The sequence below is a fragment of the Lycium barbarum genome, chromosome 1 (genome assembly GCF_019175385.1).
Source record: "Lycium barbarum isolate Lr01 chromosome 1, ASM1917538v2, whole genome shotgun sequence".
Lineage (NCBI taxonomy): Eukaryota > Viridiplantae > Streptophyta > Magnoliopsida > Solanales > Solanaceae > Lycium > Lycium barbarum.
The window spans coordinates 104,878,930-104,951,018 of NC_083337.1; the positions used below are offsets into that span (position 1 = coordinate 104,878,930).

At 40.2% G+C, this 72,089-nt stretch overlaps 2 long non-coding RNA genes across 2 annotated transcripts; one reads left to right on the forward strand and one right to left on the reverse strand.

Annotated features, from left to right (window-relative positions):
- Positions 1–1,321: 1,321 nt before the first annotated feature.
- On the reverse strand, positions 1,322–13,327 carry LOC132636766 (uncharacterized). Its single transcript, XR_009581405.1, has 3 exons — positions 13,170–13,327; positions 13,003–13,095; positions 1,322–1,733 (listed from the first exon to the last, which is right to left on the reverse strand). It is a non-coding gene; the product is annotated as an uncharacterized LOC132636766 (long non-coding RNA).
- A 38,735-nt stretch (positions 13,328–52,062) lies between these two features.
- On the forward strand, positions 52,063–60,812 carry LOC132636773 (uncharacterized). The gene is made up of 2 exons (XR_009581408.1): positions 52,063–52,257; positions 60,529–60,812. It is a non-coding gene; the product is annotated as an uncharacterized LOC132636773 (long non-coding RNA).
- Positions 60,813–72,089: the final 11,277 nt, after the last annotated feature.

Here is a 72,089-nt window from a genome sequence, read left to right on the forward strand (position 1 = left end):
ATGTTAAATTCTTTAATTATAATCGTTGACCCTCATAATTCTTTAACAAATGAATGATACTTAATAGTATTTCATTTATAGAAATAAGAAGATTAAGTGTAACTCAAATAACAAGTCGTAATATTGCATATTTATTATTTGAGAACATCGTGAGGGTAAATATCACTTAATATTTCTTTTAAAAATACATAGCCGAATTGTATATTTTCACTTATCTTTGGTCTTTTGTCCTATGTATCAAAATTGTCATATTTTATTATTTCTCTATTTGAAAGTAATTTTATTTTATTCATGAACGAGTTACATTTTAATTATAATACTAATAAAGCTTTATTGATTGTTTGCTTATAGGGAGATAAAATGGATAGTTTAATAGTAATATTGTTTCAAGAAATTGTGATTTTTCATTGTTTGAAAGTTAAGAAGTTAGAGTTAATTTACATTTCATAATAGCTTTTATTTCATTGTATTGTTTATATTTGTAAAGTTATGTTATATATAAATACAAATTGTAAGTAGTGTATAATCGATTGCTTTAATTAGTATTTTGTGATCAGGATCAAACACATCTATATATATAATATATATATTATTTTTTCATTTATTTACAGTTTTCTTTTATTTTTTATGTAATTTTACCTATTTAAAAATATTTATTGTAATTATATTATTTTATGAAATACTAAAAATTAAATACCCATGGGGCTTACTCCCCGTACCTCGGGGCTTACGCCTCGTCGAGGCATATGTAAAACGCCCCGCCTCTTAAAACACTGCTTACTACAAAAGACACCTAAAATCATTCTAGTAATAGATACATCAAGCATTCCTGAACTTGCATATATGTAGTAGTTATATATAAACCCTCCAAGAGGTTGTTTCCAATAATATCATCCTTTGGATTCTCTTCCACTGCCTTCCACATCCCAAAAAGAAAAACAATGCCCTATATGCCTCAAACATAGATTTATGCTCGAAAGAAATCTATGACTTGAAAATAGCCAATGCCTCTTTCAGAAGCCGCACATTCCAAGCAAATGTAAAGGCAATATACTAAGTATCTTTAATTGAAGAATTGTGTAATATAAAGCTGTTGTTATATTGATAGGACCTTTAGTTTGTTATTACTGATTAAAGGTCTCCTTTACATCCACTTTCAAGAGATTTGGATAATGGCAAAATGCAATTTAACACTATTGAAAGAAAAAAATTGAAACTTTCCCACAGTGAAAACTAAAGTGCACCCTATAACACAGCAGTAAAAGAAGTGTCTAGAAAATACGGGTGAATTCAAAAAGAGGTGATCTGAAGAGAGGAGGGAAGCAACAAAGTGCATTACTGGTTTTGCTTCCATAAGAAAATAGAAAATACAGAAAAGAGAGTACTGCAAGTATAAACCCATAAGAATAATACTCTTGCAAAACCTAAACTCAACGAATGAAGATTGTAGACTATAACAATACAATGAGAATTGGGAATACCAAAAGTATAAACCCCTAAGAATAATACTCTTGCAAAATCTAAACTCTACGAACGAAGATTGTAGAAGAGTCGAAATTCTAAACAAATTTGTCATGATGTGTGAATGTTTCCATTCAGAGAGATGTTCAAACATTTTAGGGAAAGGAAAAAGGGAACTCGCCACATGAGTAGAGATAAAAGGATTTAGATGCATCAATGACGTGCTTGAGGCCAAATGCTCACCAAACTTAAAACTTGATCCTTCAATATTCCTGCAAAATAATAATTTGCAGGATTTCTCCAATAAATCTAAAATAACAATAAGAAGCGGTCTCTCTTTGCAAAAAAAAAAAATGCAGTAAATAGTTTCAGTGCTCATGAAATAGCTACAAAAACTACAACAAAAACTTCACCAAAAAAAAAAGTTCTAAAAGGCTATACAATTGTCGCACTAATTCCAACTGAAGCCGAGCATATACTAAAATGAATATTCTAGAACCTAATAATGTAGTAAAAAATTGAGTAGAGATTACCATTTGGAACCTATGAACTTCTCTTGGTCTATCTATTATCTGTAATAGAGTATTTTCATTATCTAATCGCTGAGCAAACTGAGTCATTAGACACCTATCATGTGCTACATAATTTTAAAGCGTCAAAAAATTTCTCAATGGCATCAATATAAATATCACAAATTTCGATACGCATGTGCCCCATAGCCTTTCTTTTACTCCTGTTTAAGATTTTCTTCGGAGCATGGTCGTAACCTTACAGGAAACAAAATTTTAAATTAACTGTTTCACTGCTGACAATGAGAACATATTAATCCACCTGGTTAGCTAAAACATACGAAATTGAAATTCTTTACAACCTTTAGTAGACGATCAATCCTGAGACAACAATTGCCTACTCTGCAAGTTAGACAAACAATTGCCTACTCTGTAAGTTGTTCAAACTCAGAAACAAAACAACCCATAACTGAAGTTCGACAGATCATAATACAGAACATTAATATGAGCATCAGATCTGGTAGTAAAATCCGAAAAGTTTGTTCACCAGAATATTTATTGCAGATATCAAAAGAGTTGCAGAAGCACCAAACCAAACTTTAGACAGTTTCCATTTTTGAGAGATGTATTACGCCTAAAAAATATAAGGAAAAAGTATTTACATAACTCCTAAGAAGTCCACTGTATGCACTTTCTCCTCTACACACTGCTCTTTACAGTTGGAGTTTTCCCTTCTTTTTTTTTTCCAGAAACGTAAGCTCATCATCTATAGTTAGGTAGGTTCAAATTGAAGATTGCATGAAATCGCTCATGACTTTAATTAGTAAGTAGGAGTATATTTTACTGTACCAATATCGAGTAACATCAAGGTAAATACTAAATTCAGCAATGTAATTGGATATTTAAGATGAGTTTGATCTTAATTACAAATGCATGTGAACTTTCTCCAAAGAGAGACGGAAGTTGAAAGCTTCAAATTTAGTTGGCACGACCTATCAAAAGATTTGTCACAGGACCTTTGGAAGACTCGAGAGTCCTTAAAAACAAAGCATGCTAGTAAGTAGAAACACAACTAAAGTATGAACTCTGATCTTCAATGAAGGGAGCAGAGTTCGTCGCTCATGTTCAAACAGGTATTTTGACGACCGCCTTCTATATTCCTTGCGCATCTTGACCCTTACGCATCTCAACTTAGCCCATGAACGAACGAAACTCAAGCTTCAGGAAAGGCAAATCCAGAAGTTAAACGAAGAACACATTTCTTTCAAGAAATTTATCAACCACCTTGTAAGCACTGAAATTTAGTCGGACTTAAAATCCACAAATTAATTTGGATCATATTCTAAATTCGAGATGTATTGGTCCAAACAAATATTATGGGCTAATATAATCGGATTAATTGATTAAGTCCAATTGTTATGGATTTAATTGAAAGACTAATTCAATTGGGCTAGTCGATCTTGTCGGACTTCACATGATGAGCCCACTCTATTAGCCCAAGGTTCATGCCACGTATCAAGTGACGTGGCACGCCAAGTCAGTCGAGGACCAATAAAATCATGCCACGTGCATAAGTGACACAACATGTCAAGTCAATAGAAGAACCAATCAAATGTTGCCAAGTGTTCAAATGACATGGTTCAACCAATCACATACATACTCTAGCTCTCCCCTACAACTATAAATAGGGGTCTTCATAAAGCCAAAAGGGAGGAAGAATACATAGAGAAGCTCTCATCCGCAAGTCTTCCGCATACTAAGAAGTCTTCGCTCCAAGTGGTGAGCCGCAAGTTTTCATACCTCTACGTTTGTGATTAAAGCTCAGCTCCGCATTGGTAAATGAAATCTTGACAACAAGTAATCCGTCCATTCAAGAACAAGCAAAGCCCTTGATTGACGACCGTATAGTGAGGAGAAGAATCAGAGGATTACATCTTTTTATTTAAGATTTCATAAAGATTGTAACCCCCGCACAAATTCTTGAAATCAAATATTATTCTTTGTTGCTATTTTTCTTGTCTTGATTATTATTTTCAGGAACGAAAGATTAGTCGTTACAAATTTAGGACGCCTAGTGGGACAATCTTTACCTCTCATCTCCTCTCTCCAACAATCGAAGTTCAAAAACACTAAGATGGCTTCTAAGATGGTCAACTCGAAATCCGCATCCGCAAAAACTATCGGATCCAAATTCTCTGTTGTTGTTGAAAACATCCTAGATGTTACTGATGGGAGCATTGGACCTATCACAAGGAACCAAGCCAAATTGGTAGAGCAATGAGCTCGGCAAGCACAACCTGAATCTGCTGTCGTCTTAGGTTCGCCTTTAAAAGGCGTGAGATCTTCCGCAAATACCACAGAAGAAGGGGGGAATGTCATCAAAATGGTCGAGAGGGTTCTTGCCCAACATAGTTTATCTAAGTCCAAGAAATCCTTCAGGCAAGCTAATGATGATGTCTTGAGCACTGGATCTACTCCACATAACATGTCTACATCCTATGTTCCCGAAAATCCTCGTTATTCTTCTTCATCTACGATGGTGATGCATGCGATGATGACCAATGCTTCAACTGTTGAAGAACAACTCACGAGCTTGACGAAGGCAATTGGAGACTTGACAAAATATGTGCAAGATCAAGATAATCGAATTGCCAAGTTGATAGACAGGTTTGATAGTGTGATGGAGGGGGATTCGAGTCATGCCCCCGAAAAACGTCCGCAAGCACAAGAAAGGATTGATTCTCCCACAAAACAAGTGGAACATGCTTCAAAAATCCAAGTTTCCTCTGAAGGGTTGATTCCAATCGATCAAATAAAGGAGTTCATCATCGGGACCATCAAGGATAAATATGATGTTTCCGCAAAATCATCCCTTACATACGCGAAGCCGTACACTGCAAGGATTGATAGCTTGAAAATGTCTGTCGGTTATCAACCCCCAAAATTTCAGCAGTTTGATGGCAAGGGAAATCCGAAGCAACATGTGGCACACTTCATTGAAACATGCAACGACGCTAGAACATATGGTAATTACCTTGCCAAACAGTTTGTTCGTTCCTTTAAAGGTTATGCTATTGATTGGCACACAGACCTTGAGTCTGGTTCCATAGATACTTGGGAGCAAATGGAGTAAGAGTTTCTCAACTGCTTCTATAGCACAAGACGCACCGTAAGCATGGTGGAACTTGCAAACACTCACCAGTGGAAGAAAGAACCAATTATTGACTTCATCAACCGATGGAGGCATGCAAGTCTAAACTGCAAAGATAGACTCACTGAAGCTTTGGGAATAGAGATGTGTATTCAAGGTATGCATTGTGGCCTTCATTACAGATTGCAAGGAATAAAGCCCAAGACATTTGAAGAGTTGGAAACTCGTGCACGTGCTATGGAATTAAAGATTGATACAAGTGAAGATCAATGGTTTCCTGTCCGTGAGCCTCACGAAGATGAAGATGCAGAAGACTTCCATAGTGGGGGCAAGTTTGAATCCGAAGATGAAATAGAAGAGTCCGTGTATGTTACAATGCTCCTCCACACAAGAGCCTAAACTGCAAGTTGAAACGCTCATTAACGTAAGAGCCTAAACTGCAAGTTGAAACGCTCACGACGCAAGAGCTTAAACTGCAAATTGAAACGCTCTTTGATGCATGAGCCTAAACTGCAAGTTGAAATGCTCCTTAATACACGAGTCTAAACTTTATGTCACAAGCTCTTCAAATCGGGCTAAATCCTCAAGTCGTCAAGCTCATTAAATTCGAGCTAAATCTTCATATGAAGAAGCTCCTTAAATTCAAGCTAAATCTACAAGTTGTGACGCTCTTCAAATACGATTCGAGTCGTATTCGAGTCTTCAAGTGGCAAAGCTCTTCAAAATACGCCGATTCTTCAAGTTGCAAAGCTCTTCAAAACATGAGCCGAATCTTCAAGTTGAAGCTCTTCAAAGTACGAGCCGAATCTTCAAGTTGCAAAGCTCTTCAAAGTACGAGCCGACTCTTCAAGTTGCAAAGCTCTTCAAATTTGAGCTAAATTCTCAAGTTACAAAGCTCTTCAAAATCGAGTAGAATCTTGAGGTTACAAACGCTCCATCTTTAAGTTGAATACTCCTAGCCCACATGAGTTTAAACTGTCTACAGCCCCAAAAAAAAAGAGTGTCCGCTAGGTTGAAAACTTCGAAAGAGGCTGCCTAGGCAAAAGTTAGGACGAACAAAAAAGTCTGCTAGGTTGAAAACCTCGAAAGGGGCGGCCTAGGCAAAAGTTAATACAAAAAAAAAAATTACTTTTTCTGAACTACGAAATGACTTGATCCTCTCACCGAGGTACGTAGGCGCTTAGAGTTTCATTCTAAGTTCAGTCGCATAAAAAAAATCATTTTTTTTCTAAACTACGCTATGACTTGATCATCTTTGCCGAGGTACGTAGGCGCTTAGAGTATTATTCTAAGTTTAGTTGCATAAGTAATATATATATATATATATATATATATATACACACACACACACACATATATAGCACGGCGATATGGGATCGACGCTTGAATTCTTTCAGCGAGGAGACATACATAACTAGAAAGAAAAAGACAATTCGCAGCAAGTGAGAATATTTTATAGGTTCATGCTTGAAAGAATTTGATACATCAATGATTCTAAAGAAAAGATGAAAAAATATATATACAACATCCTATACAAAGAATCTAAGCTATTCATAATGGCAATTGAAGCCGAAGATGATTGCAGCTTGTCTTAAATGCCTCTATCAAGTCGGCATTATTTCTTCAAAAAATGATGCCACTAAAAAAAAAATCTGATGGATGCTTCAAGTAGTTGCTCATCAAAGCTAGAAAGAACTACTACAAGCCAACCTTGCCAAGTCACAAATATAATATGCACCCCATATTTGCTCTCCAAGCTACGAGAAGAGAATGTTCCAGGTGTTTCCCTCGTCAAGGTTCTGGTTGCATGAGTTTTCTTTCAAATTGCTCAGACATCTCATGATTTTGACGCTCCTATGACGAGTTGAGATTTTTTCACCACAAATGCGCAAAGCTGAAGAGTCAAACAAGACAGATTCTAAGCTGATTTTGGAGAATTATCTGTACAGATCTAGAAAGCATTTGGCCATCATTTTTATACATATTGTATTTCAATGAGTCTTCTTTCCAACCAAAATGGAATCTCGTCATTTCGGCACTCCTACTCCGAGTTATGAATTTTCTTCCACCGAAGCGCAAAGCTGAAGAGTCGAACAAGGCAGAATCTGAGCTAACTTTGGAGAATTATCTGTACAAATCTAAAAGGAATTTGGAAGTGATTTTTATATATATTGTAGATCAATGAGTCCTCTTTCCAGAGAAACTGGAATCTCGTGATTCCAACACTCGTACTACGAGTTATGAATTTTCTCCCACCAAAGCGCAGAGCTGAAGAATCGAACAAGGCAGAATCTAAGCTAACTTTGGAGAATTATCTGTACAAATCTAGAAGAAATTTGGCCGTGATTTTTATATATATTATAGATCAATGAGTCCTCTTTCTAGAGAAACTGGAATCTCGTGATTCCAACACTCGTACTCCGAGTTATGAATTTTCTCCCACCGAAGCACAAAGCTGAAGAGTCGAACAAGGCGAATTGATGAATTCCAAAGTTGCACTAATGTTAGCAATGTCTCATCGTATGGTCGCTCCATAAGGTCTCCAGGGATGTCTTGACAAAAACCAAATTGTCGGCTAAACCTATAAGGACTATAGGACTCCACGATGAGATTCGCATCATGCCTAAGTGTAACGTAGCTCGAACGAAGGCTTATGATAGCATCGTTCCATGAATCTAAGAGATTGCCAGTATCAGTGAAGTATAATTCCCTACCTTGTAGCAATGCCAAATGATAGAGAAAGCAAGCATCATCTTGTTGAAATAACTTTTGGGCATCAGAAAAATTGAAGTATTTGGCCATCTTCTCGCTAGAAATCTTGCATAAAGGTATACTACGATGTGAGTGATTGGCACGATGATGGGTCTTAAAATATTCTCCTAGCGAGTCATAGTGTATGGGGAAAATTATATTCCCCTGCCTCAAGTATGGAGAAGTAGAGATCTCTCTCAAGCCATAGTATATGCTCGCAAGGACTGGGACTGCCAAAAGAGAATTTCTCTCTATGAGCCATCAAGCTCGCCACTTTGAGAGCGCTAGCACACACATAGTCAATTTTCATGTGGGGAAGAACAAACTTGCAGAGCCAACAGGTCAGGAAAGCCGACAAATTTGTCTCATCTCTTAGTGACTCTTCCACTCCTAGCTAGCTCGATGAAGGGGGCATGCTCCTCATCAATTCGTGGTAAGTAATTCATGTCAATATGCCCGGAAGGATTGGCATTCAATCTTGGCTTCGTTGCACGACCCTTTGACGCCCTTTGTGAAGGCTCCGCGTACCTGCTTGGTCCTTTAAACCAAAATTTCACCCAATCATGGATGGACACCTCATGAAGGCCTCCTTCAGCAAGTTTGTAGAAGGCCGAAAACAAGTATAGGCAGCTTTTGAGGAGCCATGGTTTCCCCTGATTGTCCATTTGCGTCAATTCTTTCGCCAAAGGAACAACTTCATCATAAAAAGATCCGTGAATGGGAAGCCCTGCAATCGTCCATAAGTCCCAAAGTCAGATAGACATCTCCCCGACGAAAGTGGAAAACGTATTGGTAGATGGACGCCAAAGCTCACAAAAAGCATACAGTACGTTGTCATTATAATCATACGTAAACAAAGAAGCGTAGATGACATCGCAAACTTTGACACACTCCAAAACTTCCTTATAGCGAGGAAACACATCTTCCACGCACTCCCAGTAGCCCAGTGTGTAGCAAACTTTGCCAAAACCAGAAGACGGGACACTCCAATTGCTAAAACATCCATTGGGATTAGAAGAATCGGTAGACGCGATTTCCCGATGAATTGCGAACTTCTACAGAGGGACGTTCATCACAGTGGCCTTGCCCGAGAAGTTTCTCATGACGTCTTTGGTCTCCTTTTTTGACCATTCAGCAAGATGAAGCAATTCGACAGATAGCTCTCTGTCGAGTGAAAAAGCGCCGATCACCGAAGGTTGAACCTCCAAGGCAAGGACTTTGGCGTTCGAATTTTGTTTGTCACTCACTATCTCTAGAGAACGTGGCGTATTGCGGTCACGAAAGTGCATCATCTTTGAGGGAAGTTAAATCCATTTAGATGCACTCGAAAACCTGCAAAAGAAATTAAAAAGGGACAGGTAAGTTTCGCAGAGCATGTCCAAAGCCAAGAAAGCAAATTCAAATTCTGTGGCTGATTAAAAAAATATACCTGAACCGATATAAAAGCAATTTGATTGCGGTTTTCGTATATGACGTAGCTCTACGAGTCTTCTTTCCGACGCTAGCAAACCGTTTGTGATTGCGATGTTTCTAAGTCAAGATATAAGAATTTTTTTGTCAGGACGCACAAAACTATTAAACCAGCGAACCAAAACTCCAAGTCTGATTCTCGATCAATATCTGAGCAAATATAGAAGCAATTTGGTCGTGGTTTTCGCGGGTGACGTATCTCTACGAGTCTAGTTTTCGAAACATCAAGCGAATCACGATTTCGACGTTCCTACATCGAGATATGAATTTTCTACCACAGACGTGTAGAGCTGTGAAGAAAGTGAAAAAAATTCATATTGAAAGAAAATTACCTGACAGAGATGGGTTCAAACCAACTCGACGGTGTTACAAATTGATGCTCAATGACCCTGAGAAGAGGGGGTATTTATAGGTGTCCAACACAGAGAAATCCTTGTTCTAGTTGGAACCAAATTATGAAAAGTTTAGGCTTATACATGGAAAGTTTAAACTTATGGAAAGTTCATATGTTCTCCTAATAAAATAACAAAAAATACCATGCAATTATGGAAAGTTTTCAAAGTATGGAAAATAAGGGAAGCATGAAAATATGGACGTGTGCACTGCTGGAAAAAATGAGATAGTTGAAAAAAAATCATAACTTGAGCTAGCCTAAACTAGCAAAGATAGAAACAAAAAAAAGGAAGCTACAGGGATTTATTTTAATATCGTTGTGTAGTTTATGACCCAAAACAAAATTATGATACTTCTAAAGTCTTGATAACATTTGCTGATAAAGGAATTGATTTCCTCAGCTATCAAATGACAAAGGAATACAACAACAACAACAACAACCCAGTGAAATCCCACAACGTGGGGTCTGGGGAGGGTAGAGTGTACGCAGACCTTACTCCTACCAAGGTAGGACGGCTGTTTCCGAAAGACCCTCGGCTCAATAAAAAACATAAAAAGAGGTCAGATAAGGCTAAGAGATTCAAAGCGATATGGCAAAAGAATACCATACGATATTTCCCGTCAGCTGGAAACGCCTCAAAGATGGAAATGAGTTGGCAAATGTTCGAAAGTCGAGTGAACCTCTTGCAAATTAGAGAATGCCACCACATAAAAAAACTTGTCGACGATCAAATTGTAGCGCCATCAAAGAACTTGAGCGTAGTTATTGTCAAGTTTCAAATATTTTGTCCATACCATGAATTTAAAAAAAAAAAAAAAACGTTTGCTTCATGAATGCTTGAAGTCTGGTCTCTAAAAGGCCTGCCAAGTCATACACCTCAACAAGCCTTGAAGCAGGGGGCATTTGTAGGCACCGAAATTTAGTCAGACTTAAATCCACAAATTAATTTGGATCATATTCTAAATTCGAGATGTATTGGTCCAAACAAATATTATGGGCTAATATAATCGGATTAATTGATTAAGTCCATTATTATGGATTTAATTGAAAGACTAATTCAATTGGGCTAGTCGATCTTGTCGGACTTCACATGATGAACCCACTCTATAAGCCCAAGGTCCATGCCACGTATCAAGTGACGTGGCACGCCAAGTCAAGTCGAGAACCAATAAAATCATGCCACGTGCATAAGTGACACAACGTGTGAAGTCAATAGAAGAACCAATCAAATGTTGCCAAGCGTTCAAATGACATGGTTCAACCAATCACATACATACCCTAGCTCTCCCCTACAACTATAAATAGGGGTCTTCATAAAGCCAAAAGGGAGGAAGAAAAATACATAGAGAAGCTCTCATCCGCAAGTCTTCCGCATACTAAGAAATATTCGCTCCAAGTGATGAGCCGCAAGTTTTCATACCTCTACGTTTGTGATTAAAGCTCGACTCTGCATTCGTACGTGAAATCTTGACAACAAGTAATCCGTCTATTCAAGAACAAGCAAAGCCCTTGATTGACGACCGTATAGTGAGGAGAAGAATCAGAGGATTACATCTTTTTATTTAAGATTTCATAAAGATTGTAACCTCCGCACAAATTCTTGAAATCAAATATTATTCTTTGTCGCTATTTTTCTTGTCTTGATTATTATTTTTAGGAACGAAAGATTAGTCGTTACACACCTACGCACAAATAGTTTTACCTAAAAAGTTAACAATAGGAGATTCTTGCCCAGCAAATTCTTACATGCTGAAGATATTTAAGTCAAGATTTGAGAAACAGCGCCCAACAATGTAACCACCACAACCAAAGTACTTTCCTTTTTAACTTCCAACAGTAGATCAAATTTAACTAAGAAATTAAACTATATGATTGGACACAACAATTAAAGATGATTATCAACTCGCAAAATCTCAAAGGAAGGCTACAATGGTGAACTAACAACTAATTCGATAGACATAGAAAGCATACAATAAGGAAAATACATTACAGATCAAGGCCAAAAAAAAAAAACAAATAAACAAAAGGAGAATAGCATAGAAAACTTGAAAATTAAAATAGAAAAAGTTGATACCAAATATAGTTAAGTGATGGAAACACTAACAAATAAATACCCAAGCAAAAATTCCATTACCAGCAATCTTTTACATTAAACGAACAAAGAATAGAGAAAAATATCCATTCTACGAAGAAAAAGTGAAGAAAAGTCACCAGAACTGGAAAACAAAAGGCAACCAAATGGAGACACTCTGAAAGGAGACCAAAGAGTTTTTTAGTTCTGGTAGAATGGAAGTAACCATCTATCTGATTACTGAGAAAGAGAGAAAAACCGTAAGTTTAGAATAATGCTAGCAGTTGTAACTGCTTTGAATTTAAAAATATAATTAAATTTAATTATTCTTAAAAAGTTAATATAAAAATCTGTATTATTTTTTAGGCTGCCACTTGGCATTTTATGCTGCTTACACTTGTCATTCTATAGATAAATTATAAGTGTCGTAAATTATGCGGTTTGATCAATCTTAACTTAAGTTGCTTTTTCAATCTAAGTTTTTATATATTTATATGTTCATTGTTTTATGTATTTATGATGCATAATATTCTAAAACTTAGTATTATATGCACTAATTATTATAAATTGCTTCCTAAGTAAATTCAAATATTAATGTATTTTTTTCTAAAATTTAAAGCTGCCACGTCATTAAATAGGTATCGAAAATTATATTTTTCGCTAAAATGATCATGGAAGCTAACTAGAAATGTCTGAGTGATTTTTGGAAGAGAAAACAAAATCGAGTAACAATGGTAGCCAATTACCCAAAGTTGAGTAACCATCCAAAGTTCTAATTCTTGTATTCCGTGTACTTGAGGATCTACATCTCAAAGTAACATAAAATTAAATTGTCTAATACAACACAGCAATGAAAGATTCAACAAAGAGGAAAAGGAAATCAAAAAAGATTCATGAAAGGATACACCTATGGCAAAATACTTTGCTATCAGACAATTGTTTAATGGTGGTATTAGTGCCATTAGGTGCTCATCCCATTGAACTAGAATATGTTATGCAAGGAAGGCTGTTAAGAGCCTAAGAATGGGTAGTATCAAGACGTTACAGAGGACACCACAACGAAATTTCCCACAAAGCAGAGTACATCAATTAAAACACAAGCAAATCGGCAAATTGACACATATAGAGACAATAATGAGCAGATTCAGCAAAATAAAATCACAACAGCTACAAAAGGAATGGATAGAAGGCATACCTCTACAGCCTCAGCAAATACAACTCAGGATCACTCGATTTCTGGAGGAAAAGGACAAATTTCAGCTCGATCTTGATCAACCGCTTCTCAGATCTGAAGAACACATCCAACGGACTGAACAAGGTGAAGTAAAAGATGAAAATGATCAAGAAATGAAGCATACCCACCTTGGATTTCAAAAGATGGAGACCAACTTTCAGATCGATCTTGACCAAAAATGTCCCATATGCGAACATGAAGATCTGCCAAGTAGAATACACTTTCCTAATCTTAACCCCTCTAGATACTTCAGCTTTTCCTTATTTGCTTTTGCTTTATTAATAATAATAATGGCAAAGGCTAAAATATGCCCCTAATCTTTGCGAAATTTTACATATTTGTCCGTCATTAAAAAGGTGGTGCAAAGATGCCCTTAACGTTTTTTTTTTGTGAGTTAACGAAAAATATTGGAGGGCATATTTGTTCAGTTTCGCAAACGTTAGGGGCATATTTGAGCCTTTGAAATTTCTGAATATTATGGCACAAAATATCATTGCATTCCAAAACATAAAAAAATATTTGTAATTACAATTCATTCACCATTGTATTACATCAAAATTATACAACTAAAAGAATAGATACAATTACAAATATCTTTTAAAGACTGTTTTTGATAGACTATGTAATAGTCTATGTAAATATTGTAAATATGCTCTTCCTTATGTATAGTAATTAGGTCCTATAATTTAGTCTAGTATCATTCTGATAGGGAGATACCTACTTTGTATATAATGACTTTCATACATCAATACAAATCACGGATTGATTTCTTACATGGTATCAGACTAGGTCTCTCCTAAAAACCCTAGCCGTAGCCACCACCCCTTCCTCCTTCCTCTTCTCTCTTCAATGGCTAACAACAAAAATTTTCATTCTGCTTTAACCGTCACGAATGTGAAATTTTTAATCCCAATCACTCTAGACATGGAAACCGGCCATTATCACGAATGGGCGACACTATTCAAAGTTCTAGCCCGCGTCCACTCCGTACTTGAACACATCATACCACCAACTGACACCACTGAACTCACCGCGTACAACGCAACAAAAGCGGCTAACCTTCCGCTCTGGAAACGGCTAGATGCGGTGGTCCTTCAATGGATATACGCCACCGTATCCCATGATATTCTTACCTCTATTCTCGTGGCGGATGATGTTGCAGAGAAGGCTTGGAATCGAGTTGCTCAACTTTTCCAAGATAACAAGCACTCAAGGGCAGCGTACCTTGAAACTGAATTCACCACCACAAAAATGGCCGACTTCGGCTCGGTTATGGCCTATTATAATAGGCTCAAGTCACTCGCGGACCAGCTTGCCAACGTGGGGTCGCCGATGTCCGACCAACGTTTGGTCTTACGCCTCCTTGCAGGCTTACTCGAGACATATGCACACTTTGTCACCACCATCCAGCAGAAGGATGTGCTGCCCTCTTTCTCTGAACTGTGCTCCAGACACAAGCTCGAAGACGCAGCTGCCAAGGAACGTGCCCGCGATTCCAGTCCCGCGGCTCTACTTGTTGATAATGATACTCTCTCCCCACCACCTGGCGGTAACAATAATTCAACTAACCGTCGTGATAATAACCGTGGCAGAAATTCTAACAGGAACAAGGGAAAGGGGAACAACAACAACAACCGCGGGAAATCCGGCCGCGGCGGACATACCAGCAACGGCCAGTGGCCGACGGGACAGCCACCGGCAGGGCGCTACTACTGGCCTGCCTGGCTGCCCCAGCAGTGGCCAATGCCCCCCTGCCTGTATCCGACGAGACAGTGGCAGCAGCGTCCCACCACACCGCGGCCCGGCAGTGGCATTCTCGATGCGGGTCCACGACCTCAGCAGGCCTATTCCATGCATGGTCCGACCTATTCTGGGTACACTCCGACAGACGTGGAGGCAGCCATGCACACTCTGTCCATGCATCAACCGGATGATAATTGGTATATGGACACCGGAGCGACTTCCCACATGACTGCCAACTCAGGTACTCTCACGTCTTATTTTAATTTGAGCAATAATTCTGGAATCATTGTTGGTAATGGTAGCACTATTCCAATTCGAGGCTATGGTCATGCATCCCTACCCCCACCTAATCCTCAATTACGTCTCTGAAATGTCTTGCATGCTCCAAAACTCATCAAAAACCTTATTTCCGTACGTAAATTCACTAAGGACAATAATGTTTCTGTTGAGTTTGATCCTCTTGGATTTTCTGTGAAGGATTTACCGACGGGGAGCCGCCTAATGAGATGTGAGAGCACCGGGGAATTGTATCCTATCATTGCCACAAAATGGACCACTCCACCGTCCACCTTCATTGCCACATCACCTAGCTTGTGGCATTCCCGACTCGGTCATCCGGGAAATGCTATCCTTAGTTCTCTTCGTAGTAATGCCTTAATTGAATGTAATAGGGCCCGAACTTCTTTTTGTACCTCTTGTCCATTGGGGAAACATGTTAAATTGCCATTTTATGATTCATTGTCATCAACTACTATGCCATTTGATATAATTCATAGTGATTTATGGACATCTCCTGTTTTAAGTTCTAATGGGCACCGCTATTATGTTTTCTTTCTTGATGATTATAGTAATTTTCTTTGGACTTTTCCAATCTCTAACAAGTCCCAAGTCCATTCCACTTTTCTATCTTTTAAGGCATTAATATGGACTCAATTCGAAAGAGACATTAAAAACATTCAATGTGATAATGGGCGGGAGTTCACCAATGGGCATTTTCAATCTTTTTGTGCCTCAAATGGTTTAAATTTTCGATTTTCTTGCCCCCATACCTCTCCTCAAAATGGCAAAGCGGAAAGAAAAATTAAATCCATTAACAACATAGTGCGCACTCTTCTTGTCCACTCTTCCATGCCCCCCTCTTTTTGGCATCATGCTCTCCAAATGGCCACATACCTCCATAATGTACTTCCCACCAAATTCCTTGGGTATAAATCACCAACGCAAGTTCTCTATCAACGAACCCCCTCCTATTCTCATCTCCGGGTTTTTGGGTGTCTATGCTATCCACTTTTACCATCTACAACTATTCATAAGTTACAAGCAAGATCCACCCCGTGTGTATTTTTGGGTTATCCGTTGAATCATAGAGGATATAAATGTTATGATTTATCCACCAACAAAATCATCATCTCAAGGCATGTCATCTTTGAGGAAACTCAATTTCCCTTCTCCAAATTGCACTCACCAACCCCAACTTCTTATGATTTTTTGGACCATGGAATTTCTCCATATACCCTGCATTTTCTGTCACAGCCTCCTCCACCCGTCGTTCCCTCGGTCCAGCCCCTCCCCCCATTGCCGAGCAGCCCCTCCCCCCCCCCCCCCCCCCGCTGCTCCACCCATGACTGCCCAATAGCCCTCCCCCCACTGCCCAGCAGTCCAACCCCACGGTTACTGCCCCACAGCCCCTACCCCCCACTGCCCCACCCGTGACTGCCCAGCAGCCCACCCGCATGGTCACTAGAAGCCAACATGGGATTTTTAAGCCCAATCAACCGTTCAACTTAAATACTTCTAGCACTCCCTCCATCTCGCCTATCCCAAGAAATCCTGTCAGTGCTCTAAATGACCACAATTGGAAAGCTGCCATGGTTGATGAATATAATGCTTTAATTAGTAATAAGACGTGGGAGTTGGTTCCATGTCCCACTGATGTGAATCTTATTCGTTCTATGTGGATTTTTCGTCATAAAAAGAAATCTGATGGTTCTTTTGAGAGGCACAAAGCCCGTCTTGTCTGTGATGGCAGGTCTCAACAGGTTGGAGTTGACTGCGACGAGACTTTCAGTCCGGTTGTCAAACCGGCTACTATTCGCGCTGTCTTGAGCATTGCACTTGCACACTCTTGGCCCATTCATCAGTTGGACGTCAAGAATGCTTTCCTACACGGTAATCTTAATGAGACTGTTTATATGCATCAGCCTATTGGGTTTAAGGATCCAAAGCATCCACATCATGTCTGTCTCTTGAAGAAATCGTTGTACGGACTTAAGCAAACTCCCCGTGCATGGTTCCAACGCTTTGCAGACTCTGTCTCCACTATTGGTTTTTCACACAGCCGATCTGATCACTCTCTCTTTATTTATTGTCGAGGTTCTGACATTGCTTACATTCTGCTATATGTTGATGATATTATTCTCACAGCTTTCTCAGATGCTCTTAGAAAATCCACCATGTCTCTGCTTAGTGCCGAATTTGCTATGAAGGATTTGGGCCCTCTAAGCTATTTTCTGGGTATCGCTGTTACCCGGACTTCACACGGCATGTTTCTCTCTCATACAAATTATGCAGCAGATATTATAGAGCGTGCGGGCATGACTGCCTGTAAGCCAAGTCAGACACCGGTCGACACCAAAGCCAAACTTGGTGCCACGGCCGGGCCTCCTTGCGATGATCCCACCTAATATCGTAAGTTGGCCGGCGCGTTGCAGTACCTTACATTCACAAGACCAGACATCTCTTATGTGGTTCAACAAGTGTGCCTTCACATGCATGATCCAAAGGTTGCACATATGCATGCTCTTAAATGCATAGTCCGATACATTCAAGGTACTATTGAGTTTGGTCTCCATCTGTACAAATTCTCCATTGCCTCTCTTGTTTCTTATACAGATGCAGATTAGGGTGGTTGTCCAGACACTCGCCGATCCACATCAGGTTACTGTGTCTTCCTTGGAGATAATCTCCTCTCATGGTCATCCAAACGACAACCTACTATGTCTAAGTCGAGTGCCGAGGCCGAATACCGTGGCGTCGCTAATGTCGTCTCTGAGTCCTGTTGGCTTCGCAACCTTCTTTTGGAGCTCCGTTGTCCCATCCGGACAGCTACATTGGTTTATTGTGATAATGTTAGTGCCATATACCTATCAGGTAATCCAGTTCAGCACCAACGCACTAAACATATTGAGATGGACATACATTTCTTACGTGAGAAAGTTGCCCGTGGAGAAGTTCGTGTTCTTCACGTCCCGTCCCGTTACCAGATCGCAGATATCTTCACTAAAGGTCTTTCGCGTGTGCTCTTTGATGATTTCAGGGACAGTCTAAGCATACGACAACCTCCCGCTTCGACTGCGGGGGTGTGATAGACTATGTAATAGTCTATGTAAATATTGTAAATATTCTCTTCCTTATGTATAGTAATTAGGTCCTATAATTTAGCCTAGTATCATTCTAATAGGGAGATACCTACTTTATATATAATGACTTTCATACATCAATACAAATCACGGATTGATTTCCTACAGTTTTCACAACAAGAGCATCATTTTCCCTTTTCAAAAGATTTTTTTTTTTTACTAATGATAATACCATTTTTATTTTTCAATTTATTGTTCTTTCTGGATATTTTTTGTGTTCTCAGTCTCAATATCTACACAATAATGGATGCAACAATTACCGCAATAACACATAAACATAAAAAAGGAGATAACTTATATTAGACTTATGACACATGAAAAAATGTCTCCCGCGGTGCTCAAAATTTTGATAATAATAATAGAAAGAGTATCACATTTTAAGCATTTATATAATTTCTTACATAACATTCAATGTGGTTTGGCTCTTTCGTGAATTTCACGCATAACCGAAATTTAGTAGAATTATTTGAAGTCCATAAGTGAGATGGAGTGCAGTAACTCGACGTCCACAAACCCTTCCACAACTCCACATCTACAAACCCTTCCACAGTTATTTGAAGAACTCGAAGCTTTCGACATTTCATAAACAAGTGAAAGAATAAGAGAGAAAAGTGAGGGGTTGTACGATAAGTGTGGAGTTTCAAAATGCAGTTGCAATAAATTATTGGCTAGCATAAAGTGCACTACAAAAAAATCTGAGAACTATTTGTGTCGTAATATTCAGGAATTTCAAAGGCTCAAATATGTCCCTAATGTTTGCGAAACTGAACAAATATGTCCTCCAATATTTTCCGTTAACTCAAGGGCATGTATGGCAAAAAAAAAAAAAGTTAGAGGCATCTTTGCACCAACCTTTTAACGACGGACAAATGTGTACAATTTCGCAAAGGTTAGGGGCATATTTGGACTTTAACCGTAATAATAATAAAAAATGAAGAAGGCTTTTATGCCTTTTGATTTAAAAAAAAAAAAAGTACTCGTGAACTTAGAATCTATATATCTCGCTTAAAATAATTTCTACGTGCATTTGCACAATATTTTCCTTTAATTATATGCAACACACATCATACAAAATGTAATATTGCACTTAAAGTATATTAGCATACCCATCCATGTATTTATCTAGAAACCAGTATGAGTAAATATTATATGGTGTTTGACGCTTAATTCAGTTGTATCTACATAATGAGTTAAGGGGAGAAGTTTATACTTTTAGTGGTCGTTTGGTGCATGGCCAAAATTATCCCGGGACTAATTTATCCCATATCTTGGGACTATTTTATACCATCTAGGAGATGGTATAAAATAATCTCAGGATAAGTGGTATAAGAAGGTATATCCCAGCTTATACCATGGGATGCATTTGATACTTTGTTTGGTACAAAATATAAATTTATCCCATGATAAATTTATACCTTCTACCAAACATGGTATAAAAAATTAGTGCTGTGATATCCCAGCTTATACCTTCTACCAAACGACCACTTAGGGTCTTCATTGCATCCTCATATGATGCATTTACACAGTGAGTGGCTCCAAGCAATTTAGCTTTCTGCAATTTCTCTTTTTTAAAACAATTTTGGCTTTCTGCAATTACGGACATACTCAAAGAACTAGTATGTAGTAAAGGCTGCTTCATCAAGAACAAGTACTACAGAGCTAAGTTGCGTGGACTCTTCACTTTCAATGCCACACCCGTGTTGGATTCTCCAAAAATAATGCATCCGTTGACATTTTTGAAGAGGCCGAGCAACATAGCTACAGAGTAACTGGACATTAGACAACCTACAGTTGTCTGTCACTATCATATTTTGAAGGTCAAAATGATAACAGTTTAATTCCAACAAACAAGAGGCAATTGTGAAGATATCTATATCTATATATATATATATATATATATATATATATATATATATATATATATATATATTTGTGAACAAAGTTGAAGGATACATGAGATTGATGGAGATGTTCGGATCATTTCATTGAAACTATCTGTTTGTGACTAATTTTCTTTGTTCAATCATTGTTCCCTTGTAGTAAAAACACAATTGGAATATAGACTAAGACAAAGCCATCTCAAGATTTGTATTCAGTAGAAAAATTAACAATCCTAATTACCTTTGACAATCTGTGTTTTTTTTTTTTTTTCATTCAACAGTTCTCCCACATGACATTTCAAGAAGATTCCAACTTTTTGTGGAAGCTCCTTGACTCTGAAACATCAAGTTCACATGGCTCTCTTTTCATATTCCTGTATATTCACACCTTCAAGCAAAACCTCCTTATTGTTGGTGAACCCCACCTCACCATGGTCTTAGACCTCAACAAATCATTTAGCAAGCCATGTATAACAAAACTCCATAACATGTGGAGAACATATAAAAACACTATAAGTGCCAAAGCACCAATCTTTCAACGGCATCATAAGTCAAAAAATGCGTAGAGGAAATTGCAAAATTTTATCTCTAAAACAACCCTAAACCATGCATACCCACTTCAAAATCAATATCATAATCTCAAAGATAACCCTAACTAAGAAATAATACCCACTTGAAGAATCAAGATTTTAATCGCAAAGATAACCCTAATTCAGGAATCAATAACATTTGAAAATCAAAAACTTCATCTAAAAATAAATTCTAATACAGAATATCACCTATACCCCTTTTGAATTTCATCTAAAAATAAATTCTAATACAGAATATCACCTATATCCCTTTTGAAAGATCAATGAATAATAAAATTAGCAGGCAAAAACAGAAAAGGAAAAGGAAAAGTTTAATTGTGCATAAGCAAAAGAACTCACCAGACAGAGAGACTAGAAAAGTTCGACGGTGTCTATAAATAGCACCAAAATCGACAATGAAAGAAGCATAAGTAGAAGCGGACGACAGTGACAGGCGGCACCAGATGTTTGTGCAGAAGCTCGGAGAGCGTCATTGCTCATCTTAGAGATTGAAATGAGTTTAGGGATTTTGACTTTTGAGATATGGATATATGTTGTTACTTTTCATTTAAAATAACATTTATAATGTTTTCTTTATTTATCTTATTCCTTAAAAGAGTCAAACATAAGTGGCACTCAGTCCCGCTTAATTTGGAGTATTAGGACTAGTCTATGGTCATTTTAGGGACCATATTAAGTTCCTTCGTTATATAAAAGTATAAAATCGAGAATCAAGGACCAAGAAAATATCTCGTCCTTATAGATTACATTTTGGGACCAGATTTTAAACCCGTCCCTAAATGTTGGTCGCTAATAATCCTTTTTCTTGTAGTGTGACCTACGTATTTGGGTCGTGACAAGCTTGTATGTCCTAGTCTCCTGTGTCATATCAACAATCAATTTTGTGTGCACTAATACTGTCACGACCCGACTAGGGGCCGTGACGAGTACCCGATACTTGTACCGAGCACCCCTTGTCTGTCGTTTTACCTCTACCTCTTAGCAAGCCATATGAATAGTGCCATATTTTTTTTTTAAAACGCTAACATTAACAGCGTCATTATGAACATAGACTAGTAAACTTCGTTATCACTTTATACAACAACATTAAGATGCCAAAATACCACATATCTAACTGTACATAACTGACTGTGCATATCTGTCTACGAGCCTCTAGACATAGAACATTTATACATAGAAAGGGCCGAGTACTGTCGTGCCCGAGAATGCATACACAAAATAGTACCACTGAAGTGAGGCTCCGGAACAACTGGAGCGCTGTAAAGTACCACTGGTAGAGCTCCTAAGGATCAAGTCCACCTGTCTGCTGACCTGTGCGACATGAAACGCAGCGTCCACAAGAAGGGACGTCAGTACGAATAGTGTACCGAGTATGTAAGGCATGGAAGATAACACAAGCAACAACATAATGTATAATTAATAATATCATGGAGTCATAGGACATAGAAAATAGAATTTATATCATGTCATGTATTATCATATCGTATCATATAGTATCATATCTTATCTTGTCTTGTCGTAGCATATCGCGTCATAGTATATCGTGTCATAGTATGTCAGGCTATAGTATATCATATCATAGTACATCTTATCATAGCATAGCATGTTATAGCGTGTCGTGTCATAGCATAGCGTGTCATAGCATGTCTTACCATAGCATAGCATGTCATAGCGTATCATAGCATAGCATAGCTTGTCGTATCATGTCCTGTCGTGGCAGATCATAGCATATCATGTCATAGTGTAGCTTACCATAGCATATCTTATCATAGCATGTCTGGTCAAGACATGGTAGGTCATGTCATAGCGCCGAGCAATGTCGGCTCACCCACATAGCGCCGATATACACCGGCTCACCCATATATCCCGCGTCCGGGCACCCCGCGTCCGGGATGATAAGCCAGCTGATCAGGTGGCAATGAAACATGTTTCCCTTCCCATTCCCCCATATATCCCTTCCCCCCATCCCAGGGTCATATACATATCTTTATATTCATATATATAGCTTGTATACATATACATGTCTTATATACATTTACATATCTTATATACATATACATGTTTTATATACATATTCATATCTTATATACATATATCATATAAGCATGCAAGGGAGCCCAAGGAAAAATCATGTAGACATCGGAGTGACGTAAGGTCGGTGACCTCCGATTACATTATGGAATACTCGTGACCGCTTTTGTCTCACCTCGAAGGGACGAATATTTTAAGGTGAGATGATCAACGGAGAATAGTATTAAAGTAAACGTAGAATGAAATCGTGGGCGTCATAGATGACAGTTCATAGGCTTGGGAGTCTTTAGAAAGTAAAGTCATAGCTAGGGGATATAAATAAGATTCAAGAATTAGTTTATCACTTTCATATTCACATAGAATTCTTAACGTAGAAATCTTAGTCATAGAATCGTTCCGGTAGTACTTATCATAGGCATATCCTCTTGTCTAACATCATTGTCATCGTTATCATCATGGAAGTCTCCTCGTTAGAGTACTTATAGTACTTATCATCTGGCAACAAAATCGGGATCAAAGGATTCCCTTGGGTTCAACTTCTAGTAAGTCTAACAAGGCTGTAAGGAAAATCCGAGAGTAACGGGCCCACCTCGGCCGGATGAGGTAGCGTATACTATTTACGTATGTTACATGTCATGGCGTTACTTGTGAGGGTTCTAAAGTAATCGGGTCCCATTTATGCAAGTTCTAGGGGTTTAGGAGGTTTTCCCATCATTTGCACACTTTCTAGTTCAATTCTATTGAACAAAAAGTGGAAAACTTTAGGTGCGGATTCCGGGGACTAGGGTTGTCCCCGAGGCTTGTACCCGACTTATTACACCTAAGAAATGCCATAGAAAGAAGGGTGAAGCCTTACATACCTCTTTCCGCTCCTTTTGCTACTCCGAATTCACGTCGCAATTTCGTCAAAATCTGCAAATTGGTCATATTTACCAAAACTCTTATTAGGATACTTAGAGTTGAAATCTTAAGGTAATACTTGGCTACCGAAATTTCGGCAGCACTTCCTCTGTAAATATACCATCCTCGACATTCAACTTAGTCAAATTCTCATCAGTCACAATCTGGGAATTCAAACCCGGCCAAACTATCAATATAAACTCAATAACCACACTAGCGATTCACATATTTAATTCAAGGTACATTCCAACACTTCAATTAGCATTCTACTTCCTTCAAGACTCTCCAATTCCAATGAAACAACAATAACCTTATAACACATATATTCCAACAACATCATAGTAATACCATTACATGTCTTCCATACAAGAACATTATTTTCAATTTACACCAACTTCCAACTACTAATACTTCACCATGCTTATCAATTCTTCACTTGCGATATAAAATCCACAACACAACAACTAAAATACTAGATAAAACTTGCTCACTATCCATTCATCAACCAACACACACACGGCCATATGCACACTACACACTACACGGCCAACCTCACACATACACAACTACAATCTTTCCAAAATCATTCAACTTCCACTTTCCACATAATATTCTCAACAATAACAACCAAGTACTAAACAAAATAATTGAAATATGATTCTTATTCATATATGAACATGCACAGCCACATACTAATTTCCTCTCCTTCATGAATTTCATCCATTTTAGCATACTACAACACATATAAACCATGTATAACACATAAAACAAGACTAGAATTTACCTTTCTTCTTCAACTTCTCACTTGCCTAACTCTTGGCAACTTGTATAATTTTGAACCTTCTTTGCTCCAACAACAACTCCACCTTGTTGTGCACCCCCTACTTGGTAGGAAATGATTTTTGCAAGAATTTTTGTCAATTTTTCTTGTGGGTTTCACTATGGCCGAATGGCCTTAGGCTCCTCTCTCTTCTTTTGTTCTTCCACTTTCTTGAGTTTTCTAGAGAACTTATGGGATAAAGATGACTTTGTCATCTTTTATTGTTGAAAATTAGACCCCCACTTGGGCCTAACCCATGCCTTGGCCGATTGGGCCTTCCATTTTCTTGCAAATTTTCAAGCCCAATTATATGGCTAATTCTTGCAATTCATGAAAAGTATTATTTTTTTTTCCAATTTCCAAATTTACCCTTCGTCTTCTTTCATATTTCCACGGGTCATATTGCAACTTCCCTTTATGCTCTTGACCTTTCTCATTATCTTTACTTCTAAATTTTTCATAAACAACTCATGTGCCAAACAAAATAAAATATGGCCTTGCTTGTCGTCTTCCCGCGATTGTCTTGAATTATCCGATTGCACAAAAATGCGGGATATAACAAATACTCATTAGTTGATTTTCTAGAGGAGACATGATATCTTTTTTGTTAACATTCTTGTGCCTCTTTCTTCTGAGAACCAAGTTCCTAGTTTTTGGGATATCAAATAGTAAATTCACCTGTCATGATAGAACCTAGTTTCCTTTGTCACACATATATGATATTTATCTTACATAGTTAATGCTTTCTAAACTACATGGTAGTGGGATTTTCATCTTTTTCCATATTCATCAGAGATCCCATACTCTTTCAATGATAGGCTTTCAGCGAGAATAAATTTTGCTCTGTTCTCTTGTCATGTCTCAAGATTAGCGACCATTGACATTACTCATGCTCTTGCTTCCTCTTACTTAGGCCTTGCAAATCATATCAAAGAATAGTTTTAGGAAGGCAGACTTGCTTGGGTCTTTTTATACGAGAAACTAGGTTGAGTGTTTTTCAGTCCATCTTGACAGATTTGCACTTTTTAGTGAAGAACTAAGTTCCTTCTTCTTCCTTTTCTCATAATATTGTCCATTCTTCTGAATTGCTTTGAGTCTATCCATACATGTATCTTTGAAGTATCCATTGTGTAATGACCCTTTCGATCGTTATCAAAAATCTAGGATTACCTTACTAAATAGAACCCTTCCAATGGTAGAATAAGCTAATAGAAACTCAAATATAGAAGTCTAAGAACTGAAAACTTGGCTTAGTGTGATTATTGTTTGATTATATTGAGTCCATTGGGGGGTGACGTAGGATATTAGACCTCCGTTGGGGATTTTGAGGCCACAGGTGAGTCCTTATGGTGTTTTTACGTTAATGTGTATGTTTTGATTGTGTTTGTGAGGCCTCGGATGAAGTGTTGTGTGCTAGAGTGGAAAACTGTGGAAATTAGAGATCTCACTGGTCCAGTGGAACCGCTGTTGCGGATGAGGTACCACTACGGCTAGACCGCTGTAGCGGCGGAACTCTAGCCGCTGCGGTCAGTTGGGATTTAGGGTGTCCGTTATGGCGGGCAGTGGACCGATGTAGCGCTTGCGCTATAGCAGGACAAGGCTCACCACAGCAGAGGGAAGTTTTAGTTAGGTCCACTACAACTGGCACTTGCCTGCTATAGCGAGACCGCCATAGCGGTAGAACGACCGCTGCAGAGGTCGACGGGGACAGTAGCCGTGTTTTAAACACTTAGCCCAAATTCTTTATTCATAAAACTCCAAAATAGCTTCCTAGGAGCACTTAGGTCGACATTCTAAATCTAGGGAAAGATGAGAGGTAAGTCTCAACCATTCATTCATTCATTACACTTTCATCTCTAAGATTATCATCATTCTAACGGGTCTACAATGGTGAATTGAGACTAGTAACCCTCGAACTTAATAAACCTTTAATATTTGGTAGGTTATTAATATTATTGTGTGATTATCTTCTAAGGGCTTGAATTATCACTTTCTAATCAAGAATTGAACCGTCAGAGGCATGAACTAAGTGAATTGAGGCTTAGGGTTTCATAAAGATGGTAGCTTTACCATAGAAACTGCTTGTAAGAGATAAATTGATTGAATAACCTTATAAATTGATAGTTTATGGTTGCTAAGGCCAATTTTAGGATGATTTACACCTAGTAAGCATTCACCCGTTAGAAAGAGGTAAAGTGGAAGGGTGTTCATTGAATTGATATAGTTGACTAGAGTGATTGTGACTTATTTAGCATCTTAATTGCTAGACTTTGAGCGTTCCGAGGCATTGCGGACGGGGAAGGCTATAGCGGAGTAATTTGTATTGTTCTAGCTCTGCAGTTGAGGTATGTTACGGTGTACTTGAATTAGACTTTGATTAGTTGATTGTATGTGTTATGAGATTGATAGGAGAAAGCATGTCTAGTATTCGGGCATAATGTGTTGTTGGAATTCCTATATGCTATTGATTGAGTGACAATGTGGGCTTATTGCCATTATTCGATGTATTGTGATCTATATTTTGATGACAATTATGGTGAGAAGTTAATATGATCTTCTTGTTGAAATTGATATATTACTTGATAATCGATCATGGAATGTGATGTGACAATGAATATATATACATGAAAAGGTACATTTGACTGGGAGTGAGGATATGATGTAGATATGAAAAGGCACATTTGACTGGGGGTGAGGATGTGACCTAGTTTATAGGCTCGTGGTCCGAGGTTCGTTCTGAAACAAGGGGTACAGGAACACCATGGGTCCCCTGCAGGTCATGGCTATTGGGAAAAGACACCAATTAGTATGTATGTACATGAGTGATCAATGACTGAGTAAGGGAGAATATTGTTGGGAGGTTTAATTTATTTCTTGTTTCCGTTGACTTGATTTGTTAATATCATTGATTGACTTGGTGTTGGCTATTTGATTATGTGTTGTTGACTAGTATGTCTATTTTATTGATTTTGTGATTCATGCATGATACTAATCTTAGTCGGCCTATGATATCTACCGGTATATAGTGTTCGTACTAATACTACCTTGCTGCATTCTTTTGAGTGCAGATTGTGATCTAGAGACTGCTACCCGACCTCACATTTAGCGTTGAGGCCATTTGCTGACAGATTGAGGGTGAGCTTCTATCCATGCCTGGCCGGCAGAAGATCCTCCTTATCTAATGTCTATGTTCATTCCAGACATTGATGTTTATTTATTTCAGACAGTATACGTTCCTTAGACATATTTTTAGATTAGAGTCCTTGTATGGTGACTGTTACACCTCATAGTTTTGGACGTTGAGGTCCGTTAGGTGCTAGTTGTTCAACTGTGGACACTGGAGCTACCTTCTAGGATTTATGAGATTATATGCGCCTATATTATGATTATGAGAGTTTAAGTTCATATAATAAGCTAGGAAAGGATTGAAGGGCAAGCAAATTAAGGAAATTAAGTTTGACAGAACATTGCAGAGAAGATGGGGGACAATTTTGGCCAAACTTGGAGAAAGAATATCTTTTAGTATATGAAGAGTTTTGAGGTAAAGTAAAAGCCAAAAATAAAGCTTAGGAAGTATAGTTTCCAACGCAACAAACCATACATCGATTGGACATCGGAATTAAACGTTATGAGCATTTTAAGATGGATTGTCAGAGCAGGGGATTTACCCTGCGCGAACGCGCCAGGAGGTAGGGCGAACACGCAGAGAAAAGCCCAGCAACTCAGCGCTAACGCACCATAAGGCAGCGCGATCACGCTGAGCAAATTTTGAGTCGGTCAAGGCAGACTCCAGAACGTTATATAAAAGGGGTCACCCCCTTATTTCTTCATCTAAACACCCCAAAACTTCCCTAGATTCTCCAAAATTTCTCCCCAACTTCCACCCCTAAAACTTTAATGCAAATTAAGTTTAATCTTCGGATTTAGGTTCTGACAGCGTATAGTTGCGATTGTAATATTGTATTTCGGTAAATCTTGGCTTGAAATCAGTGGGATATCGAAGATATTGTGGTTCTAGCGAGAGTAAGGTATGAGTCTCTCTTTATTGATATTGATTTAAGTTTATTTACGAAGATAGAGTCATTAAATCATAATATGGTGGATTAATTGATTGAAAAATCGGATAAACATCGTGTGAGATGCTTTATAGAGTATATTGGTGTTTATGATGATGTTATTGATGTTAGTATTGTTTTTGTTGTTGTTGGTGTTGTGATTTTGGGCTAGAGATATAAACAGGTGAGATGATGCCCGAATTTCGGCAGATTCTACACAGATTTCATTTGAAGGCTTGAAACAAGCATATGAAAATAAGCCTGACGATAGTATAATTTTCTTGAATATAGATTCACGAGCTTGGGAGGACAAGCGTTAAGTAGTAAAGTTAAGGCGGCTGAAAAGGTATGTTAAGGCTGTCCTTTCTTTCATTTTTGGCATGATCCTATGATATGAACGAACAAGCAAGTAAACAAGCTCCCATATTACTCTACTCTTAGAAGTATTAGGATACTTCAGTCTTTGATGATTCTGTACCCCAGTTATTATGTTCCTTCTGTTCATGGGTCTTGAGCTTTCATGTATTAGTAGTGCTAGCTCAGCAGTTGTCCACCAGAATTAGTGTGGCATCATATTATTCTGGGAGTTTTATTATTTCATCTTACATATGCATTGCATTCATTATACATATGCATATTGACCCATGACCAAAAGACGTTATATACTCATATATTATATGTATATGGGGTATGGGGAAAAGGATAGGCGTTATTTACGCATTACCACCTGATCAGCTGGTGCACCTTGATGATAATATATGGATCGGGCCGTACGTTCCTCAGCACTATTATATATGGATCGGGTCATATGTTCCTCAGCACTATTATATGGCATATAGATCGGGCTGAACGTTTCTCAGCACTATGTATATATATATATATATATATACATGAGCATGATTATCATTGGGAGCATGCATGTTACGCGCCCACAGAGGCATTGTCAGTATATAGATTTATGCAAATGTTTTTAGACACTCAGTCATACCGATGTAGCTAGACAGTCAATCGATTTCAGAGATCAGATTCAGTTTATTATTCTTATGTTTATGTTATTTCTATGCCTTACATACTTAGTATATTATCCGTACTGACTCTCCTATTGCTCGGGGGGCTGCGTTCATGCCCGCAGGTTCAGGTAGACAGAGAGAGGAACCGGCTCAATAGGACTTCCCCTCAGCGGTATCGGCGCGCTCCATTGGATCCGGAGCTGCGGTTTATTTTGGTATGTTATTTTGGGATGTATATGCATATATGGGTATGACGGGAGCCCTATCCCATCCATTCTATAGCTTGTACTCCACTAGAGGTCTGTAGAAAGTTGTTCATAGTTGGGATATTATGCAGCCTTGACGGCTCTCATTTTGTTGTACAGTATATGTAGCGGCCTAATCGGCTTGCATCGTTCCCTCTGTTTTATATATATATATATATATATATGTGCAGATTTTTCAGAGTTTATGACGACATCCTGTCATGAGTCAGTATAAGTTCGGTTTGAGCTACATATGGGCCCTTGTTATTTAATGTTATTCAGATATTAGTATAGGGGCATTTGGTAACTATAGATCAGGCACTTGTCACAACTCATTGATTTGGGTCGTGACAGAAGTGGTATCAGAGCAGTTCTATCCTAGGGTTGTTTACAGACCGTGTCTAATAGAGTCTTGCTTATGGGTGTGTCGTGCACCACACTTGTAAGTAGGAGGCTACAGGACATTTAGGATATTGCCATTCCTTCTATCCTAGATCATGCGATAGAGCTGTGAGATAAGAATTTCCTTTCTAATGATTTGTTCTGATTTTAGCATTGCCTCGCAAGAAAGCTACCACTACCCAGAAGGGCAAGAGAGTGGCTGGGGAGGCCACTAGCCGTACTCAGCGGGTTACCAGAGCTCGGGGCGAGTCTCAGAGTAAGAGCCCGTCTCAGACTTCGCATACGCCACCTCCAACACCTGCCCCAGTGCCCCCCCAGTTCATTAGCCAAACGAACCGGGCCAGGATGTGCAGGATGCTGTACAACTATTGACCAGATTCACAGCCATTCAGGCTCGGCGGCAGGGAGATGGCGTTGACCAGACAGACCGAGTTGGTAGTGCGAGGGTTAAGACTTTCCTTGGGTTAGACCCTCCAGAGTTCTCTGTATTAAAGCAAAATATGGACCCTCAGGACTTTATTGATAATATGCAGAGGACCTTAAGGGTTATGCACGCTAATGAGGTTGAGTCCGTGAAGTTGGTTTCTTATCGGCTCTGGGATATTGTGGTGCAGTGGTATCGGACATGGGAGCAGTCTAGAGGAGAGAATGCCCCTCTAGCCATTTGGCGAGAGTTTTCATATGCCTTTATTCGCCATTATTTACCACCAGAAGTCCGATGGGCCCGAGCAGATAGGTTCATGCGTATTGAGCAGGGCAGTATGAGTGTTCAAGAATATTGTGTACATTTTGATTCCTTGGATAGATATGCCCCGACTATGGTGGCTGATATGGAGGATCGAGTTCATCGGTTTGTGGTCGGTTTAGGGCCACATCTGATTGACGATTGTACGACGGCTACGTTACAGCCGGTTATGGATATTTCCCGTATACAGGCGTATGCGCAGAATCTGGAGGGTTGTAAGCGTAAGCGGGGGAAAGAGCGTGAGCGTGAGCGTGACAGGGGCCGTGGTAAGAGGGCTAGATCTTTAGATGTCGGGGCTGAATTAAAAGGAGGATCGAGACAGCAGTATTCCCAGTATCCATTGCATTCAGCTCCGCGGTTTCCAGGTCCGAGATTTGACTGGTCTTCTTATTTCGAAGCGGGCCAGAGTTCTCGCACATCAGGTTCTTAGTACAGACCAGAGTCAGGCCAGGTAAGACCATTTTTGCCCGGTGTGCCCAGTGTGGTAGGCAACATGCCGGACAGTGCTGACTGGGATCAGACACTTGTTATGCTTGTGGTCAGCCAGGCCACAAGATGAGGGAGTGCTCGACAAGGGGTGGCGCATGCATTGTTCAACCTACGGGGTCTATAGTTGGTTCGTCTTCATCTGTACGCCCTCCAGGGAAAGATTTGCAGACCTCAGCAGGACGAGGCAGAGAAAGGAGTGGAGCATCTAGCTCGGGTGGGCCTCAGCATCGCGTTTATGCATTAGCCGATAGGCAGGATCGTGAGTCATCTTCTGATGTTGTCACATGTATATTATCTGTTTATTCCTGTGATATGTATGCATTGATTGACCCCGGATCTACTTTGTCATATATTACCCCGTTTGTTGCTGGTAAATTTAGTGTAGAGCCTAAGTTAATTAAACCTTTTGAGGTGTCCACGCTAGTTGGCGGCCAGTCATAGCTAGGCGGGTGTATCGAGATTGCGTAGTTATAGTGTGTAACCGTCATAACGTGGCCGATTTGATTGAATTGGATATGATCGATTTTGATGTCATTATGGGTATGGATTGGTTAGCCTCCTGCTATGCTAATGTTGATTGTAGAATAAAAGTTGTCCGGTTCCAGTTTCCAGGTGAACCAGTCTTAGAGTTGAAAGGTAATGCTGCTTCGCCGAGGGGTAGGTTTATTTCTTACCTTAAAGTAAGCAAAATGATTAGGAAAGGGTATATCTATCATTTGGTTCAGGTGCAGAATGTACAAGTAGAGTCACCGACCCTTCAGTCTGTTCCTGTGGTTAATGAATTCCCAGAAGTGTTTCCAGATGAGCTTCCGGCCATTCCGCTGGAGAGGGAGATTGATTTTACTTTTGAGTTATTACTAGATACTCAGCCAATATCCATCCCTCCGTATAGGATGGCAACTGCCGAGTTAAAGGAATTAAAGGTGCAACTGAGGGATTTGCTCGAGAAGGGCTTTATTAGGCCCAGTACATCGTCGTGGGGAGCACCATTATTATTTGTAAGAAAGAAGGATGGCTCCTTGCAAATGTGTATTGATTATAGGCAATTGAATAAAGTGACTATAAAGAATAAGTATCCATTTCTAAGGATTGATAACTTATTCGACTAGCTGCAGGGTGCCAAGTATTTCTCGAAGATAGACTTGATCTCGGGGTATCATCAGGTTAGATTGAAAGAGGACGACATTCTGAAGACGACATTCAGGACTATATATGGGCAGTATGAGTTCCATGTCATGTCATTCGGGTTAACTAATGCCCCAGCCGTATTCATGGACTTGATGAACCGTGTTTTCAGACCCTTTCTAGATTTGTTCGTGATTATATTTATAGATGATATTCTAGTTTATTCACCGTCAGAGGCTGAGCATGCAGATTATATACGCGCAGTGCTTAGAGTTCTTCAAGATAAAGAGTTATATGTGAAGTTTTCCAAATATGAGTTCTGGTTGAACTCTGTGGCTTTTCTTGGTCACATTATTTTAGATGAAGGCATTAGAGTGGATACTCAAAAGATTGAGGCTGTAAGGAATTTGCCAAGACCCACGACCCCAATAGAAATCCATAGTTTATTTGGTCTGGCAGCGTATTATAGAAGATTTGTAGAAGGATTTTCTTCTCTTTCAGCCCCATTGACTAAGTTGACTCAGAAATCAGCTAAGTTCCAGTGGACGGATGCATGTGAGCGGAGTTTTCAGACATTGAAGGGCAGGTTGAACTCAGCACCCATCTTAACTCTTCCAGAGGGAACATATGGTTATGTGATATATTATGATGCTTCAGGTGTTGGTTGGGTTGTGTATTAATGCAACACGGCAAGGTTGTTGCTTATGCCTCCAAACAGCTGAAGAAACACGAGAAGAACTATCCAGCCATGACCTTGAGTTAGCTGCGGTGATCCATGCCTTGAAAATGTGAAGGCACTACTTATACGATGTTCATGTTGATATTTATACTGATCACAAGAGCCTCTAATACATCTTTAAGCATACGGACTTGAACCTACGTCAAAGGCGATGGCTAAAGTTGTTAAAGGATTATGATGTTGATATTTTGTACCATCTTGAAAAGGCTAATGTAGTAGCCGATGCTCTTAGTCGTAAATCCATGGGTAGCCTGTCATATGTGCAGCCAAAGAAAAGGGAAATAGCCCGTGAAGTTCGACGATCAGCCAGCCTTGGAGTTCGGCTGTTAGATTCGGGTGATACAGGAGTTGCGATTCAAGACACAACGGTGTCATCTTTGGTAGCTGAGATAAAGGAAGGCCAATATGAAGATCCTGTTTTAGTTCATTATCGGGATACAACTCCTCAGAAAGAAAAGACACCTTTCGTGATCACCGGAGATGGAGTACTCAGGTATCGAGGTAGATTATGCGTTCCAAAGGTTGCAGGCCTCCGTCAGCAAGTTATGGGGGAAGCTCACTATTCTCGCTATTCTATTCATCCGGGTACAACAAAAATGTACCATGATCTCAAGGAAGTTTATTGGTGGGATGGTATGAAAAGAGATATAGCAGAATTTGTCGCTCAGTGTCCAAATTGTCAACAAGTTAAGATAGAGCACCAGAAGCCTTGAGGTTTGTTACAGATTATAGAGATTCCGACATGGAAATGGGAGGTAATTAATATGGATTTTATTACAGGTTTGCCCTGTACTCAGTGGAAGTATGATTCAATATGGGTCATAGTTGATAGGCTTACAAAGTCGGCCCATTTATTACCTATTAAAACTACTTATACGGCTGAGGACTATGCAAGGCTTTATCTTAGAGAGATTGTACGACTTGATGGTGTTCCTACAACGATTATTTCAGATAGAGGAGCACAATTTACAGGTAACTTCTGGAAATCTTTCCAGAATGGATTAGGGACTCAGGTGAGTCTTAGTAGCGCATTTCATCCGTAGATAGATGGACAAGTGGAGCGTACTATACAAACACTTGAGGACATGCTGAGAGCTTGTGTGATCGACTTCCGAAGTAGCTGGGATGATCATTTGCCTCTTAGTGAGTTTGCATATAATAACAGTTACCATTCCAGTATCCAGATGACCCCTTATGAGGCTTTATATAGGCGGAGATGCAGATCACCTATAGGATGGTTTGAGGTTGGGGAGAATCTATTAGTAGGCCCAGATTTAATACAACAAGCAATTGACAAAGTGTAGGTGATTCAAGAAAGGTTATTAGCGGCGCAGAGTCGACATAAATCCTATACAGATAACCAGCTGCGCAAGTTAGAGTTCGAGGTAGGTGACTAGGTTTTCCTGAAAGTTTCGCCTATGAAGGGAGTGATGAGGTTTGGCAGGAAGGGTAAGTTAAGCCCCGATACATTGGGCCATATAGAATTATTCGTACAGTGGGTAAGGTAGCATATGAGCTAGAGCTTCTGATTTAGATTCTGTACATCCGGTGTTCCATGTGTCCATGATCCGTAAGTGCATAGGAGATCCCTCAATAGTCATACCAGTAGATAGTATCCAGGTGATTGAGCAGTTATCGTATGAGGAAATCCCTATGGCTATATTAGATAGGCAAGTCTGACGACTACGAACCAAGGATGTGGTTTTTGTTAAAGTACTCTGGAGGAATAATAATGTCGAGGAGATGACTTGGGAGGCGGAAGAAGAGACGAAGACTAAGTACCCACACTTGTTTCTGTTGTCCTAGGAATCCCAGTTGAGGCAGCATCGTCTTCAGGTATGGGATTTATTTATAGCTATTATGATTGGTCGTGTGAGGCCATATTGCTGTATATTTTAATATGTGGCCCTGTGTGGCATTATTTTGGGTTGCTGTGCAGGATGATAGTGGTATAGTTACAGGGGAAATTCTGGCAAACTTTTCTTAGAATTCCCAAGAGTTTTAACATTCGAGGACGAGTGTTTCTAAGGGGGGAGGATGTTACACCTCGTAGTTTTGGACGTTGAGGTCCGTTAGGTGCTAGTTCTTCAACTGCAGACACTGGAGCTACTTTCTAGGATATATGAGATTATATGGGCCTATCTTATGATTATGAGGGTTTAAGTTCATATAATAAGCTAGGAAAAGATTGGAGGGCAAGCGAATTGAGGAAATTAAGTTTGACGGAACATTGGAGAAAAGATGGGGGACAATTTTTTCCTAACTTCGAGAAAGAATATCTTTTAGTATATGAAGAGTTCTGAGATAACATAAAAGTCTAAAATAAAGTTCAGAAAGTCTAGTTTCTAACGCAACAAACCGTGCATAGATTGGCCATCGAAATCAAACGTTATGAGCATTTTAAAATGGGTTTTCAGAGCAGGGGATTAACCCTGTGCGAACGTGCCAGGAGGTGGCGCAAATGCGCAAAGGACAGCCAAGCAACTCAGCGTGAATGCGCCATAAGGCAGCGCGATTGCGCTGAGCAAATTTTGAGTCGGTCAAGGCAGAATCCAGATCGTTATATAAGGGGGGTCACCCCCTTATTTCTTCATCTAAACACCCCAAAACTTCCCCAAATTCTCTGAAATCTCTCCCCAACTTCCGCCCCTAAAATTTTAACGCGAATCAAGTTTAATCTCCGGATTTAGGTTCCGACAGCGTATAGTTGTGATTGTAATATCGTATTGCAGTAAATCTTGGCTTGAAATCAGGAGGATATCGAAGATATTGTGGTTCTGGCGAGAGTAAGGTATGAATCTCTCTTTATTGATATTGATTTAAGTTTATTTACGAAGATAGAGTCATTAAATCATCGTATGATAGATTAATTGGTTGAGAAATCGGATAAACATCGTGTGGGATGTTTTATGGAGTATATTGGTGTTGATGATGATGTTATTGATGTTAGTATTATTGTTGTTGTTGTTGGTTGTTAGTAGGGGTTGCAAAACTAGCCCAAACCCATTTGATCCGCCCAAGCTTTAATGGGTTTGGGCTAGAGTGATTTTGAAGATGAGCTGATTTGGGCTAGCCCAAGTTGACCCATCACAAATCATGAGCCCAAACTGGCCCATGAAATGAGCCCAAATTGACCCATCAAATGTCCTCCATTCATATGTTAAAAGCTACAAAACATGATTAGCTTCTTTTTTAATTATTAGTTAAATTTATTTTTAAAATGTTTATTTTTATTTTTATTTTTGAAAAAAATATTTTTATTTTTATTTTGTTTTTTAATTTTTTATTTCCTTATTTAAATTTTTTTTACTAGTAACTTTTTATTTGTAAGTTTTTAATTTTTTTTCTTGTGGGTCTATGCTTATCTGTTTTTGTTTAACCTATTTTCGACCCACCCATATCCGACATACATTTGCCACTCTTAGTTATGTGCAAGACAACATTAAAAATATATAATAAGACAAAGGAGTAAAACAGGAATCTGACAAAATCAATATTCATTACATCAATTAACATTTAATTTTCTTTTGATTTATTTTCAGAATAATTTTGAATATAATTAATGTACTAGGATAACTTATGAGGAAATATTTACAGTGAATATCTTTATTATTTTGAGTAAAAGCATACGTTTGAGTTTTTTTTTTCATATCCAAAAAGTATTTAAATTTGATTTTCAAACCACTGTTTATTTAAAAAAGCATGAGCGAGAGAATATTTACAATCAAATAATATCGATATTTTTAATTTCTCAAAATTTTGAAAAGGTGGGTTAAGTTGGGCGGGTTGGGTTATGCCCCTTCATTTAGCCCATCTTAGCCCAAACAAGCTTTGGGCAAGGTTGGGCTTTGGCGTTATATACGCGTATATTATATGTATATGGGGTATGGGGAAAAAGGATAGGCGTTATATACACTTTACCACCTGATCAACTGGTGCACCTTGATGATAATATATGGATTTGGCCGTACGTTCCTTGGCACTATTATACATGGATCGATCCGTACGTTCCTCGGCACTATTATATATGGATCGGGCCGTGCGTTCCTCGGCAATATTATATGGCATATGGATCGGGCTGAACGTTTCTCAACACTATTACCTATATATATACATGAGCATGATTATCATTTAGAGCATGCATGTTATGCGCCCACAGAGGCATTGTCAGTATACATATTTATGCAAATGTTTTTAGACACTCAGTCATACCAATGCAACTAGACAATCAATCAGTTTCAGAGATCAAATTCAGCTCATGATTCTTATGTTTATGTTATTTCTATGCCTTACATACTCAGTACATTATCCTTACTGACTCCCCTATTGCTTGGGGGGCTGCGTTCATGCCCACAGGTTCAGGTAGATAGAGAGAGGATCCGGCTCAATAGGATTTCCCCTCAGCGGTTATCGGTGCGCTCCACTCGATCTGGAGCTGCGGTCTATTTTGTTATGTTATTTTGGGATGTATATGCATATATGGGTATGACGGGAGCCCTGTCCCGTCCATTCTACAGCTTGTACTCCACTAGAGGTCTGTAGACAGTTATTCATAGTTGGGAAATTAGTAGCCTTGACGATTCTCGTTTTGTTGTACAGTATATGTAGCGGCCTAATCAGCTTGCATCATTTCCTCCATCTTATATATATATATATATACATATATATCTGTGTGTGTGTGTGTGTGTGTGTGTGTGTGCAGATTTTGCAGAGTTTATGACGACATCCTGTCATGAGTCAGTATAAGTTCGGTTTAGCTACTTATGGGCCGCTGTTATTTAATGTTATTCAGATATGAGTATAGGGGTGTTTGGTCACTAGAGATCAGGCACTCATCACGACTCATTGATTTGGGTCATGACAGTGACTTTCGGTTTTTGGGATTGTAATAGTTAGGACTTCCGTATTTACGATTATTGTTTCTGGCATGACTACTTTTGATTAATCTTGTCTTTAAATTGTTATGAACTGATAGAATTGGTTAATAAAAATGGAATTGAATGAGTAGATGGTTAGGCGTATTGGTTCGCCACTAAGAGATACTGTGGGTGCCAGTCATGGCGGCTTGGGTCGTGACAGAGTTAGTATCAGAGCTTTAGGCTCATCAATCTTGTCATACAAGGATATGTTAAGTAGAGTCTTGCGGATCAGTACGGAGACACCGTTACTTATCTTTTGAAGGGTATCGAACACCAGGAAAATTCCCTTTTCTTTCATTCATTCGTTCATTCATTCATTCTTTCTTTCTTTCTTTATTTATTTCTTTCTTTCTTTCTTTCTTTCTTTCTTTCTTTCTTTCTTTCTTTCTTTCTTTCGTGCTACTTGATTCGAATTGGTATTTCGCTATTCTTCTTTCTCTCGCAGATAGCGAGAACATACGTGGTAACAGCCAAAGGTAGTGGTGGAGGTAGTGGAGCAGGTAGAGGGTTAACATCGGTTGGGGCTGGAGTCTTAGCAGTTGCCCCCACGCCTGCAGTGGCTCCTAATGAGGCCACAAGAGATGCAGCCGCACCAGCTCAGCTAGCAGCAGTGCCAGCTCCGCTAGGGGCTACAACTGCTCCAGGTATACTAGACGGGATGGCTCAGGTATGGAACTGGTTACATGGGTTAGCACAAACCGGAGCGATATCCGCCGTTCCAGTAGGTAGGGGTGCAGGGATAGCAGCCCCAACTTTGGACAGAGTTTAGGCTCTGGGAGTTTAGCATGCTGCAGCCGTGGCTTCTCGGTTGGATGAAGTTTCTAGTTTTGAGGCATTTTCGAGGCCAATTGCAGGCCAGTGATGACCGGTGAGGGGCATGATTTATTTTGGAGGTTCACTAAGATGAAGCCACATGTTTTCTACGGTATTAAGTTAGAGGATGCGTACGAGTTCATTAGAGATTGTCGTGAGAGGCTCCATAAGATGGGGCGGTGGAAAAGTATGGTGTTGAGTATGTGACTTTCCAGTTCTTCGGTGATGCCAAGTTGTGGTGGAGGGCATATGTGGAGTGCAGGCCAGCTGGGTCACCTCCGTTGAGTTGGGTTCAGTTCTATTCAGTGTTTCTAGAGAAGTATGTTTTGCGTACTCTGAGGGACAGGAAGAAGGATGAGTTTTCTAATATTGATCAAGGGAACTCATCTGTTGCCATTTATGAGTCCCGTTTTCATTCCTTGTCCCGATATGCTCTTAAGTTGCTGCCTAGTGAGAAGGAGAGGATCAGGCGTTTCGTGAAAGGATTGAACACTGGACTTCATCTATTAGGTCTTCAGCTTGAAGCCACTGGGGCTTTATTCCAGGAGGTAGTGGTGCATGCTCATGTTGTTGAGGGGATTAGACAGGAGAGTTATGCAAAGTAGGTAGAGAAGAAGGCCCGAAAGGGTGGAAATTTATGCAATTCCTTCTCTAGGGGTCAAAGTTCTCAAGTGTATTCAGGGCGTCTGGTTCAGTCCGCTATGTAGGTGTGCTGAGGGCCTATTAGGGGCTAACTATCATACTTCGAGTCAGCATGAGGGCTGTACCGCTTCATCAACTTCTGTTCAGTAACCTACGCTGGACCGTTCTTATTACGAGTGTTGCGAGCCAGGGCATATTAGGAGGTTTTGCCCCAGACTCAGACAGGGTGGTCAAAGGACTCAGTATCAGGCTGCTTGAACTCCATTCACACCAAATAGGAGAGGTAGAGACTGTGCATAGGCAGGGCGGGGTGGCCACACCGTGGGTAGGGGTGGTGCTCAGCCTAACTGAGGCGGTCCTCAGGCAGACAGAGGTAGACAACAGACTGGTAGGGGCGAGGCTCAGACTGGATAGGGTAATCACAATGGTTCACAAGCTACAGGAGGGCGCAGTCACTTGTACACCTTCCCAGGCAGACCCGAGGCTGAGGCCTCTAATGTCGTCATTACTGGTACTATCTCTGTTTATGACCCGATGGCTTCTGTTGTATTTGATTTGGGTTCTACTTTTTCATTCGTGTCTTCATATTTGGATATGGGTTTGGATATGATTTGTGATACTCTTGATGCCCCTATCCATGTATTAACTCCGGTCGGGGATTCGGTGGTGGTCGATAGAGTCTACCCTTCTTGTGCGATTACATTTTTAGGATGTAGTATTTGGGCAGCTTTAATAATCCTAGATATGGTAAACTTTGATGTCATATTGGGCATTAAAACAATTACCTTAGCTATGCCCGGGGTACCTAGTGTCACGACCCAACCCCGTAGGCCGTGACTAGTGCCCGATCTGGGCACCCAAACACATTTATCAAATGCTATCTCTAATTTTTTTTTTCAAACGCATTCAAGTATATAGCAGAAGCCGACAAGGCTATATTCCAAATTTAGGTAATTTCCAGAAAAATTTCGGCAGAGTTTCCTTTGTTTTACAGACTATCCAAGATAACCCTGCACACAGAAAATACCAACAAAGGCCACACCGGCCAACAAGGCAACATGTAAACATATGCGGACCGGCCGCGGCGGCGAATGGGATCGCCCAAACACAACATATACACACATCCGTACAGAAAGACCCCAGCCCACAAACATGTCTACAGGCCTCTAATACAGACAACAGAATCATATGGCGAGACAGGGCCCCGCCGTACCCCAGAATAGTCATAAACACAACAATATGTACAACTGAAGGATCTGTACCAAAAGGGTGGGCTCCGGAACAAAGGAGCATTCCCAAAGGCAGACTATGTACCTAGGCTGGCGGACCTCCACAGTAAGCGTCTGTACCTGCGTGGCATAAAGCGCAGCCCCCGAAGAAAGAGGGTCAGTACGGAATATGTACTGAGTATGTAAAGCATGGAATACAGAAAATAGAAACATAACCGGAACAACGGTACCAAAGCAAGTATGCTATCCAAAATACCAGAGTGCTTACCTTCCACACACGAGTCATCTATATATTTATACGACGTTGTCGGAGGCCAGAAGAAATACAATAATTACGTGAATCATCCTGTGTACCAAAAGCTCACCTACCAAACTCAGGGTGTGCATGACAGGGTTCGTATCTCTTATATGTATTTATCAAATAACATGCCCCGACCCTTTGTGAGGGGCGCGGAAAATGGAATCATATATGTTAACATCATATATCAAATGTTCATGTATCGTGCCCCGGCCCTTGGTAAGGGACGCGGTGAATCATATATCAAATATGCCAATGTCATGTATCATATATGCAAGTAACGTACCCCGGCCCTTAGGGAGGGGTGCGCTGAATCATATTTCATGTATGTCAATGTCATGTATCATGCATGCATATAACGTGCCCCGACCCTCTTTTGCGGAACGCGGTGAATGGAGTCATCATATGCCATCCTGGCCACCTCCCCGTAATCATACCATGTACATATACGTGCCCCGGTCCGCAAGTGAGAGGGACGCGGTGAATAATGCAGAGAAGTACGCACGAGAACATATCTTGGCCCGGGATCAGTGAAATCCAAATCAAAGCTTGCACGAACAGAGTAGAGCGAAACCACATGCACACAATCAAGACCCGAGATACACACATACTTATATGCAAACACATTATCGGCATCTGGAGGTCCAGAAACAAGCTTCGGGTCAATCGGAACAGGTATACGAAAGTTACGAGCGTTCGAAGTACGGAACGCTCCATAAATGTTTCGTAAATCAATTCTTGCAAAACCAAAGTGTTAGTCATATCAGATATCTTTCGGATGATGTATAGATCAAATTAAGTACAACTTAGCTTCATACGCACATACCATTACATATCAAGGTATTAATTATATCACTTATTTTATTTTATTTTCTTCTTTATATTAACAACTAAGGAACATATCAATGGGTCTTTAGATATCGCGCCAACTTCATATAGATTAAATCAAATAACTTTCGGAATCATATGTACGTATCATAACATATCAAGCCTCGGTGAAAACATCATACGTGGTGTCGTATTTACAAAATCTTCTTTACAACATGCTTCACGAAAGTTGGAGACATTATGACTCATAATATTCTTTCCGACACAAATTCTTTATACTTATTTCGTTACTCAATCATGTCGTAAGGTGGATCATGTCAGGCATACTTCTATCAATATAATTCAGAATCATAGGAAGACTCGGAACATTTTAGCTAGCACTTTAGAAGCGAATTACTCCCGGATATCTTACGGATCAGACCAAATATAATTTATAGGATCGCGTGTACATATCAAAATATAGATTAAAAACTCAATGGAATAGTAAGACAACCATCGTTTGGTAATCGGGACAACAACCAAGAGTTTCCTTTAATAATCGCACGAAATTAAGCCAAGTAGAACAATAGGGGAGGATTCGGGAATAGTGGGTCCACCTCGGATCAAGTCGAGGTGGCGTACATGAATCTCGGATATTAAGGTCTATAGAATCATCCAAGGAAGTTTCGAAGCGATTTGATTACATTTACAAAAGTTTCGGACGTTTGATCACTTTTCAACAAAATGTGAGTTTTATGGTTCAATTCAATGGAATGAATAGTACTCGATTTCAAGTTCGGATTTCCATGAACAGAATTGCCCCCGGGGCTCCGATATCGACCTAGTATACCTAGGACATGCCAAAAGAAGGAATGGGGTAGCCTTACATACCTTCCGCGCTCCTTACGCTTGTCCAAAATCAAACTCCGTTTCGCCAAAAACCTACAATTGGTCATAAGTGCCAAATGTGAGTTGTGAACTTTTAAGAATTCAATTTAGGTTCATATTTGTCTACCGAAATTGCGGCAGCATTTCCCCTATAAATTCAACACCCCGAGAATTTAACTCGGCCAAATCAACAATAACACCAACAACCAATCTAGCAACATCAATAACCAATTCAAAATGCACTCTAGCATCAAGTACTCTTTCTACATAATCCAACAATATTCACTACGTTCACTTTAATGGCTTACCTTCAAGCCAACATCAATGCCTATACACTCAAATACTAGCCCGAACTCATGTCAACAACATTCAAGAGCATTTCAGACAATTCACACAATTTTTCAAACATCCAAAATAATACTCCAACTCACCCGAAATTGCCCCAAACCCAAGAACCTCAACTATAACACATTCATTCCTTCCAAATTCATGACTTATACCATTAATCCACACATTAACAATGCAATCCTCACAAATACAAAAATTATATAAAATTCACATTAATTTCCAAATCAACTCAAAACCACCACAACATCACTTTGAGTCGTTAAACTTGCATTTTTCTTCATAGGATCCACAACGACGACAACTTAAATACTAACGACAATTTATTCATTCTCAACAACACAAAAGGGGGGGGGGGGGGGGGGCATACGGCCAACACCACACCCATACACAAAGATGATTTTTCATTCTTTGCTTCACTCTAAAACAATCAAAACATGCCAACTAAAGCTAATACGCCACTTTGAGCATCACATACACACACGGCAAAACACCTTCCACACGACCCAACTTCAACTTGACTCTTATCATGAATTTCTTCCATTCTAGCACACAACAACACATATAAACCATTTATAACACATAAAACAAGATTAGAACTCACCTTTCCTCTTCAACTTCTCAACTTTCCTAAAGTGGTAGATAGAGAAAACGAGCAATCTAACGCTTCTAACAACACTTCCACGTTAACAAGCGCCTTTCAATTAGCAAGTTTGCTTGAAGAAATTAATTTTTGATAGCTCAAAATTGATCTTGAATTTCCAAGGGTTTGGCCGAAATCCCCTTAAGTCTTGCTCTCCATTTTATCTTCTTGAAGGTTCTTGAAAATGAATAAGGATGACCTCTCTTTATTAATTCATCACATGCCCAAATTTAAAAAAAAAAAAAAAACATGGGCTTGGGCCTCCCTTTCTAGGCCATGGCCGGCCACCCTACCATCTTGGGCCTTTTGTTCTTTTTTTTGTTTGAGCCCAATTGATGGCTAAACTTTGTAATTCATGAAACAAGTTTCCGAAATTCCAATTTTGTCCCTTGGCTTTCCTCCGTGTTTCCACATCAATATTTTTCATGAACAACACACACATATATTAATTCAAATCACATATGACCTTATTCCTTACAAATCAAAATTATTTCGAATTTTTCCGAATGCGCGAAAATACGGGATATAATATCCTCCCCCCTTAAGAACATTCGTCCTCGAATGTTCAATTAACCTTAGGGGGGTTCGTGTAATACTTCGGGGAAGTTTCTTTCCTCCCTTCATAACTTTTCAAGCATTATAATTGTTATCTCCTTGTCTTCCATTTACTTACTTTTCCTTCCTTTCCACGTATCGTCGCATCAGAATCTTCTACCCTTACTATAGTGAGATTAGTATCAGTTCATTTCATAATATCTATACCCTATCCTTTACTTGTCTCTTAACTTTTGTTCGGCTAATATATTTCATATGTCTCTACACTGGCTGCTGGGGCCCACCGCCGATCGGTACGGCCATAGATGGGATGTTATACGCATACTTACGCATTTATTACCATTTACTCACAAAACACTTCCAAACGCATTATTCAAACTTACCCTAATTCCAGAACTGTATTGTGTTTCCTTCTTCTTCACCGACCGGGTCTGCTTTGGCCTATCCGACCTATCTAGGGTTCCTAACCATTTGGTACATTCTTATTTCCTTTAGGTTACCCCTGGTTTCCCATCTGCCTTTTATATTTACATTTACGCAAATTTTGGTGTACTTCCCAGGGGGTCACCCATCCAAAAATTGCTCCGCCCCTAGCACGCTTAACCCCGAAACTTCCGTGCATTTTGATGCATTAGTGCTGGTATAATCGCGTCGACTGCCTCACACGACCTTTGTCACGCACTTTAAGGCAGGTCGGTGTCTTAACACTTTCCGGAAGGTTCTCGTAGCGGGTCCCACTCCGATCTGGAGAGGATCGTTTATTATTATGAAACTACCGGGTTAGCCCTCCTTTTTTTTTTTGAACAAGCACTTTCATCTGTACATATGACTACCACAGACGGTTTTATCGATTCGGGTCTCATCCCAGTTTTACTAGCAATCGAGGGGGGAAATATATATCAATACATATTCATTTCGGAAGAAAGTTAATAATATACATGTAACTGCATCTGGTGGTGCCTCCTGATCCTGTCGGCTGGCCAACGCATACAAGCGGTTTGAAGGACCACTGGAACTGGGAGCTCCGCCACGACCTCTGCCGCGGCCTGCTGGTATCGGCACACCCTGCTCCGTGGGGCGCATAGCTACAGAAGGGAGAGACGAGCCAGCAACTGACCCAGTGGGCTGGGCTGAACCACCTGAACCTCCCCTATACGGGCACTCCCTCATAACATGGCCTTGACGGCCGCAAGTAAAACAAGCACCGGTGGCGCGACGGCACTCTCCCAAATGGCGCCTACCGCACTGGGGACACTGAGGCATAAGCGACCTAGTCTGACTGAGCCCGCCACTTACCTGCGAATCGGGAGCCCTAGAGCTCTGGCCAGCTCCTGAATATCTGACACTATCAAATCTCTCACCGGTAGGCAAGGGGGGCGCACTTTGCGCTGGCTGAGAAGACTGTCTAACATACTGTTGAGGCTATGTACGTATCATAACATATCAAGCCTCGGTGAAAACATCATACGTGGTGTCGTATTTACAAAATCTTCTTTACAACATGCTTCACGAAAGTTGGAGACATTATGACTCATAATATTCTTTCCGACACAAATTCTTTATACTTATTTCGTTACTCAATCATGTCGTAAGGTGGATCATGTCAGGCATACTTCTATCAATATAATTCAGAATCATAGGAAGACTTGGAACATTTTAGCTAGCACTTTAGAAGCGAATTACTCCCGGATATCTTACGGATCAGACCAAATATAATTTATAGGATCGCGTGTACATATCAAAATATAGATTAAAAACTCAATGGAATAGTAAGACAACCATCATTTGGTAATCGGGACAACAACCAAGAGTTTCCTTTAATAATCGCACGAAATTAAGCCAAGTAGAACAATAGGGGAGGATTCGGGAATAGTGGGTCCACCTCGGATCAAGTCGAGGTGGCGGACATGAATCTCGGATATTAAGGTCTATAGAATCATCCAAGGAAGTTTCGAAGCGATTTGATTATATTTACAAAAGTTTCGGACCTTTGATCACTTTTCAACAAAATGTGAGTTTTATGGTTCAATTCAATGGAATGAATAGTACTCGATTTCAAGTTCGGATTTCCATGAACAGAATTGCCCTCGGGGCTCCGATATCGACCTAGTATACCTAGGACATGCCAAAAGAAGGAATGGGGTAGCCTTACATACCTTCCGCGCTCCTTACGCTTGTCCAAAATCAAACTCTGTTTCGCCAAAAACCTACAATTGGTCATAAGTGCCAAATGTGAGTTGTGAACTTTTAAGAATTCAATTTAGGTTCATATTTGTCTACCGAAATTGCGGCAGCATTTCCCCTATAAATTCAACACCCCGAGAATTTAAGTCGGCCAAATCAACAATAACACCAACAACCAATCTAGCAACATCAATAACCAATTCAAAATGCACTCTAGCATCAAGTACTCTTTCTACATAATCCAACAATATTCACTACGTTCTAATGGCTTACCTTCAAGCCAACATCAATGCCTATACACTCAAATACTAGCCCGAACTCATGTCAACAACATTCAAGAGCATTTCAAACAATTCACACAATTTTTCAAACATCCAAAATAATACTCCAACTCACCCGAAATTGCCCCAAACCCAAGAACCTCAACTATGACACATTCATTCCTTCCAAATTCATGACTTATACCATTAATCCACACATTAACAATGCAATCCTCACAAATACAAAAATTATATAAAATTCACATTAATTTCCAAATCAACTCATAACCACCACAACATCACTTTGAGTCGTTAAACTTGCATTTTTCTTCATAGGATCCACAACGACGACAACTTAAATACTAACGACGATTTATTCATTCTCAACTACACAAAAGGCGGGAGGGGGGGGGGGGGCATACGGCCAACACCACACCCATACACAAAGATGATTTTTCATTCTTTCCTTCACACTACAACAATCAAAACATGCCAACTAAAGCTAATACGTCACTTTGAGCATCACATACACACACGGCAAAACACCTTCCACACGACCCAACTTCAACTTGACTCTTATCATGATTTCTTCCATTCTAGCACACAACAACACATATAAACCATTTATAACACATAAAACAAGATTAGAACTCACCTTTCCTCTTCAACTTCTCAACTTGCCTAAAGTGGTAGATAGAGAAAACGAGCAATCTAACGCTTCTAACAACACTTCCACGTTAACAAGCGCCTTTCAATTAGCAAGTTTGCTTGAAGAAATTAATTTTTGATAGCTCAAAATTGATCTTGAATTTCCAAGGGTTTGGCCGAAATCCCCTTAAGTCTTGCTCTCCATTTTATCTTCTTGAAGGTTCTTGAAAATGAATAAGGATGACCTCTCTTTATTAATTCATCACATGCCCAAATTTAAAAAAAAAAAAAAAAACATGGGCTTGGGCCTCCCTTTCTAGGCCATGGCCGGCCACCCTACCATCTTGGGCCTTTTGTTCTTTTTTTTGTTTGAGCCCAATTGATGGCTAAACTTTGTAATTCATGAAACAAGTTTCCGAAATTCCAATTTTGTCCCTTGGCTTTCCTCCGTGTTTCCACATCAATATTTTTCATGAACAACACACACATATATTAATTCAAATCACATATGACCTTATTCCTTACAAATCAAAATTATTTCGAATTTTTCCGAATGCGCGAAAATACGGGATATAACACCTAGGCTTGAGTATAATGGTAACCTTAGTCCCCTCCCTAAGAAAGTTATATCCTTCATTCATGCTAAGAAGCTTGTAGAGAAGGGTTGTTTAGCTTATTTGGCATATATTCGTGATACCAGCTCAGATACTTCACCTATTGATTCAGTTCTAGTGTTACGCGAGTTTGCGGATGTGTTTCCTACGAACATGCCAGGTATGCCACCTGACCGTGACATTGACTTTCGGATTGATTTAGACCCAGGGACTCGTCCTATCTCTATTCCTCCCAATAGGATGGCGCCCGCAGAATTAAGGGAATTGAAAGAGCAGTTGTAGGATCCTTCAGTAAGGGGTTTATTCACCCGAGTGCCTCTCCTTAGGGTGCTGCAGTGTTGTTTGTTAAAAAGAATAATGGGCCTCTGCGTATGTGTATTGATTATCATCAGCTGAATAAGGTTACTATCCGAAACAAGTATCACATCCCCCGTATTGATGATTTGTTTGATCAGCTACAGGGAGCTTCGGTGTTCTCTAAAATTGACTTGAGGTCAGGGTATCACCAGTTAAAGATCTGAGCAGAAGATGTTTCTAAGACAACTTTCAGGACCAGGTATGGACACTATGAGTTTTTGGTTATGTCTTTCGAGCTTACTAATGCCCCAGCTGCATTCATGGATCTGATGAACAACATTTTTAATCCTTATTTAGATTCTTTTGTGATAGTGTTCGTTGATGATATCCTGGTGTATTCTAGAAGTAAGAAAGATCATGAGAAACATTTGAGGATTGCTCTTGGGGTATTGCGGGAAAAGAAGTTGTATGCTAAGTTCTCCAAGTGTGAAATTTTGCTGTCTTCTGTGTCCTTCTTGGGGAATGTAATTTTGAAGGAGGGTATTATGGTGGATCTGCAAAAAATTCAGGCAGTCAGGGAATGGGCTAGGCCCACGTTAGTGACCAAAATTCGTAGTTTCGTGGGTCTGGCTAGCTATTAGCGTCGGTTTGTGAAGGGGTTTGCCTCTATTGCTTCTCATTTGACCTGTTTGACTCAGAAAGAGGTACCGTTTCAGTGGTCTGACGAGTGCGAGGAGAGGTTCCAAAAGCTCAAGACCTTGTTAACGGCGGCTCCTATTCTAGAATTGCCCGTGGAGGGCAAGAATTTAGTTATTTATTGTGATGCTTCACGCTCTCGTTTAGGTGCTATTTTAATGCCAGAAAAGAAGGTGATAGCTTATGTTTCTAGACAGTTGAAAGTGCATGAGAAGAACTATCCTACTGATGACTTGTAATTGGTAGCAGTGGTGTTTGCGCTGAAAATCTGGAGGCACTACTTGTATGGTGTCCATTGTGAGGTGTACACAGATCATCGCAGCTTGCAACATATGTTCACTCAGAGGGATCTGAACTCTAGGCAGTGGATATGGATGAAGTTTCTTAAGGATTATGACATCACTATTCTATATCATTCGGGTAAGGCGAATGTGGTGGCCAATGCGTTGAGTAGGAAGTCATGGTTCATTTGATCTCTTTAGAGCGGCCGTTAGCTAGAGAGTTCAGACTTTGGCTAACAGTTTCATGAGGCTGGACATGTCTAGCACGGCCAGAGTATTGGCTTGTGTTAAGGCTAGGTCATCGTTTCTGGAGTAGATTAAGGCTAAAAAGTTCGAGGATGCTAAGTTTTGTAAAATTCATGATAAGGTGTTGCATGGTGAGGCCAAGGAGGCTGTGATAGATGAAGAGGGGGTGTTACAGATTAAGGGGCAAGTTTGCCTGCCATGTGTGGGTGATTTGATCAAGACTATTCCAGCATAGGCTCACAGTTTGAGGTATTCCATTCATCCTGGCGCTACTAAGTTGTATTGAGATTTGAGACAGCATTACTGGTGGGCTAGGATGAAGCGTGACATAGTGGAGTTTGTTGCTCAGTGTTTGAATTGCCAACAGGTGAAGTATGAACATCAGAAATCTGGAGGTACACTTTAGAGGATGCCCATTCCTGAGTGGAAGTGGGAAACAATAGTAATTGATTTCGTATTTAGTCTTCCAAAGACATTGGGGAAGTTTGATTCCATATGGTTTATCGTTGACAGGCTGACTAAGTCTGCTCATTTTATTTTAGTCTAGGTAACGTATAATTCAGAGAAGTTAGCCAAGTTGTACATCAGGGAGGTGTTCCGGTTTCCATCATCTCTGACAAGGGCACAACATTTATATCTCGATTTTGGAAGCATCTGTATGAGGAATTAGGTACTAGGTTGGATCTTAGTACAACTTTCCACCCTCGGACAGACGGTCAGTCCGAGCAGACTATTCAGATTCTTGAGGATATGCTTCGAGCTTGTGTAATAGATGTTGGGGGTCACTGGGATCAGTTCTTACCATTGGTAGAGTTTGCATACAACAATAGCTACCACTAGAGTATCGACATCGCTCCATTTGAGGCTTTGAATGGGAGGAGGTATAGGACTCCTATTGGTTGGTTCGATGCGTTTGAAGTGAGACCTTGGAGTACGGACCTTCTGAGACAGTCATTAAAGAACGTGAATGTGATTTAAGCTAAGCTTGTGGCAGCACAGAGTAGGCAATAAGATTATGCGGACCGAAAGGTCCGAGAGCTTGAGTTTATGGAGGGAGAGCAAGTTTTGTTGAAAGTTTAACCCATGAAGGGTGTGATGAGGTTTGGGAAGAGGGGCAAGCTCAGCCCGAGATTCATTGGGCCATTTGAGGTTCTCAAGCGTGTGGGGGAGGTAGCTATGAATTGGCTTTACGTCCGGGATTATCAGGCATTCATCCGGTATTTCACGTTTCGATGTTGAAGAGGTATCATAGCGATGGTTCGTACATAATCCGTTGGGATTCGGTTTTACTATATATGAACTTGACATATGAGGAAGATCCTATTACTATCTTAGATAGATACATTCGTAAGTTGAGGTCGAAGGAAATAGCCTCTGTGAAAGTTCAGTGGAAGAATCGCCCAATTGAGGAAGCTACTGGGAAAACAGAATCGGATATGCGTAGCAAGTATCCTCAGCTTTTCGCCGAAACAGGTACCATTTCCTAGATTACTCATCCTTGTACGTTTGGGGATGAACGGTGTTTTAATTGGTATCTGATGTAATGACCCTCCCGGTCGTTATGGAAAATCTAGGATCACTCTATCAAATAGAACCCTTCCAATGGTAGAACAAGCTAATAGAAACTCAAACGTAGAAGTCTATGAACTGAAAACTTGGCTTATTGTGATTATTGTTTGATTGTATTGAGTCCACTGGTGGGTGGCATAGAATTTCGAGGCCACGGGTGAGTCCATATGGTGTTTTTACATTAATGTGCATGTTTTTATTGTGTTTGTGAGGCCTCGGATGAAGTGTGGTGTGGTAGAGTGGAAAACTGTGGAAATGAGCGAGCTCACTGGTTCAGTGGAACTTCTGTAGCGGACGAGGCACTGCTGCGGTGGGACCGCTGTAGCGGCAGAACTCTTGCCGCTGCGGTCTGTCGGGATTTGGGGTATCCGCTATGGCGGGCAGTAGACCGCTGTAGCGCTTGCGCTATAGCGGGACAAGGCTCGCCACATCGGAGGGAAGTTTTGGTTAGCGAGACCATCCCGCGGTAGAATGACTGCTGCAGCGATCGACGGGGACAGTAGCCAAGTTTTAAACACTTAGCCAAATTCTTTATTCATAGAACTCGAAAACAGTTTCGAAGGAGCACTTAGGGTGAAATTCTAAAGCTAGGGTGAGAATATTTTTGAGAGGTAAGTCTCAACCATTCCTTCATTCATTATGCTTTCATCTCTACTATTACCATCATTCTAATAGGTCTACAATGGTAAATTGAGACTAGTAACCCTAGAACATAATAAACCTTTAATAGTTGGTGGGTTATGAATATTATTGTGTGATTATCTTCTAAAGGCTTGGGTTATCACCTTCTAATCAAGAATTGAACCGTTAGAGGCATGAACTAAGTGAATTGAGGCTTAGGGTTTCGTAAATATGGTAGCTTGACCATAGAAACTGCTTGTAAGTGATAATGTTAGGATGATATACCTAGTAAGCATTCACCCGTTAGAAAGGGGTAAAGTGGAAGGGTGTTCATTGAATTGATATTGTTGACTAGAGTGATTGTAACTTATTTAGCCTCTTAATTGCTAGACTTTGAGCGTTCCGAGGCATTACGGAAGGCAAACGCTATGGTGAAGTAATTTGTATTGTTCCAGCTCTGCAGTTGAGGTAGGTTACGGTCTACTTGAATTAGACCTTGATTAGTTGATTGTATGTGTTATGAGATTGACAGGAGAAAGCATGTCTAGTCTTCGGGCATAATGTGTTGTTGGAATTCCTATATGCTATTGATTGAGTGACAATGTGGGCTTATTTCCATTATTCGATGTATTATGATCTATATTTTGAGACAATTGTGGTGAGAAGTTAATATGATCTTCTTGGTTAAATTGAGATACTACTTGATAATCGATCATGGAACGTGATGTGACAATGAATATATATACATGAAAAGGCACATTTGACCAGGAGTGAGGATATGACCTAGCTATGAAACGGCACATTTGACTGGGGGTGAGGATGTGACCTAGTTTATAGGCTCGCGGTCTGAGGTTCATTCCGGAACGAGTGGTACATGAACACCATGGGTCCCCTGCAGGTCATGGATATTGGGCAAAGACACCAATTAGCATGTATGTACATGAGTGATGAGTGACTGAGTAAGGGGGAATATTGTTGGGAGGTTTAATTCATTTCTTGTTTCCGTTGACTTGATTTGTTAATATCATTGTCACGACCCATGCCGATAAGTCATGACGAGTGCTTGATCCTTTATGACCAAACACCCCTACGAACCTGGATAACAAGGGCCCACAAATCATTCACTCTGAACTATACTGACTCATGAAAGGATGACATCATGAACTCTCTCTCTCTCTCTCTCTCTCTCTCTCTCTCTCTATATATATATATATATATATATATATATATATATATATATATATATATATATATATATATATATATATATATATACTGAAAGAACAGTGCAAGACGACTAGGTTGCTATATATGCTGTACACAAAAGAATAGGAGTCGGCAAGGCTACATCATCTGTCAAATACATACAACTATCTACAGACCTCTGAAGGAATAGAAAACTGTAGAAAGGACGGGACAGGGCCCCGTCATGCCCATATGCATATACATCTCAAAAGAATGGCATACCAAAATAGACAGCAGCTCCGAATGAAATGGGGCGCACCAACTACTGCCGAGTGCAGGCCCTACTAAGTGGGTCCGCCTGTATGTCTACCTGCACCTGCGGGCATGAACGCAGCCCCCGAGCAATAGGGGAGTCAGTACGCACAATGTACTGAGTATGTAAGGCATAAAAACATCAAGTACAAAAGGATCATGAGAAACATCTGAAATAGGAAAGCTAAATCTCCATATCTGAATGCATCTGTAGCTGAACATCTGGAACATCTGTATAACATGAAAGTGCTTCGCAGGGCGTACGATATGCATAGGTCATAATATAACTGTTAGTACCGAGGAACGTAAGGCCCGATCCATATATCATATATTAGTGCCGAGGAACGTACGACCCGATCCATATGTCATGATCATATATATTGATGCGGAACGTGCAGCTCGATCCACATATCATCATCTTTGTACACCAGCTGATCTGGTGGTAATCCGTATATAACGCCTATCCCTTTTTCCCATACCCCATATACATATAATATACGCGTATATAACGCCTTCTGGTCATAGGTCAATATGCATATATATAAATGAATGCAATGCATGAAAAAACTGGATACATAGAACTTTCGGAGTGACATAAGATCATCCTATCTTTGATAAACATCTTTTGAGCTAACAACATTAATCTAAGAAACGCGGTGCTGAGGCCCACTCAAGATAGACATTCCACTCCTCCTTCTACCACATCCTGTTGGTGTTTGAGAACCTTTCCCTGAAGGGCATACTACAGAAGAAGAACCAGCTACGGACCCGGTAGTTGAATAACACCTACACTACCTCTCATCGGACAATGCCGCATCACATGCCCTAGCTGGACACAAGCGTAGCAAGCATCCGATCCCCATCGACACTGACCTGCGTGTAACTCACCACACTGGGCACACCGTGGTAATGAGGGTCTCATCTGACTAGACTCTGGTCTGTACTAGGGACCTGATGCTTTAAAACTCTGACCCACTCCTAAATAAGAAATCGATTAAACCTCAGACCTGAAAATCGCGGAGGTGCACTCCCTGCCGAATGAAATAGATATCGGGAATGTCGATGTCTCTGTCCTCTCTTAAACTTACCAACCATATCTAGAGATCTGGCCCTCTTACCATGACCTCGGTCATGATTAAGATCTGTCCTCCGCTGATGCTTACGATCCTCTAAATTCTGTGCATATACCTGTATACGGGAGATATCCATGCCCGACTGTAATGCAGCAGTCGTACACTCATCAATCAAGTGTGGCCCTTAACCTGCCACGAAATGATGAACTTTGTCCTCCATCTCAGCCACTATGGCTAGGGCGTATCTAGCCAAAGAATCAAAATACAAGCAACACTCCTGAACACTCATACTGCCCTGCTCAATACGTAAGAACTTATCTGCTCGGGCCCGTCAGACTTTCGGTGGTAAATAATGGCGAATAAAAGCACCCAAAAACTCTTGCCAAACGGTTGGAGGGGAATTCTCTCCCCTAGATAGCTTCCATGTCTGGTACCACTGTACTGCAACATCACAAAGCCTGTACGAAGATAACTCCACCGACTCAACCTTATCTGCGTGAATAACCCTCAAGGTCCATTGCATACCATCAATGAAATCCTGGGGGTCCATATTTTGCTTCAAGACAGAAAACTCTGGAGGATCTAACCCGAGAAAAGTCTTAACCTCGCACTGCCAGCTCGGTCTGCCTGGTCAACACTAATACCCTGCCGCTGAGCTTGGGTGGCTATCAATCTAGTCAATAACTATACAACATACCGCACATCCTGGCCCGGTGTATCTGGCTGAGGAACTGGGGGCAGTGGGGGAAGGTACTGGAGGCAGGGTATGCGAAGTCTGAGATGAGTTCTCACTCTGAGACTCACCCCGAGCCCTAGTAGCCCGCTGACTATGGCTAGTGGTCTCACCAGATACTCTCTTACCTTTTTGGGCAGCTGTATTTTTCTTGCGAGGCATCGCTGAAATCAAAACAAATTATTAGAGGTGAACTCTTAACACAAGGCTCTATCGCGTGATCTAAGAGAGAAAGAATGACAATTTCCTAAATGTCCTGTAGCCTCTTGTTTATAAGTGTGGTGCACAACATACCCATAAACAAGACTCTACTAGACACGGTCTACAGACAATCCTAGGACGAAACTTCTCTGATACCACTTCTGTCACGACCCATGCCGGTGAGTCATGACGAGTGCTTGATCCTTAATGACCAAACACCCCTATACTCGTACTTGGATAACAAGGGCCCACAAATCATTCACTATGAACTATACTGACATATGAAAGGATAACATCATGAACTCTGTACACACACATATATATATATATATATATATATATATATATATATATACTGAAAGAACAGTTCAAGCCGACTAGGCCGCTACATATATTGTACATAAAAGAATATGAGGCAAGGCTATATCATCTTTCAAATACATACCACTGTCTACAAACCTCTAAAGGAATAGAAAATTGTAGAAAGGATAGGACAGGGACCCGTTATACCCATATGCATATACAACTCAAAAGAATGGCATACCAAAATAGACTGCAGCTCCTGATCAAATGGAGCACACCAACTACTGCTGAGTGAAGGTGTCATGACCCAATTGGAGGGCCATGACGGGCACCCAGAGCTAACCTACCGAGTACCTCTAAACATACATCTCATAATCATATCTAGGTGGGCCATAAACTACTTCACGTGCATCATACTCTGTAAGGACATGTGTCACAATTTAACGACACGTCTTTATGCAACCATCAACAACCATGCCCATAAACATAAACCAACAAGGCTGTTTATGTTTCATACATCAATATATACTGATAAGACTACGGAATATCTAGATACATGCATCTGTCTACGAGCCTCCATATAAAGAATACAGGAATCCATAAGGACGGGGCAGGACCCCGTCGTGACCAAGTATATGCACAAAAGAGAAGAATCAATAAGCTGCAACTCCGGAACAATTGGAACCCTTCTAAAACCCCGCTAATAAAGCTCTTATGAATCAGGTCCCTTTACTTGTCTACCTGCGGGCATGAACGCAGCGTCCACAAGAAGGGACGTCAGTACGAATAATGTACTGAGTATGCAAGGCATGAATAACAACATAGCAAGAGATATGGAGCATAACATGGAATAAGGAAATAACCTTTACATCTGTTCGCCTCTTAAGGCGGAGACCATGCATGCTTAGCCCTTTAATGACAACATTTTTCATGCACATATAACATAATAGTGCTACGGAACGTGCAACCCGATCCATATATATATATATATATATATATATATATATATATATATACTGTATTGCTGCGGAACATGTAGCCCGATTCATTTATTATATATATATATATTGCCGCGGAATGAACGACCCGATCCATACCCATATATCCCGCGTCCGGGACGATATCATAATATACCAACTAATTAGGTGGTTACGTCACCCCATATATATATATATATATATATATATATATATATATATATATATATACATATATGTATATATATATGTATGTATAAGTAGCATGCATGAGAACCCAAATAAAAGTTACCACTTTATCGGAGTGACGTAAGGTTGGTAACCTCCGATTTATATTATGGGACAATCATCATCGCTATAATTCACCTTGAAGGAACAATCATCATAAGGTGAGATCAACAACAATGAATGAAATAAAAAAAATCATGGAATAAGCTCATTAATGTCATAATAATGTCAAAACCCTAAGCTCTGGAATTTCTAAAAACAATGGGATCATCATTATCATCATAGGAAACGTCTATCTTTGGCATCATAAGAGCCTTCAGAATCATAAACTTCTAGCTTTTTGGGGAACTCGAATATTATGAAAGTCATGTATGGAATCATAACATAGGAATCATGCCTTTTGAAAGAAAGGGACAACCTTAACATACCTGATTGATCTCCTACAACTTAACGCTTATCCTTCCAAGCTCGTAGATCTACATTCAAGAGAATTCTTACTATAGTTAGGCTTATTGTCACATGCCTATCTTAAGTCTGTAAATTAAACTCCTTTAGAATTTGCCAAAATTCGGGCAGCATCTCCCCTGTTTATATCCCTAGCCCAAAATCATAATACCAACAACAAATATAACAACAACAACTCTAATTTCAACAACATCATTATCCATACCAAAATATTCCATAAAACATCCCACACGATGTTTATCCAATTCCTCAACCAACAATTCATTATACAGTCATTTAATAGCTCTGTCTCCATAACTAAACCTAAATTAATAGAAATAAGGAGAAATTCATACCTCACTTCCACTGGAATCACAATATCTTCAATATTCACCTTGAATTCCAGCCAAGATTCACCGCAATACGATATTATAATCGCAACTATACTCTGTCTGAACCTAAGACCGGAGATTATACTTAATTCACGTTAAAATTTAATGATTGGAGGTTGGGGGAAATTTCCAGAATGTTTGGGGTGTTTGAAGAGGTGTTATCATGAAGAATGAGGGGGTACACCCCCCTTTATAATGTTCCAGAGTCTGCCTGCACCAACCTAAAAATTGCCCAGCGCGTTTGTGCTGAGTTGACCCTTGGTCATCTGCACGTTCGCGCCACCTCCAGGCGTGTTTGTGCAGAGTTAATCCCTGCTCTTGCAGTCTATCTTAAAAAGCTCATAACGTTTGATCCCGATGTCAGATCGATACGCGGTTTGTTGTGTTGGAAACTAGATTCCTGAACTTCAATTTAGGCTTTTGCTTTGCTCCAAAACTCCTCATATACTAAAAGATATTCTTTCTCCAAGTTAGACCAAAATTTCCCCTCGTATTTTCTCCAAAGTCCAACATACTCAATTTCCTTGATTCACTTGCCTTCCAATCATTCCGTAGCTTATTACATGAGCTCAAACCCTTTTAATAATAAGATAAGTGCATATGATCTCATATCTCCTTGATAATAACTTCAGTGTCCACAATTGGACAGCTAACACTTGGCGAATCTCAACGTCAAAAAACCACGAGGTGTAATAATAGGCCCTACTGAGTGGGTCTGCCTGTCTGTCTACTGCACCTGCGGGCATGAACGCAGCCCCCCGAGCAATAGGGGAGTCAGTACGCACAATGTACTGAGTATGTAAGGCATAAAAACATCAAGTACATAAGAATCATGAGAAACATCTAAAATAGGAAAGCTAAATCTCCATATCTGAATGCATCTGTAGCTGAACATTTAGAACATCTGTATAACATGAAAGTGCTTCGCGGGGCGTATGATATGCATAGGTCTTAATATAAATGTTACTATCGAGGAACGTATGACTCGATCCATATATCATATGTTTGTGCCGAGGAACATAAGGCCCGATCCATATATCATCATCATATATATTACTGCGGAACGTTTAGCCCGATCCACATATCATCATTATTGTGCACCAGCTGATCTGGTGGTAATGTGTATATAATGCTTGTCCCTTTTTCCCATACCCTATATACATATAATATACGCGTATATAATGCCTTCTGGTCATTGGCCAATGTGCATATATATAAATGATTGCAATGCATGAACAAACTGGATACATAGAACTCTCGAAGTGACATAAGATCATCCTATCTTTGATGAACATCTTTTGAGCTAACAACATTAATATAAGGAAAATCAAGACCCATGAACAGAAGGAATAATCATATCAGGGTATAGGAACATCAAAACTGAAGTACTTCTAATGCTTCTAAGAGTAGAGTAATATGGAAGCTCGTTTACTTGATGGTTGGTTCATATCTTAAGATCATGCCAAAAAGAAAGAAGAGATAGCCTTACCATACCTTAACATTTCCTTAATCACTTAACGATCTCCTTCCAAGTTCACAAAGTCTACATTGAAGAGAAGTTACACTAAGGTTAGGAATTAACGAACTAGCGTAATTTAATGAATTAACGAACTTTGGGCAGCATTTCCTTTGTTTTTATCGATTTCCACTATATCATAAAATAGCTCCCAGTCAACAATAACATTATCATTAATTCCATAACTAAGAGACTTCATTTAATGCCCAAAACTCCTTTTCGTAATCAATACATAACAACAATTTCAACACAATCCTATACACACTCGTATACCACGCTTTATTATCATCATTACTACCATTCATAGAAATATTATGCTTAAAATACTCCAACGATTACAACTCAAGTTAATCTACTACTCCTAATATGATCAAATCCACATTTGAACTTCCTCTTTCACTTTCTTTCCTCAAACAAGTTGATTACAACCAAATATTCTCAATAATATAAAGATAGACCTGAAAACTAACCTTTTATCACTTGAGAGCAAGCCCTGGATCAAATTATTCCAATTGAGTGAAACCCCAACTTCCACACTAAAGAAAATCTTGAGTTCTACTAACCCTAGTGAGCCTCCCCACACTTGATTCTCTTGATTTCTACCTCTTGAGCCTTGATTTCACTTGGGTTTTATTAAATATGGTAGGGAGAAGGTTCGAGAGCTCTCAAGATGTTGGAAATGTTTGGAAATGAAATAAAATGAAAGGGGGTCAGGTATATATTAAAAATTAAAACTGGGCCGAATCAATTTTATGGTCAACTATACGGACCGTAAAAATTTATATGGTCTGCATAATTGGACCGTAAAACCTGACCAGTGATCTCCCTATTCTAGAATCACTTTACGCTGGGGGCCGACCAATTATACTATCCGTAAAACATTACACAGTCCGTATAATTGGTCCACAAAATATGACCAGTGGTTCATCCTCTTTGGAACCAGTTTACGGTGGACGTTAGCCAGTTATACAGCCCGTAAAACATTATACAATCCCTATAACAGGCCGTAAAAATCCAGTTTCCCTGAAACATTTTTTCTTTAATTTGCCCAACTTTTAACCCGTCCAATACTGCTAATCATGAGCTTAACCCTTTATAACTATGAGATAAACTTGACTAATCTCATTTAACCTTGATAACCCCCATGTCCAAGATTAGAACCACTAATGCACGGCGAATCTCAAGGTACAAAACCACGGGGTGTAACAATCATTGATTGACTTGGTGTTAGCTATTTGCTTATGTGCTGTTGACTGGTCTGTCTATTTTATAGATTTTGTGATTCATGCATGATACTAATCTTAGTCGGCCTATGATATCTACCGGTACATAGTGTTCGTACTGATACTACCTTGCTGCATTCTTTTGAGTGCAGATTGTGATCTAGAGACTGCTACCCGACCTCACATTTAGCGTTGAGTCCATTTGCTGACAGATTGAGGCTGAGCTTCTAACCATGCCAGGCTGCCTGAATATCTTCCTTATCTAATTTTTATTTCCATTCCAGACATTGATGTTTATTTATTTCAGACAGTAGACGTTCCTTAGACATGTTTTTGGATTAGAGTCCTTGTACATTGACTTACGAATTTTGGGATTGTAATAGTTAGGACTTCCGCATTTACGATTATTGTTTATGGCATGACTACTTTTGATTAATCTTGTCTTTAAATTGTTGTGAACTGGTCGAATTGGTTAATAAAAATAGACTTGAATGAGTAGATGGTTAGGCATATTGGTTCGCCCACTAAGAGATAGGGTGGGTGCCAGTCATGGCGGGTTGGGTCGTGACCCATTGTTTCCACAGTGGGTGCATAGATGATTGTAAGGGATAGAGACATACATGTCTTTGGGTTTCTATAGTCTTGGCCCCTTTGTATCATTGTCCTTGCTTTTGCTACAATGGTTTGCATGCAGAGAAGTCAGTACTTCTAAGTACTTGTTCCAATGAATTGTTCTTTCAACTCATACTGGGCTTTATTCAATTCTTCTTAAACTATCTTGTGTTTTTATACTCAATTTAGAGATTTGTTTAACACCTCTTAATATATACTCCAGTTTCACTTGAATTTCCCTAGAAGGGTCTTTACTTTTTTAGGGTGCTGCTACAAGTTTCTCCTTTTTAGAGTTTTCATTATTCAGTGTAAGAGCCTGGTTCTTGAGCGTATTAATCATTCCATTTAGTTTCTCTTTCCTATTTTCCTAGATTTTTGAGATTTAATTGTGGAGAAGTATAAGCATTCAACAATTTTCCTTTTCAGTATAGAGTCTTTCAAAGGCATCAATGACAATCTAAGATGCACACTCTAGTTTCCTCCTAGAGTAAGTGCGCATGACATCTATTATTTCTGTAAAGTTTACCTTAGAGTTGTCATCTTCAGAACATGAATCAAATTTGGCTATTAACGCTAGAACCTCTTCTGAGTCAGATGCTTCCTTGGCTTTAGGGATTTATTGTGCTCTTGAACTTCAGCTTTATCTTCCTTATTTTTACTTGAGGAGTTTCCCATGGTAGCCAATGCTCTTCTTACTACTAGGTCTGCTTGCCTACTAGTCATTCTATTTCTAGGGACCTCGTCTTTACTTCCTTTGTTTGGGACATTCCTTTTCCACTAAGTTTCTCTATGTGGGCAATGCCTAATGAAGTGGCTAGGACTTCCACGCCTGTGGAAAACCTCAAGGTTGCCCTTATCAGGTGCTTTAGAAATAAAGGTGTTGCCCCTGTTGAAGGTACCTCTTTTCCTGATCATTCTTTTAAATCTTCTAGTCCGTAAAGCCATTTCTTATTCATTTCTGCATAGCCTTAAGGACCAGGTTCATCACCCTCTGTGGTGGAGCATTATTTATGTTCTTTAGTTTCTTCATCTCATAGGTTTTCAAGTTTCCCATGAGCTCCTCCATAGTTATGGTCTGCAGGATCTATGCCTCTATTTTTGCTTCTACCTTGCTTTCCCAAGAATCAGGTAAGATTTCCAGTAGTTTCTTAAACCTCTTGACCGGTGGAATGATTTCTCCAAGAGAGTTCAATTTGTTAGTGATTTATGTGAATCTATTGAACATCTCTTGAAGGGATTGCCTGTTGTGCAAGGAAATTGACTTCTTTACCTAACTTGTTCCTTCATGAGTAGTCTGCAAGGTATCCCGTACCTCTTTCTTTGTCTTGCATGAAGAGATTCTACTATATTTATCAATTCTGATGCCACAAATAAGGATTTTCTTGGCCTTGGCAATCTTTTAGTCTGCCTTGATGTCTTCATTATTATATTCTCCTGTAGCTTTGGGAACAACTTTCTTTCCCTTGTCATCTGTGCTCATGGGACTTTTCGGACCTTCTATGATGATGTCCCAAAGCTCAAGGTCTTCTCCAATGATGAAGTCTTGCCTTTTGGGGTTCCACCATTCATAATATTTTCCGTAGAAGTATGGTGGCCTTGTTGTTGATTATCCTTCTTGAACTCCTGGTAGTGCATCCATCTCTTATTCTTTCAAGGTGTTGGCCCTTTTGAAAGAACCTACTCTAATACCAATTGTTATGTTATGTTGCAACATAACTCACTAAAGAACCAGGTTCTTCAGTAGTAAACAAGAAGTGAAATTCGGAATAATTTTTTATACGTGGAAAACTCATTGCTTAAGGGAGTCAAACATGACAAACTATCTCCCATAGGATTTCCCTAAAAATTCAAGAGCTGTTTTAAGGTTACATCTCTGTAACCTAAGGAGCTAACCTTTTAGTACCTTCCCCCTCTACAATTCCCACTAACTGTAGATAACTTCTTTAATGACTCTAACCAATGTAAGAAACCCTTTACAACTCAATGCAACACCTATTTCAAAACTCTAGTAAAGTAAGTAGGTTTATAATTCACAATAAAGAATCAAAATAACAACCAAGCATAGTAAGTAATAAACTATCACGACCCATTTTAGCCTAGGTCATGTGGGCACCTACAATTCCCATCTCTGTTGTCAAACATCAATTTCATAAATCAATGATTCCGGAATTGAACCTCGAACCTCGGCCTCCTCACAATCACTCAAGTAAAAGAGTTATTCAAGTGTCAATTTCATATAAACAATGAATCCAGAATGGATCTTCGGACATTGCCCTTTTTCACAATCACTGAAGGAAAAAAGTTTATCAAATATCTGTTTCGCTAAATCAACGATACTGGATCATCACCAGATATCGGCCATGCATGATGATTATGAGAGAATGCGTGTAATGCATATGTCAATCATCAACAAGCAAACTCAATATCACAAGTACCTCAACGGGGTACGCCAACAATGCATCACATCACAATACCAACAGTGGGTATGCCAACACATATAAATTAAGTACCAACAACGGATACGCTAATAATATATCAATAATCTCAAGTACCAATAGTGAGTACGCCAATAATATATCAAAGTACAAATACCAACAACGGGTATGTCAATCCTAACCGAATCAGGACAACAAGAGACATTCGTTATTTACCAACTATACATGGCATCAAGCCAACACAATTAGACAATAAACACATATAATGGGGTGGCTAGTCCCAACACATATCAGGGCCCAACCTAAGGCAATATCCATCCCAACTTCACACCCGAAGGTTCACATGCTGTCTCCGACATCATAATCTAAATATTTGATTCACTATACTAAGTCTCACCAAAGGTAAACCATAACCTACCTGGACTGTCGAATTGCAACACCAACAAGTCAATCTATCGCCTTGCCCTTCCTCTAAAGCTCAGAACCAAAGTAGTGTAAGCATAATCGAATTCTAAATTAGAAATCATGAATAATTATGCTAAAAGTGTTATGATACCAATTAGGTGCATTTTAACTCTAGAAATTGGGAAAACGGGCCCACAGGGGCGAAACGGGAAATTCACTGGTAAAATACCAAATTGAATCCTAGGTAATCATAACCTAATCATTAATTGTTGATTTAGATCAAGAATTATCCCCAAATTTGATTTCTAGTGAAAACCCCAAATTGGGTATGAACCCTAATTCTTCAAATCCTAAATTCAACGTTAAAAGTGGAAGATATATGATTGCTAAGCTTAGATTCATCAAGTTTTATCATCAATCATCATCAATTTATCATACAGGACCCTAAGGGAAAATCTCCCAAACCCTTCTTCAAATTCAAACTCTAAGGGATTGTAAAAGGGAAGAGGGAATTCTAAGATGATTGTGATTAAGGAAGAGCAAAGGATTGGACAAAGTTTTACCTCCAAGAATCTCCTCAATTTGTCTTGAAGAATAATTTCTCTAAGCTTCAATATCGAGATATGAAATAATGAGGGTCTAAGACTTATTTAAGACACATTTAATGAAATGTCATTGCCCGTGACTGCCACGGCGGAGGGAGTACCGCTACGGCGGCAGGGATACTACTGCAGCAGTGCAGCCTATTTCACTCGTGACCACCCCAGCGATCATCACACCACCCTAGCAGTGCCGTTAGGGAGGCTATGGTGCCGCCGTTATGGGCACCAGACACCTGATTCCCCATAAATTTTCTAAGTTTCAATCGAAAATCCGGGTTATTTTCGAGGCCATCTGCTCATAACCCGACCGCTTAAACCCATACAAAATTACACTGCGAACGCACTCATGGTCTCAAAATTTTCAACGGAGGTCTCGTTGACCGAGTAAACCACCGATGCCTACTTCCCATTTCCCATCCAAAGTCCCAAAATGCACTAAAATGTATTGGGAACTGAGCCAACCATACTTACAGGTTCTAAACAATTTCCAGACCTCTCGGAGTTGATGAAACTCCGAAAAAGGTCGGTTTGCCCAAAAGTCAACCTCGGGTCAAAAGTGAGTCAATTAATGCTCGGAAGTGGCGAAAGTACAAAAAGAGCTATAACGACCAAACGGGTCGTTACATCAGATACCAATTGAACCGTTGCTCGTCCTCGAGCAAGTAAAAAAGGAAAGTAGGGGAATAACTGAATCAGTGAACAACTGGGGATATCGGCTATGCATATCGGATTCAGCCTCCCAAGTAGCCTCTTCCACAAGGCGGTGCTTCCATTGTACCTTCACAGAAGCAATCTCCTTGGACCTCAATTTTTGAGCCTGCCTATCTAGGATCGCGATAGGCTCCTCCTTATAAGTCAAATTCTCATGAAGCAATATAGAATCCCAACTGACGATGTAGGTACTATCGGCGTGGTATTTCTTCAGCATCGAAACATGAAAGACCGAGTGGACTCCCGCCAAGCTTGGCGGCAATGCTAACTCATAAGCTACATCACCTAAACAATCCACGATCTCAAACGGGCCAATGTATCTAGGGCTTAACTTACCCCTCTTACCAAACCTCATAACACCCTTCATGGGTGATACCATAAAACCTGATTACCAATAGCAAATTTCAAATCCCGAACCTTCCGGTCCGCATACATCTTCTGCCGGCTATGAGCCGCCACGAGTCTGGCCTGAATAACTCTTACTCTATCAAGGGACTCGCTCAATAGATCCGTGCTCCCAGGTCGAGCCTCGAACCCATCGAACCAACCAATCGGAGACCTACACCTCCTACCATATAAGGCCTTGAAAGGCGCCATACCAATACTCGAATAATAGCTGTTGTTGTATGCAAACTCCACCAAGGGAAAGTGTTGATCCCAATGACCATCAAAGTCGATAACACACGCTCTCAACATGTCCTCGAGCACCTGAATGGTCCGCTCGGACTGGCCATCGGTCTGGGGATGGAAAACTGTACTAAAGTCCAATCAGGTACCCAACTCATCATGAAATGCTCTCCAGAATCGGAAAGTGAAGATAGTACCCCGATTAGATACAACAGAAATAGGGATACCATGTAATCTCACAATATCTCAATTATACATCTTGGCTAACTTCTCCGCGGTATAAGAAATCTGAACCGGCACAAAGTGAGCGGACTTAGTTAATCGATCCACTATCACCCAAATAGAATCAAACTTGCCAAGGGTCTTCGGAAGACCCGTGACAAAATCCATGGTAATCCTCTCCCAGTTCCACTCAGGAATAGGCATCCTCTGAAACACCCCACCGGGTCGCTGGTGCTCATACTTTACCTGTTGACAATTTCCACACTTAGCCACAAAATCAACTATATCCCTCTTCATACGGCACCACCAATAGTGCTATCTCAAATCACGGTACATCTTAGTCGCTTCTGGATAAATGGAATATCGAAAGCTGTGGGCCTCAGATAAGATCAACTTAATTAGGTCACCAACACGAGGAACGCATACGCGTCCTCTAATCCTCAGAATGCCCTCAGAATCAATCACAGCTTCCTTGGCCTCACCTCTCGACACCCTATCTCGGATCTTGCTCAACTTAGAATCCTCAAACTGATGAGCCTTGATCCAATCTAATAACGATGATCTCGCCTCTATACAAGGTAAGATCCTGCCCGGGGTCGAGATGTCGAGATGGACGAAACTGTTGGCCGAATTCTGAACCTCCATGGCCAACGGACGCTCAGAAACAACCAATCGAGCTAAACTCCCCATACTCATTGCCTTGCAACTCAAGGCATTAGCCACTACAACGGCTTTACCAGGCTGATACTGAATAGATATGTCATAGTCCTTCAGGAGCTCCATCCATCGGCGCTGCCTGAAATTAAGATCTCTCTGGGTAAACACATGCTGAAGGCTACGGTGATCAGTAAAAACCTCACAATGGGCACCGTACAAGTAATGCCTCTAAAGCTTCAAGGCGACAAAGACTATGGCCAACAACTCCAAATCAGGGGTAGGGTAATTCTTCTCGTGAGCCTTCAACTGACGGGAAGCATAAGCTATCACTCTACCCTCTTGCATCAACACCGAACCCAAACCCATACGGGACGCATCACAATAGACCGCGAAGTCCTTGCCCTCCATAGGTAAGGCTAGGATCGGGGCTGTGGTTAAAAAAAGCTTGAGCTTTTGAAAGCTCTCCTCACAATCATCCGTCCACTGGAAGGGAACATCCTTCTGAGTCAATCTGGTCAAGGACAAAGCAATGGCAGCAAAACCCTTCACAATGCGACGGTGATAACTGGCCAAACCTATGAAACTACAAATCTCGGTAACAGTAGTGGGCCTCGCCCAACCCCTCACAGCCTTAATCTTCTGTGGATCAACCATAATTCCTTCTTTGGATACCACATGACCCAATAATGCCACAGACTCTAACCAGAACTCACACTTAGAAAATTTCACAAATAGGTTATGTTTTTTTAACAACCCAAGGACGGTACAATGATGGCTCTCATGTTCCATTCTACTCTTGGAATACACCAAGATGTCATCAATAAACACAATCATAAAGGAATCAAGGAATGGCCTAAAGATGCCATTCATCAAGGTCATAAATCCAGCAGGGGCATTGGTACGCCCAAAAGACATTACTAGAAACTCATAGTGGCCATATCTCGTCCGAAAAGCTGTCTTCAAAATATCCTCCGCCCTTATCTTCAACTGATGATAGCCGGAACGCAAATCAATCTTAAAAAACATCGAAGCACCCGGAAGCTGGTCAAATATGTCATCAATATGAGGCATAGGGCAATTGTTCCGGATAGTGACCTTGTTCAACTGGCGGTAATCAATGCACATCTTCATGGTCCCATCTTTCTTCTTCACAAATAACACTGGAGTACCCCAAGGGGAGACGCTCGGTCTAATGAACCCCTTGCTCAATAAATCCTGCAATTGTTCATTAAGTTCTCTCAACTCGGTTGGTGCCATTCGATATAGTGGGATAGAAATAGGACGAGTACCCGGGTCCATGTCGATACAAAAATCAATATCACGATCGGGTGGCATACCCGGAAAATCTGACGGAAATACCTCCGCGAACTGGCTCACAATAGGAATAGACTCAAGGGGTGGAGATGCAACAGTCGTATCACGAACGTGCGCCAAATACGCTAAACACCCCTTACCTACTAATTTCTTCACCCGAAAGAAGGAAGTAATCTTCTTTGGAGCGGAACTAGGAGTACCTCTCCACTCAAACCTAGGGATGCCTGGCATGGCTAAAGTGATTGTCTTGGTGTGACAGTCCAAGATCGTATGATAAGGAGAAAGCCAGGACATACCCAATATAATATCAAAGTCCACCATATCCAGAATCATTAAATCTACCCAGGTGTCATACCCCATAAAAGTAACTAAACAAGACTGGTAGACTCGATCAACAACAACAGAATCTCCGACTGGAGTAGACACATGAACAGGTATATCTATGCTATCACAGGGTAAATTTCAACCAACGGCATGAAATGCAGATAGCTACGAATAAGTGGATCCAGGATCAAATACATGGTAATAGACTGCCCCCGAATAGAAGTAGTACCTGTCGTCCCTGTGTCAGGGATCCCCCTCCGGAGGCCTGGCTGCCCTCGCCCTCACTGCCTCCACTCTCACTGCATAGTCAACAATGTCCTGGAACGAAGCGTCCGTTGCCTCAAGCTAGATACAGGGCAGCTGGAGAGGACCATCCAACCCGCTAATGAACCACTAAATCCTACCGGCCTCCGTCGGAATCAAGGGGTAGGAGTAACGAGCCAAGTAGGAGAATGATAGCGCATAGGTACCGACCGGCATGCCCTCCTAACGTAGAGCGAGGAACTGACCCTGACGCTCATCCCTCCGAGAACATGGCACGTATCTCTTCAGAAAAACCACATAGAGCTGCTCCCAAGTGCCCCCACGCTGGCCTGCTAGCAAGGTAGTCTCTCCACCATGACCTCGCGCTACCACTGACTAGAACGGTAACATACCTAACTCCGAGGGTATCCGTGATCCTTGCTGCATGGAGTAGCTCGTGCATGATCACGAGAAACTCATAGGAATCCTCGTCTGGTGCGCCTGTGAAAATCGGGAGGGGGGGTCAACCTCGTGTACCTCCTCCATGCTGGCGTGTCGCGAATCCTCACCATCTGTGAGGGAAGATATAAGAGTTAGTTACCAATTTGAATAAAGTAGCACGATGGAAAGAAATAAGATGATATTTCCTAAATGTCCCATAGCCTCCCGCAGATAAGTACGGAACTCATCATATCGATCCACGAGACTCTACTAGACACGCTCTTATATTACAGATCGGGTAACCTATGGCTCTGATACCAACTTGTCATGACTCATTTTAGGCTAGGTCATGCGGGTACCTACCATTCTCACCTCGGTAGGCGAATTCTTAACTCAACGTTCACAATCAATAATTATAATAAAATAGTGGAAGAAGTAAAATGACGTAAGTCTCACAATATAATATAATATAGATAAGTGCGGAAGAAAATGAATCCACCCCAGTATCTGGTCTGGTCATACAAGAGCATCTAAATCCGAATACTAAGGTCTGAATAATAATACATAGATAGTCTCAAATCATGTCTTGAAATAAAAGTAAGACATAAGCAATAGAAGAGTCTGCGAGGTCAGCGGACGCCATACTCACCCTAGAAAACTCAAGTGCAAGCTGAAGAATCGATCAGCCACGAGTCAGAGAAGTAGATCCAGCCTGAACTCTGCATTCATAAAAGAATGCAACAAATGCAGGTCAGTACAAACAACAGTACTGGTAGCATCATAGGCCGACTAAGAATAGTTAACACAATTAAGAAAATAATGCAGATATACAAGTAAACCAATCACGCATGAAACAATATAGTCGTAACCGAGTATCTATCAACACCTATGTAAGTATCTAAACCCCAATATAATAAGTTTGAGTATATCCGTTCCTGAAACAATTGCACAATAGAATCATCACAGTCCAATCATCAACAACACAATCGTCCCAATATAGTCATCACGACAATCTCACTCAAGTCATAATGCAATGCAATGCAATAATGGTATAAATGTGATGCCATGCCATGCTATGAAAATGTGGTGTACACATGCACTTCGGACGGAAATATTGACGTCTTAGCAGCATAACCTAGTACGACTCGCGAAGTTTAAGTGCCACCCGTCTCGGATCTTTGCCAACCAGAAAAATGGGACCCTGGCTAATTGCACACAGGGGAGTCTCACCGGTACCACTCTGGAGGCCCCGCGAAGCCCATGCACTACAATAGATTCCGGCGTAAAATCGAAATCGGCCATGCAACAACGATGCCCCAATATAACCATCGAACATCAGCCTCCTCACAATCACTCAAAAGAGTTATCAAATATCAGTTTCATAAATCAACAATTCCGGAATTGAACCTCGGACATCGGCCCCCTCACAATCACTCAAGTAAAAGAGTTTATCAAGTGTCAGTTTTATATAAACAACGATTCCGGAATGGATCTTCGGCCATCGGCCTTTTTCACAATCACTCAAGTAAAAGAGTTTATCAAATATCAGTTTCGCTTAATCAACGACACCAGATCATCACCGGATATCGGCCATGCATGATAATTATGAGAGAATGCGTGCAATGCATATGTCAATCATCAACAAGCAAGCTCATTATCACAAGTACCTCAACGGGGTACACCAATAATGCATCACATCACAATGCCAATAGTGGGTATGCCAACTTATATAAATCAAGTACCAACAGCGGATGCGGCAGTAATATATCAATAATCTTAAGTAGCAACAGTGGGTACGCCAATAATATATCAAAGTACAAATACCAATAACGGGTATGTCAATCCTATCTGAATAAGGACAACAAGCGACATTCGTTATCTACAACCTATACATGGCATCAAGCCAACACAATTAGATAATAAACACATATAACGGGGTGGCTAGTCCCGACACACATCAGGGCCCAACCTAAGGCAATATCCATCCCAACTTCACACCCGAAGGTTCACATGCTGTCTCCGACATCATAATCTAAATATTTGATTCACTATACTAAGTCTCACCAAAGGTAAATCATAAACTACCTGGTCGGCCGAACTAGAACACTAACAAGTAAATCTATCGCCTTGCCCTTCCTCTGAAGCTCAAAACTAAAGTAATCTAAGCATAATCAAATTCTAAATTAGAAATCATGAATAGTGATACTAATACTGTTATGATATCAATTAGGTCCATTTTAACCCTATAAATTGGGAAAACGGGCCCACAAGGACGAAACGGGAAATTCACGAGTAAAATACCAAATTGAATCCTAGATAATCATAACCCAATCATTAATTATTGATTTAGCTCAATAATTATCCCCAAATCTGATTTCTAGTGAAAACCCCCAAATTGGATATAAACCCTAATTCTCCAAATCCGAAATTCAACGTTAAAAGTGGAAGATATATGATTACTAAGCTTAGATTCATCATGTTTTATAATCATTCATCATCAATTTTATCATAGAGGACCCTAAGGGAAAATCTCCCAAAACCCTTCTTCAAATTCCAACTCTAACGGATTGTAAAAGGGAAGGGGGAATTCTATGATGATTGTGATTAAGGAAGAGTAAAGGATTGGAAAAAGTTTTACCTCCAAGAATCTCCTCAATTTGTCTCGAAGAATAGTTTCTCTAAGCTCCAATTTCGAGATATCAAATAATGAGGGTCTAAGACTTATTTAAGACACATTTAATGAAATGTCACTGCCCGTGACCGCAACGGCGGAGGGAGTGCCGCTACAGCGGTGCCGTTACGGCGGCAGGGACACCGCTATAGCGGTGCAGCCTATTTCACTCGTGACCTCCCCGACGGTCATCACACCGCCCTAGCGGTGTCGCTGAGGCAGCTCTGTTGCCGCCGTTGAGGGTGCAAAACACCTGATTCCCCATAAATTTTCTAAGTTTCAATCGAAAATTTGGGTTATTCCCGAGGCCATCTGCTCATAACCCGACCACCTAAAACCATACAAAATTACACTGAGAACACATTCGTGGTATCGAAATTTCCAACGGAAGTCTCGTTGACCGAGTCAACCACCGGTGCCTACTTCCCATTTCCCAACCAAAGTCTCGA